Source organism: Melanaphis sacchari, unplaced genomic scaffold (genome assembly GCF_002803265.2).
Source record: "Melanaphis sacchari strain LSU unplaced genomic scaffold, SCAv2.0 Contig0_pilon_pilon, whole genome shotgun sequence".
NCBI lineage: Eukaryota > Metazoa > Arthropoda > Insecta > Hemiptera > Aphididae > Melanaphis > Melanaphis sacchari.
In genome coordinates this window covers 24,974,150-25,035,097 of record NW_020270366.1, presented here as the reverse complement: position 1 = coordinate 25,035,097, position 60,948 = coordinate 24,974,150, and the positions used below count along the sequence as shown (strand labels likewise).

The 60,948-nt window shown below is 26.2% G+C and overlaps 8 protein-coding genes across 17 annotated transcripts; 3 read left to right on the top strand and 5 right to left on the bottom strand.

Moving 5' to 3' along the window:
* Positions 1–3,912: 3,912 nt before the first annotated feature.
* On the bottom strand, positions 3,913–5,362 carry LOC112600707. The gene is made up of 2 exons (XM_025348018.1): positions 5,338–5,362; positions 3,913–4,631 (listed from the first exon to the last, which is right to left on the bottom strand). The coding sequence occupies exons 1-2, from the start codon at positions 5,360–5,362 to the stop codon at positions 3,913–3,915; spliced, it is 744 nt and encodes a 247-aa protein (XP_025203803.1).
* A 5,105-nt stretch (positions 5,363–10,467) lies between these two features.
* LOC112600057 (cysteine and histidine-rich protein 1 homolog) lies at positions 10,468–16,647 on the top strand. Its single transcript, XM_025347205.1, has 6 exons — positions 10,468–11,100; positions 14,163–14,401; positions 14,494–14,705; positions 14,808–14,968; positions 16,119–16,321; positions 16,571–16,647. Exons 1-6 carry the CDS (start codon positions 10,792–10,794, stop codon positions 16,596–16,598), a joined length of 1,152 nt encoding a protein of 383 aa, XP_025202990.1. The 5' UTR covers positions 10,468–10,791; the 3' UTR covers positions 16,599–16,647.
* Positions 16,648–17,250: 603 nt separating this feature from the next.
* Positions 17,251–24,545, bottom strand: LOC112600042 (peroxisomal multifunctional enzyme type 2). Of its 3 annotated transcripts, none has more exons than XM_025347178.1 (17): positions 24,327–24,545; positions 23,663–23,734; positions 23,170–23,307; positions 22,953–23,105; positions 22,748–22,892; positions 22,563–22,690; positions 22,358–22,474; positions 22,161–22,291; positions 21,464–21,587; positions 21,240–21,403; positions 20,297–20,420; positions 19,987–20,159; positions 19,692–19,868; positions 19,138–19,255; positions 18,342–18,545; positions 17,552–17,652; positions 17,251–17,486 (listed from the first exon to the last, which is right to left on the bottom strand). In XM_025347178.1, the coding sequence occupies exons 2-17, from the start codon at positions 23,715–23,717 to the stop codon at positions 17,373–17,375; spliced, it is 2,166 nt and encodes a 721-aa protein (XP_025202963.1). In that variant the 5' UTR covers positions 23,718–23,734; positions 24,327–24,545; the 3' UTR covers positions 17,251–17,372. The 3 variants fall into 3 exon arrangements, with proteins under 3 accessions (XP_025202963.1, XP_025202981.1, XP_025202973.1); XM_025347196.1 differs by having other exon boundaries at positions 24,346–24,545; XM_025347188.1 differs by lacking the exon at positions 24,327–24,545 and adding an exon at positions 23,965–24,062.
* A 4,051-nt stretch (positions 24,546–28,596) lies between these two features.
* LOC112591503 (hypoxia up-regulated protein 1) lies at positions 28,597–36,381 on the top strand. Of its 2 annotated transcripts, none has more exons than XM_025335355.1 (16): positions 28,597–28,884; positions 28,993–29,152; positions 29,217–29,485; positions 29,554–29,759; positions 30,707–30,887; positions 30,997–31,183; positions 32,681–32,830; positions 32,901–33,104; positions 33,178–33,601; positions 33,673–33,943; positions 34,008–34,173; positions 34,271–34,534; positions 34,620–34,727; positions 34,801–34,867; positions 35,001–35,204; positions 36,185–36,381. In XM_025335355.1, exons 2-16 carry the CDS (start codon positions 29,015–29,017, stop codon positions 36,217–36,219), a joined length of 2,874 nt encoding a protein of 957 aa, XP_025191140.1. In that variant the 5' UTR covers positions 28,597–28,884; positions 28,993–29,014; the 3' UTR covers positions 36,220–36,381. The 2 variants fall into 2 exon arrangements, with proteins under 2 accessions (XP_025191140.1, XP_025191136.1); XM_025335351.1 differs by having other exon boundaries at positions 28,597–28,908.
* A 1,474-nt stretch (positions 36,382–37,855) lies between these two features.
* Positions 37,856–42,071, bottom strand: LOC112603641 (palmitoyltransferase ZDHHC18). Of its 2 annotated transcripts, XM_025352329.1 has the most exons (10): positions 42,015–42,071; positions 41,696–41,920; positions 41,455–41,615; positions 40,832–40,996; positions 40,148–40,285; positions 39,917–40,068; positions 39,316–39,433; positions 39,141–39,256; positions 38,922–39,084; positions 38,155–38,432 (listed from the first exon to the last, which is right to left on the bottom strand). In XM_025352329.1, the coding sequence occupies exons 2-10, from the start codon at positions 41,842–41,844 to the stop codon at positions 38,155–38,157; spliced, it is 1,440 nt and encodes a 479-aa protein (XP_025208114.1). In that variant the 5' UTR covers positions 41,845–41,920; positions 42,015–42,071. The 2 variants fall into 2 exon arrangements, with proteins under 2 accessions (XP_025208123.1, XP_025208114.1); XM_025352338.1 differs by lacking the exon at positions 42,015–42,071 and having other exon boundaries at positions 37,856–38,432; positions 41,696–41,844.
* A 2,041-nt stretch (positions 42,072–44,112) lies between these two features.
* LOC112597441 (nucleolin 1-like) lies at positions 44,113–50,045 on the bottom strand. 4 transcript variants are annotated; one of them, XM_025343515.1, is made up of 11 exons: positions 49,798–50,045; positions 48,463–48,518; positions 48,356–48,396; positions 46,958–47,155; positions 46,516–46,839; positions 46,122–46,325; positions 45,969–46,064; positions 45,801–45,898; positions 45,560–45,598; positions 45,236–45,403; positions 44,113–44,345 (listed from the first exon to the last, which is right to left on the bottom strand). In XM_025343515.1, exons 1-11 carry the CDS (start codon positions 49,888–49,890, stop codon positions 44,190–44,192), a joined length of 1,473 nt encoding a protein of 490 aa, XP_025199300.1. In that variant the 5' UTR covers positions 49,891–50,045; the 3' UTR covers positions 44,113–44,189. The 4 variants fall into 4 exon arrangements, with proteins under 4 accessions (XP_025199300.1, XP_025199275.1, XP_025199284.1 ...); XM_025343490.1 differs by lacking the exon at positions 45,236–45,403 and adding an exon at positions 44,469–45,046 and having other exon boundaries at positions 44,264–44,345; positions 49,798–50,044; XM_025343499.1 differs by lacking the exon at positions 45,236–45,403 and adding an exon at positions 44,469–45,046 and having other exon boundaries at positions 44,264–44,345; positions 46,122–46,322; positions 49,798–50,044.
* Positions 50,046–53,223: 3,178 nt separating this feature from the next.
* On the top strand, positions 53,224–54,120 carry LOC112600702 (rab-like protein 3). The gene is made up of 4 exons (XM_025348005.1): positions 53,224–53,281; positions 53,593–53,802; positions 53,868–54,013; positions 54,082–54,120. The coding sequence occupies exons 1-4, from the start codon at positions 53,224–53,226 to the stop codon at positions 54,118–54,120; spliced, it is 453 nt and encodes a 150-aa protein (XP_025203790.1).
* Positions 54,121–55,515: 1,395 nt separating this feature from the next.
* LOC112593680 (breast cancer metastasis-suppressor 1-like protein) lies at positions 55,516–58,776 on the bottom strand. 3 transcript variants are annotated; one of them, XM_025338195.1, is made up of 6 exons: positions 58,271–58,776; positions 57,717–57,916; positions 57,555–57,645; positions 56,701–56,908; positions 56,211–56,548; positions 55,516–55,665 (listed from the first exon to the last, which is right to left on the bottom strand). In XM_025338195.1, the coding sequence occupies exons 1-6, from the start codon at positions 58,285–58,287 to the stop codon at positions 55,611–55,613; spliced, it is 909 nt and encodes a 302-aa protein (XP_025193980.1). In that variant the 5' UTR covers positions 58,288–58,776; the 3' UTR covers positions 55,516–55,610. The 3 variants fall into 3 exon arrangements, with proteins under 3 accessions (XP_025193980.1, XP_025193973.1, XP_025193988.1); XM_025338188.1 differs by having other exon boundaries at positions 57,717–57,919; positions 58,271–58,773; XM_025338203.1 differs by having other exon boundaries at positions 55,550–55,665; positions 56,219–56,548; positions 57,717–57,919; positions 58,271–58,772.
* Positions 58,777–60,948: the final 2,172 nt, after the last annotated feature.

The window sequence follows — 60,948 nt, the reverse complement described above, 5'->3', positions numbered from 1 at the left end:
GCCATTTTGTTTTTAGATAAAATTGATTCAATCAACCCTATTAATTATTAATAATAAGAAAATAAATGACTAATGTTTCTATTATAAAATAATATATATAATAAAAAATTCTTAGAAATAAAAACTGATTTATTGTCTTTATTCAGAATCATTTATCATAGTGCCTAATGATTTATTATTAAATTCAAATTTAACATTTTTACTATGATGACCGTATTATGTGGACATTTTCATGAAAATGGAATATTATATGATCATTAATCACTATTCACTTATGAATATTTGTTGTAATTTAAGCAGCCCCTCTTTAAAATTTCATTGAAAGGAGCATACTCGTATTTATTATACAAAAGCAGAGCTTTGCTAATTATTTTTTTTTATAACATCGAAAATTACTTTATTAACGTTACCATATTTAACAATAATAATATAATAAAAATATTTAAAAATCAAAATTATTATACACGCGTGAACTTTCTTTTTATTAAATATTTCGTAGCGTATGTACCGTATTATTTACTTAATAAGTAATTGCAATTTTGTCCAATATAGGTAATAGCTCGGTTTCTCGATTAAAAAATTGATCAAAAATCAGCAGATCGTATTAATTATATTTTCGTTTCGGTCCAAATAAAATGCAGATGGTCAGGATTTGAATGGATAAATAACTTCCTATACCAATTTAATATTATGTATAGTTAGTGTCTGTGAAACTCCCATTAGTATAGACTAGAATACTAAACTATAGATACGGTCTGATGAGTTATATAATTCTGTAAATATAATAGTTTTATTAATTAACGTTCGTCTTATGATTTATATGTACAAATGTTTAATTTATGAAGATGAAATGCTGGTCAATTTTCATTTCCCAAACTTTCTAGTATATTAATTACCCAAGTAAATAATAACGATTGTAAACTATTGAAAAAATCCATTTAAGTACTGTTTTTCGTACCTATATAATAATATTAGATCAGTATAAACATAATATTTTTGTTTAGATATATCTATAAAATAAACACGAAATGTCGTGTTAGCTAAACATGCAGATAAGACATATATATATATATATATAGAATACACAGGACATAAATATAGCTTGGTACTATTTGAACTATAGGAGACGAATTTTATTGTAATAAAAATATCAATGTATTGGTAGGTACGTACCATTTTTTTTTTTTAAATATGGAATAAAAGATCCATAATATGTAACTACCAAATATATATAGTATTGAAAATTACAAAAAAAAATATAGTTTATAAATATAAATATTAAATAAAAAAAATACAAATGATGTAGATGTATATAAGTATGAATATAATTCTGAAACAGAGCAATGAGAAACAACATATTATTAAAAGTTTGCAACCAAAAAAATTGACAGTTTGGTTTGAGAATATTCTTGTATTGACTAAAAGAACGTTCCGTGTCAATAGATGTAATATGGGCATAATTCATATTTACTCTATCAGAAGGAATAAATTCCATGTCCAGAAATTCTTGTTGATTTTTTTTTATTAAAATATCTCTGATGATTTTAATAGTTTAAAATCCAGTATTTCTTTTCAATTATGTTGGAAAATTTTTTTTGACTATTTCTTCCATTTGTCTTTGAGTTTCTGCTAGTTTATCTACAGATTTTTCTACAATTCTAATACTTTCTATCAGAGATATGTTTTTTGTTTTCAATTGTTTAATAGTTTGAATCAAAAAACAAAAATTTACTGAATGTATTCGTATATCAAGTTGCTTTTTTAATTGATATTTTGTATCAGTGAATTTGCTTTTTCGAAACTACGACCGATTAAGTATTGAAGTTTGAAATAACATTTTTTATTTTGTCAAAATGATCATAATATTATTGAACAACTTCAAGCGTCAAGCCACGTACCTCATCTTGTTATAATATGTTCAGGAGGTAAATTAAGATCTGAATACATTTTTTTAAATTTTAAAACACGACTTGGCGCTTTTAAGAATATTTTTTTAATGGTTACTATTAATTGATCAATTTTGGAATAATTGTATATTATTGTTTCTAAAATTCTGTCAAAGTACTTGTTAAGTCATATAAGAACCAATATGAGTCAAAAATAAAAGTTCCTCATGCAAAAGTTAATTATTTTTGTTACTTCTGGAAATATGAAATAATACAACAATGACTTGATAGTACTCGTATAGACTTTCGTAGTAAAATGTTTATTAAAGTACATTCCAGAGATAATGTATTGAAACGTTTTGCTTTGAACTTGAGAGAAATAAAAACATTCCTCAATGAAAAAGGCGTTGATCATCCGGAAATGGAAGAAAACAATTGGCTGCTAAAATTAAACTTCATGGTAGATAATCACAATGAAACTAAATGAGCTAAATATAAAACTGCAAGGATAGGAAACCCCAGCCTATGTCTTACTGGAAGATATGATTCGTTTTGAAAAAAAAAATATTTATTTTTGCTAAAGACATTGAGAGCGGTAAATTAATTTATCTCAAAAATCTGAATCAATATTGCAATGAAGCCAATGTAACTATTGAGTATTGACATAAATTACTTTTGCATAATAGCTAGAAAAAAAAAAATGAAGGATAAATTCTCCAAGAGATTCGAGCAAATTCAAAACAAATAAAAGTACTACTTTCGCGTTAATAGTAAATTTTCTTAACACAAACACAAATGAGACCAACATTGAACCATTTGGAATTTATGCTGGATAATTTTTAACGCAATTGCTGGATTTAAAAAGCAAATACTTGTGGAATGGCAAGTTCACAGAACTTAGGAGCAAGTTGGAAGAATTAGAGGTCCAGAAATGCATGCACGTCACGCAGAACAAGTGGACAGCTCTAAAATAAATTTGATTAGAGGCATTTATATTCAACGCATGGAATAGTCTTACAGAAGGCTAAAGTGAGGACGTGAGGTAAAGAAGTTGGCATTTAGAGTGATGACAATTTTTAGGTCAACATATTCATGTGACCAGCGTTCTCTTGCACAAGTACAATAAAAAATAAAGTAAGAAGCTAACTTACAAATAAAAATCTAGAATCGTGCTTGAAACTTAAAACAACAAGTTATGAGCTAGATTTAAGGATTTAACCAAACTTTTAAGAGACATTTAAAGCCAATGCTCTCACTGATATAACTATTTATTATTTAATAACTGTAGTATTTTATTACTATAAAATGCTTAAATATATTTTGTGCTGAAAATATTTTTATAATATAATAATGTTATTTGGTGTTTAAAGCCGTTTATTTTAAATCGAAAATCAAATTTATGTATAAGCATTATATTATAAGCTAATATAAATAATACAATATATTAACACAAACGTTTTTAGTGGCTCTTAAAAATCTGGAAAACTTTATATATTGTAAAAATTAGCTCTTCCGTTGCAAAAGGTTGTCAACCGACGACCTAATCTAAATCATACACATTTTTATCAGGTTTAAATTACCTGCTATTTTGAATGAAAATATGTGTTTACCAAAAAATCTATAACTATCTATAATATCTTACACAGTAAATTTGGCTGCATCTGAGTTCCGTCCCGAGAACCTTTTTTTATACCAATTCCGTCCCGGTTAAAAAAATGACACATACCAATTCCGTCCCGGTTAAAAAAAAGACACATACCAATTCCGTCCCGGTTAAAAAAAAAAGAAGAATTAAAATAATAATAAAATATAATATGTATAATATTGTTGTTATAAAATATTTACAAAAAAATATAGGTATTCATAATATTAGAGTACATCTTCATAATTTAATTATAATTAATCGTAATAATATAAATAATAAAAATCAATAAATATTAAACAGTTAGTTAGTCAAACAGGCATATTGTAATATAAAAATAAATATACTATTTTTAAATAGTCAAAATAAAAATATAATACATTTTTAAAAATTTGAAATTGGATTGAATTTAAAGGATATTTCTTTTACAAATTCCAATCGTGATATTTGACCTGAACTATATTTATACATTTTTTCTTTAATAAAATCTTCTTTAGCTAATATAGGGTTCCTTCGTTTTATGGTACTTCTTAATTTGATATAGGAATCTTGTTGTATATATTTTAAAGCTTCTATAAATTGATAAATATTTGGGTGGGCATGATAAAACATTCCATTGAATTTAGAATGAAATGATTCACAGTTATTTGTGGTACGGAAAGTACTATGCGAAAATTCAGCCCAGATACGAGGTGGAAAAGTAGATTCAGGTGAAATATAATTATCGACCAAGTAATCTAGAAATAAGTCTATTTTTCTATCAACTGGTTTGATTCCCATCATTTCGGACGCAAAAAAATCACCTACTTCATCTGGTGTTAAAAATGGCAATCCAAATATATACTTTAAAAATCTACCAATCTCAGAATTTTTATTCCTATAAAAAGTGGACAATTTTAGATCTTGAATTTTACGCAACCATGATTGACCTAAGTGAAATCGACATCCTCTTAAGTCTATTTCTGGCCAAACTGCATATACGGCATTATGTATAGCCTTTTCAAAATCTGCATAAATAGTTTTTGGTGTAAATTTTAACTGGAGATTATCAAATTCTGTTCTTAAAAATTTAAAAGCATGTTCATACGTGTTTTTAGTTTTGTCTGGCAGTAAAAAAAATACTAATGGAATATAATTATTTGAATCTTTTAATCCATGAATAGTAAAAAATTGTGTGAATTGTTTTGGGCAACATTTAAAGGTTCCATCAACATAAATAGTACTAATTTTACTTAAATGAGATAAGTTTGTATTGCAAGTAAACATAATAATGTGTGTAATTGGATCATTTATAATTAAAAAATTTTCGTCATTATTTGTATATATCGTCGTTTTTTTCAATAATTCATGAACGTCTTCAATGGATGTGGGTAACATTGATAATATGGAAGACCTTGCACGGTGAATATTTTTTCTAATTAAGTCTATATCATTAGAGGTAATTGTATTAACATCATGATTAGAAAGTTCTTTATGAATAAGTTTTGCTGGTTTTTCACAAATATCATCAACAGCTTTTCTTTTTAATTTATTATTAAGCTTTTGACGATTTAAATTAGTTTCATCAGTTCTATCATGGCTGTGATTTAAATTTTCAAAGACAATTCCTTTATTTTTTCCTAATGTAAAAAATTATTTTAAGTACCTATATGCCTTATTATAAAAACTTAATTATTATAAATTTAGTTATCTTACCAATTTTTATATATGCTTTACATTGTTTTTGAATACACTTCCAGCGTTCAATATTATTATTCAATTCTTTATGAAAACAAAATTTAAATTCATTTTTAATAATTAACATTTTACCTTTTTCACTGTACATAGTATCCATATTTAATAGTTATATTAAATGACACGTAAACGCACAAATAACGACTGAAAAGTTTATTTTGTTTCGTTAACTAAAATCTTATTATATATTATCTTTATTTCTATGTGATATGATATTGTTAAATTCAATTATTTAGTGCGATAACTGAAAATAATATTATCTTTATTTCTATATAATAGGATATTGTTAAATTCGATTATTTGGTGCAATAACTGAAATAAATATCATCTTTATTTCTAAAAGACTTGATGCAAGACAGAATTAGTATATTATCCATTAAGAAAAACCTGGGACGGAATTAGTATGTTCATTAAAAAAAGCTGGGACGGAACTAGTATACCTTTAATTTCAATTTTTATATATGGGACGGAACTCGGATGCAGCCGTAAATTTACCCGGTTTAGATCCTTATATCAGGTAAAATATTTGTAGCTCGTATAAGTACCTACTTGATTTATACATACAATGGAAGTATAACTATCCAAAAATAAGTCTATACAATAACCTAGTGTTTTACAAATTTATCATAATAATAAAAAAAAATATCGTGCTTTTATTTTAAAATAAAAAATGACAGTTGGTATTAGTGTATTATGAGATTATAGACAAAATTATTATTGTAGGCATCCCAAATATAATATTTGCATTGAAGTAAAACATAGGTATGTTTAGGTATGTAATAGTTAGGTTTGTCCTATACCTTTTATTTTGTATAACCACTAATTAATCATTAAATATTTTTATCGCTAATTATCTCTGTAGCTATATGCCTGTATTATATATCTATATAAATACAGTTTTTAAGAGTAATCTAAAAAGCATACAATTTATATTGTTAAAAATCTAACAATACTTTTTATCATTGTTGTTTTTAGAGAGCCTAAATTATAATATTATTATACTTATTTTTTTACATACTTTTTTGGCATACTTTATTTTACTTAAGATGGGAGAAACATTTTTGTATTATTTTCATGCGAACAGTTTTATACCCCTCTTTGGTAGACCATTAGTTTTATAATAACCTAATTTTTTTAATACCTAGTGCATATCACGATATCCAGCACTTAATATGCCTTAACAGTAAACAAACAACAACATACCTTTATGTGAGGTAAAAACAAATTCAATATTACAAATTGGAATCAGTAGCCGAAAAAAATATCAATTAGTGATAAATGTTAAACGTTATAAAAAGAAATGAAAATATAATAAACGTATTTCAGTATTTGTTAATAATTTTTGTCATTAAACCGAAAAATAATTTTAAAATAGTTTCCATCAGTCAATTAAGTGATCAACTTGAGACTTAATTATTTGTCAAAACAATATTATTATTCTTATAGAAATGTTTAGTAAAATAATTAAATAAAATTATTGAAATTTAATCCTAGGATAACTAGTATATTATTGAAAAATTATTAAAAAAATTAAGTTGGGTACATAAAAATTATAAACTATAAAAATGATATCTAATACATTATTCATCATTAATTATTTCACATTTGATCAGTGCTACAGTTCTACAGATATTAATAAAATAAATAATAACAACTAATACTTGTACTCGATTTAAAAAAAAAAAAAACAATAATATTTTTAAGTTAAAACCTATGTCATAAATATGTATTCGATATAATCAATAGTGGCGTATTTGTGATATAGATTTCATCATTTGCCTTTTTTCGATAAACCAGATATAAGCATTAAAGTATTGTTACTTATAACTTTATCATCCTGTAAGGACGTGGGGTGTGAGCTATGATAAAAAATCAATATTATGTAATATATTATTATGATCAATATTGTTTATTATTATAAAATACCTTACATGAAATAACTGAAGTTAAAAGGCTGTAACAACCAAAGTTTATTTTATTTTATGATAAAAGACTATTCTTGGCTAGGATATCAGCATTAAGAGTATTATACATATTTATGGAGAACTATTAATAATTTTGTGCTTATTTCAATACATTTATACAAGTAGGTACTTAACAATTATTTCATATTTTTCTTTCAATAAAATCCTATATACGCCTTCGTCAAACACCAATTTATTAAAATTTTAAATAGACTCTATAATTGAATGTAAATACGTACGCTGAAATATTATAATTAGTAATCAAATTTATAAGTATGGTTTTGTGAAGTTAGTTTCACATAATTATACAAAAATTTATTGAATTAGTATAAAATCAAGAAACCATCGTTAAACAAAATATAGATCTTAAACAATATGTAACTTAACCTATATTATATTATTATTGTTAATATAATATATTTATATTTTTATGTACTTACACATTTAAAGTACTTGAATATATAATTAACTTATCAATATTTTTTTTTAAGTGCGTATTTATTAACTGTTATACAACTAGTAGATACTGATCAAATATCTAATGACGAATTTATAATATTTTATCTTTTTTATACAACTTTAATTTTTAAATCTTTTTTTTATGCATATGCTTAACTTAAAACGATTTTTAAATTTTTTTGGTTTGATCGAAATTAAATTAGCCATTAAAAAAAGTACGATTTTTTTTTTTAGAAATGCAGTTATGCATTAATTTTTGCTACCTATACCACTTACGGAGTACAGCCATTAAATGTGATAACTGGTAAATATGTAAATAAATCCTTGTAATGTTATGCATATATTATTATTATTATTTACATTATACGAGTACATGTTATAAATTATAATCTCAATTTTACAAGCACTCGTTGTTGTTTGTACTTTACACTATAATTTTTTTTTTTTTTTTTTAAGTATTGATTTTTAGTTGTACCTTGGTGTATTATGTACCTACTTTAATATACTACTATTAAACATATTATTTAAAAACAATATATTATATTATTTATTTACGGTTTGTTAGTTTGTTGGTACATTTAAAAATTAGACTTTGAATCAATATTTTAAATATTCAAAACTATTTAAACCAAAAATTGATTAAAGTATATAGTTTATCTTTTAAATTTAATATTTAAAGATCGAATAAAACAGTGATTAAAATATTTCAATGTCAAAATAAAAATTATATTAATACCATAAATCAGTAATTCACTAAGCATGATTAGTGATCGCCACAATTATTTCTTAAAATGGCTTATAGAATGAATTTATTTAAATTTTAAATTTTAGAATTTTTACTATTATTTACGTAAAAGTGTTGTTTTGCATACGTATTAAGTGTACCAAATAATTTTATTCAAATAAGAATAAAACTTAAATATTTAAGTATTAGCATTAATTATAAATAGTATAATATATACTATTTATAAATTATAATCAATGGTATTAGGTTACTTAAATGAAAATATCTTTAAATGATTACCGTGTTATTAAGGATATATAGATATCATAGATAGTAATAACTAATAACTTTTAAAATTAGTTTTAAAAAATAAAAATTTGATGTAAAATTTGATATAGTACTCTGTATTTTATTATTCTCACCGGAAATTTTTACAAACTTAGGATATTGATGTAGGTAGTCTAAGTATTGTAGTAATTCATATTTATTATTTAATTAACTATTAGAGAATAGTTAATTCATTATAACCATAATATTCTGAACATTGTTTTTATTTTTTGAAAATGTAATAAATTGTGGAACGCACAAATAATATTATAGTGTTTTATTTATATTTTGTAATAATTATTTTCGCTTATTTCAAATGCTCTCGATTATAATGGTGCAAGTACTATAGATATCTTGTTAAAACAACGTTTCATACTACTAAGACACAGGAATGTCTACTATCTATTTATAGGCAATTTGATACTTTCATTAATTGAGATTTGAGATTTACGAACCATCATGGCAAAAAATATCGACGTCGATGAAGTAATCGAAAATTTTTAAAAAATGATTCCATATGATCGACGTTTAATTTTTTAAAAATATTCTCTTGATTTATATAATACTAAATTGTATTAATTATATCGCTTTTTTAAAAAAAAAGTATATTTTGTTGTTTAAATTTTAGTGATTTTGAAATACAAATATATAACAGCTATATAGTACAGCACGTAAGTAATTCGTTGAATCGAAGAAATTTAAATTTCGACTTTTAATAGAAAAAAATATTGAACTGCAAGTACCTACTCACATGTATACAGTATACACATTACATTTTACATCATTACTTTTATTTCTAAATAAAAATCATAGACACTTAATACAAATACAATAAATAATATCAAGAATTTTTTACTCCCTCCTCTTCTCTCAAGTCACAATTTATAACTACGTATCTGAATTGATAAAGAAAAATGGCCCAGTCTAATAAAAATCTTTAGTTGTTGGGATTTTTTTAAGATTAAAATTGTGAATTGTGATTATCAAAATATTTAGTTAAGTATATGAATTATGACGAGAATTTCTCACCGAGAAAAAATAATACATCAAAGCCCCAAAGACTGACCTCCGACTCAGCTCACATAACCATCTGTTATACCTACTGCCAACGTCCCAACACTATGTCAAATATTAATTCACACAAACCAAATAGTCCAAAAACATTTATACAGTAGATGTGCCCATAGGTTAAAGGAAAACAATAATTATTGTCCGTTGTTATTGTAACGCAAATCGCGTGCCTACAAAGCGTTTGCACGACGTTCGGGGAGTAGGAGGACTAGGAGGAGGAAGACTTCCCGCAACATCACGAGTTGCGAATACTACTAAGAAAAAAAATAATAATATACCGTCCTTGGGGTCCCCGCGACGTTTCGTGCATCGCGTAGAGTAATATTATTACTCTATGGAACTATGGTGCACCGCGGCCGTGTAGTGACGAGCACGCGCGAGTCGTCCGCGATAATCAAATAATCAATACCCGCAATAGTCCCGCATTGGGATTCGCGGTGGCGCGGCGTTAGCGACGTGTACACGTCACCGGACGCATGCCGCCGTCACCGCCCAAGGGAAGTACACCGCCGCCCGCCCTGCCGCATCGTCGACAGCAGGCTATAGTGCAAGTCAATGCGCGTGCGCGTCTATGCCGTCCTTGAAGCGCGCAGCCCGATCGAACAGCTGACGCGACTCAGCCGCCCGCCCGCCCGTCCGCTGGACAAGTTGTATTTATTATTACGGCGCAGTTGTTGGTTTTTTTTTTTTTTTTATATCGTTTTTATTTTTCCCCGTACCACTTTGACTCGAAGCGCACCAGCCGAACGTATTATTACAATTACAATATATAACTTTTTTTTTCTTACAGTTGACTGCCGTCAAATTTGTTTTTATCGTTTTTGAGTTAGCTTTTGCTATCGTGCACGAGTATCGCGTTTGTTCAATACCAGCGGTGCTCCCAAAGTAACCGTACCGAGCAGACATAATTCTGAAAAGTAACCTTTGGGTCTACTCAAACGCAATTCTTCGCATCCGCGCCGTTTTCCGGAAAATAGTCGGACCATGTCCGACGGTGAAGGTTCGGCACAGACAGCCACTGTAGAGACGGGTGGTCAATCAGACAACATAACGGCAGCCATGGATGGACAGCAGCAGCAGCAGCAACAACAGCAAAACGTGTCGATCACTAAAGACGACGGCGAACCTAACCCGAAAAAAGCCAAGCTTTCCGGTAGTGGTGGCGATGTGTTTGGTCGAGGTGGCGGTGGCGGTGACAAGCAGCACGCCACTTCGGAAAAACTGGAGCAAAGGCTTGGAGGCATACTGTGCTGCGCCGTGTGCTTGGACTTGCCCAGGTCGTCCATCTATCAGGTGAGAATCAGCGATTTAGAAAGCTTTACATGCCGTCTCTACTTCAGTCCAATCATCTGTTCTACGTTCTATTTTTAAAAAACCTTGTCGTCTACTCGTCTGGTTGATATTATTATTATAACTATTATTATTATTATTATTATTATTATTATTATTATTATTGTTGTTGTTGTTGCTGTCGTCGTTCGTACCAGCTGACCGACGTGCCGCCGCGGCGGCTGTAGTCCCTGGGTCAACGACATTAAATTATGCGCGCGCGAATTTCATTTATCACTTCTCTCCGAACGTTGCAATAAAATAAATAATAATATAATATTTTCGTCATTTCGATTTTGTCCTTGAGTTTCTGTATTATCGCGCGTCACAATGACGACATTTTTAGCATTTCACAATCCAAATGGCCTTTTAGCCTCTTTTCGCTACGACGTGTCATCAATAATTTAGTGTATATTCCCGAGATAAATCGCGGTCCAACGTTCGTGGTACAAAGTCCGAAAGCATGTAATCTTTACTAACTATGCGGAATTGTAATAAATATACATTTCTGGTCTGGCTAGGATTTTCCTTTCCTTATCTGTTTCATGTCTTGTATTCGTGTGTATTGTTTGACAGACACGATTATGTTAGTGTTGGAAATTGTCAATTTATAAATATTTATTTATTTGTACAAAATACAACTATTCTGTACAGTAAAAGCATATAAGCGTGTAATACTCTTAAAACGTCAAAGCCTTCTAAAAAACAATTTGGAAACATGCTCACTCTTCCACTTGATGTGATGCCGTGTATGATGGTACCTATGTAATAGTTAGTTGGCAAAAAGACTTGATAAGAAAAATCCCTAATAAAAAAATTACTAAAAAACGTAAAATTAATAATTAATTTTTTGATTTTAATGCTTATATACAAAAAAAAATCGGCACAAATTATTAGGTTGGTCTAATTATAAAAATATATATTTAAATCTGTTCATTATTATAATATTATATATAGGGACCGTATTATCATAATTATTTATTCTACTTAAAATTTTAGTAAAATTATTTGTTACCTATCATTATTTTTGTTTTTTTTTTTTTTTTTTTTTTATAGCATACAATATTAAAATAGGCGCATTAAATTAATCATTAATAACTGAATTAATGGTATTTTTTACTAACATAATTATGTGTCAGACGTCGCTTACTAATTCGTTTTTAATGATATTATTGATATTTGTTATTTTACCAGAATTTATCATATATTATAGGATTTTAAAGATTTTTCAAACGTTATTTTTAATATATATTTTCCAAGAATACTTTTACAGTTTCGCACTAATAATTATTGTATCCTTGAACTCTGGTTGTAACTAAGATTTCAAATAATACATCCAACTGCTGATTCTGCACTTTCTTTAAAAAAGTATCCAAAGTTAGGTGAACAATGAATATTCTTACTACCTATACATTTGTAGAACTAAACACGCCCCGTGAATGTGAAACTTAAATAATAAATGTTTAATATATTAGATAATTGTCATTTGAATGACTTTAATCTTTTAAGATAAAAAGCAATCTGTTCTATTTATGCCTTTTAAAAAATACAATTCAAGCAAAATAATAGAAATGTTAAAATTATAAAACTTATATAATCAACTAACCATCATTCACAATGCATTAACTTTCAACAGTATTAAAAAATTTACTAGTAATTAAAAATATTCGAATTCAAGAAGAAGGAATAATGATTTAGAACTGAGCATCCTTTTGTGCCACCATACTACAATATAACACATATTATACTATACTATACAAGTATACAAGTATTGAACTATTTATAGTTCTGCAACTTAATTAATGGTTCCTTTAGAAATGACACTCAAAAAGTTGAGAATCGTGCCCTCATAGTCTTGTACTTTTATAGTAGTCATTAGGTATAAACATCTAACTTAAGAATGTAAAACATTTTAACATTTTTATTGCTCAAATATCCAGACTACCATAATGTCACACTTAAAAAAAAATATTTTATGGATACTCAAAATATATTCTACTTATGGTATCTTAACATATAAGTTATGTATAGTAGTGATCTATGAATTTATAATTTTGACAAACTAAAAATTCAATTTTATGTTTCTCAATTATCCTGACGAAATACCTCCATTGAAAGGTTTATTCACTCCGTCATTCCTGTTATAATATTATTTTATCAATTAAGCTTATTGTTCTAGATTATAACAAATTACTAAATAAAGAATTAAGTTTAAAAAAAAAAAATGTTTCTCATTTTAAATTTAATTATACAGGATATTTCACCAAATACATTTAACCCCATTTTTTAATTTAATAATGAATTTATTTAAATTTAAATTTTTGGAATTTAAAAATTTAGTTTCTACCTACTAAAGATCATAATTTCATATTCTTGAGATTTTTGAATCTTTAAGGGAAAGTTCTGTAGTAAAAACTTTTATTTTTCAAATAAGAATCTATTTTTTAGTAGATATTTTTTCTCAAAACTATGATAAATCTATTTCAAAATTTGAATAAATAACTTTTGTTAGGTATTGAAATGTTTATACCAAGGATTATAAACCTTAAAAATATTTAATAGATATAATATTGGATCAAGAGTTTATAATTTTTAGATAAACTAAATTTCTTGTTTAATAAACATTTTGATTGATTAATATAAATTACAAAAATTTTCAACTTGCCATAAACTAAAATCTTTCAAAATTATTATAGACTTATTATCTTTTGTAGTACATAAAATTGAATATCTCAAAAACTACTAGTAAACATTTTGATTTTGATACAATAAAATATTTTCAGAAAAAATGATTCACTTAATAATTCATAGTAGAAAAGGAAGGTTTTTATTTGAAAAACAGAAGTTTGTTTATTCACAGAACACTTTTTAAATAGTAAAAAATCTCAAGAATTTAAAAATATTTAAAAATTTAAAAAACCAAATTTTGAATAACTACATTATTGAAGAAAAATGTGGTGAATCATCTTTTTTACTAATCTATAATGTTTATATATTGATTTTATAAACTATTTATTTGTTTACAGTGTACAAATGGGCATTTAATGTGTGCTGGATGCTTTGCTCATTTGTTGGCTGATGCACGTTTACGAGATGAAATGGCCACATGTCCAAATTGTCGTGTGGACATAGCTAAAAATACAGCTACACGTAACTTGGCTGTTGAGAAAGCAGTTAGTGAACTTCCATCGGAGTGTCAATTTTGCGCCAAAGAATTCCCACGTAACACATTACAACATCATGAACAACAGCTTTGTGCAGAACGGTAAGCAAAATTTAATTTATTTTTTATACTTAGATATTCATGAAAAATAATTTATAATTAATATTTAAAAATTGTTTACATTCGTTTTTTAGACCAGTAAAATGTGGATACAGTAAAATTGGCTGTCCTTGGCGTGGACCCAGTCATGAAGCTTCTGAACACGAAAAAGTGTGTCCTCACCCATCAGCTACTGGAAAAGATGTTATGTCCGCACTTGATGCTATGGACCAAAAGTTTCAGGAAGAGAAACTTTTATATGACACTATATTTGATTTGATGAGTTTTGAAAAGATAACATTTAATGGTAAGTCATCAATAAAGTAAACTATGCTGAAGCAATTGACTAAATATGCCAACTAATTTTTAAATTAAATTAGTATCTAATTTAATTAAACACATTGTTTAGATTTGCAATTAAAACCATACAGAACAGAAGAATTTGTACACAAATTGTACTATGAGACTGCCCGATTTTCAGCTTTCAATTTTCAGTGGGTTGTCAAAACCCGCATCAATAACATGCAAAGAGACCCAGCATTGAGTGTTGATCGTCACATGTCATACCAGGTAATTTATGTGCGACATTTATAAAAAAAAAATGTATTAATATTTAAATTTTTTGTATTGTATTCACTATAATATTTTTAAATAATTTAATTCAAAAAACATTGTTTCATAGAAAAAAACAGGTAAGTTCTATTTAATATAAGAAATAAAACAATAATTAACCCATAATATACACAAATGCGTAAAACACAACCACAAGTATCCATGTACGTGTTGTCAGTCCTTTCAGTGTTAGGTTACACCACAAATTGGATGTAATTATTCATCACTGTAACGTTTAAGGATGATGTGTATTCAACTATAATCAATGTGACATGGATAATCCATTTATAATTGTGAAACAGGAGACAAGATATTTTTTGTTATATTAATAAACGTTCACAGTTTTCAAGAACATCGTTCTACTACTACTACTACTACTTTTAGTACTAGTACTACTACTACTACGACTGCATCATCTTCATGGTATGGACTCTCAAATCAATCTATCGCTGAATCGGCACATGCACGACAAAATTCATATTGCCATCTATAAAATGTGTTTCTTTTTTTGTTTTTGCCCGTTTCTCTACGTCCGCCACGTCTAGACACATTATACCTTAACACCATCGAAGAGATAACAACAGCTGAAACATCAAATAAAGACACTCATATGGATCAGTTCGCAGGATTTTTTTGTATAAACAGTTTTTGTTTTTTACGACGTTCTCAAAGTAAACTTTACGGATTCTTGTTAATTATTCTTGCTAGGTTATTATAAACATATTTATTAAAAACTTGTAATTGTATTTTTTTCTTAAACTCATTTTTATTTGTATAAAGGGTAAAGTTTGGTAAGTTATCAGTCAGAAATATACTAAATTGCTTTTATTTTTTTTTTTCTTATCCTGGTAAGTTATGCTAACATTTGGAAGCACTGTGTATAATAATTTGGGTTGAGTTTTGTTTTTCAGGTGCATTCGGACTAATATACTTTTAAAAGAATTTACTTAATAAATCATTTTTAATTTCTAATATTTCAGGATTATTTTTGCAGGTTATTCGTTGTACTATCTGAAAATACTAATTAATTTTTTTTTTTTTTTTTTCATTCCTCTGTTTCCTTTACGCTCTCAATTATGTCGTCGTCATGCTGGTCATCTGTAAATAGCTGATTCTGAAAACCAAAATCCCCACACCTATGTCTGTCCATTATCTAGTAGTTAAAGGACCATTTGGTGATATGAAGGTGAATCCGAAAATTTATAAGTTTGAATTCAACGAGAATGAAACAGAAACACAATTTGTAACATTGCCATTACCAGATTCAGCCGAATGTAATCGGCTGTTAGCTGCCAAAACTATCAACTTGAGGTATGAAACAAATAAAACTAAAATTTTTATAAGTATTAAAATAAAAGAGATAGGTATTAATATTATGTTATTTTTTTTTATTATTTATATTTTTAAGATATCAGAGTTAACTTAACTTGAATATTTCCTACACATTTAAACATATTACATTTTTAATGTTATTTATCATATAATATTAATATATATTTATATAAACATAAATTGAAATGTATTTGTAGGATAATTTTAAAATTTGTATATTGTTCTCAGGTTGATCATGTTTTTGGTGTCAAAATAATCACAAAATCAATACTTATATGTATATAAATAAAGTAATATTTAATCATCAAAAAGCTGTTTCCACTTATGTTATTAAAATGTTTATTTTTTTTTTCATTATTATTTACCTAGGCGTATATAGATATAATTGTTTTTTTTTAATTAACAAAGCTTATTAAGCTAATTTTTAAAAGTTTTATAGTTTATTTTTATCTTATTATTTTATTTTATGTTATTGTTGACGTCATTTCCCCATGGTATCACCTTGCCCTACAGCACGTTTATCTTTCCTCATTGTATTGTATTTTAATATTTTATTGGACATAAATAAACACTTCAGAGTTATTATATAAATTGAGTTTTTATTTAATTTATATTCTCCTTCATTTAATATAACAAATTAAAAATGTTATACATTTGAAATAGTTGTTTTTTAGTGCAACCACATATTAAAGTTTAAAGGAATGTGTGAATGGTTTGTAATTTGATCAGTTTAATAACTAAATAATAAGTAAACAAAGGTGGTCAATGAGAATAATAACAAATACAACTATATTTATTTATTAAAAATATTTCTTGGTAAAAAAAAAAAAGATAAAAACAATAATAAGTAACTAATCACACATAAATGATCATTAAACACACAAATAATTAATAAAAGATATAAAAAATGTTCAACAACATTATATATTTTGATAATTAATTATGATCCAAAACGAAATCCCTACCCGTTTACACCATAAACCTTACCTTAAATCATATTTTTTGAATTCCAAAAACATATAAATAACTTTTACAACTTAGACTCTGTATTTAACGCTTTTAATTTTTGAGCTAACATGACGTTTCCTTTGATTTTCAATTTACCTTTCATAAATGCCATTTGAGGATTTAGCTTTCCAAGAGCCTAAATAAAGTTTTTTCATGTATATAATGGATGCATAATAAGAATATAATATTTAAGACACTTACTAAATCAATCATATCTGAATCATCAATAGTCAATGTTGTATCTGCTTTAATACCTTTTTCAGGTTCTCCTCGATAAATTTTTCCAGTCTTCAAATCAGCAGCTAATAATTAATTTTAGACATTTTAGTATTGGTACAATGGTATTCTTGTTGTATGCAGTCTACCGTACACTTGCCATCTACCATACATGTTTTTATACGTCATATCAGTGGCGTAGCAAAAAAATTTGGGCTTCCCCTCAAAAATAAAAAATGGGCCCCAAAAATATTGTTATACCAAATATAACCCTATAACCAAAAGCCCCAAATTACTATGTTCTCCCCCGCAGCGCGGGGTCTGCGGGCCCTCAGTTACGCCACTCATCATATGCGGTCTATAACATACTTTTTATACCTACGTAATATTTGGCTAACATAATGTTAAAAAGTGCAGTAAATAAACTGAAGAATAACGAATCACATAGGTATTACAGCACAAACTGAACTGATATCTTATACGTTTACGACTACAGTCACGATTTTGGCAGGTCCCAAGTTTTATTATAGCAGGTATTTTATTATTGATATAGAAATCACATTGTTAAGATAAAACTTAAATGTCATTGTCGTCGAATCGTTGAAAATTATTATTAGTAGATAAAAAGTGTGTGGACGTGTGGTAGACCGCATATGACATATAGGAACGTGTGTGGTAGATGACAAGTGTGCGGTAGACCGCATACGACAAGAATACCGGTACAACTGTACAAATATCTTTATAATTAATGTATTTTCAATAAAATAACACTTACTCCATGTACTAGTAACTTGACCACTTTTTGTAATGTGGTACACAAAGACTCCATTAATAGATTTTAATAAACTTGGATTAGATTCAATGCGTTCTTTCATACCATGGAATACTGCATCACTTGGCAGCTCTTCGACTTTTCCAGAGCACAATACCACATGTGGCTTGGCTGGCAATCTAATTTCGTGTAATTCCATGTAAGCGCCTAAAAAGTATCATTTATTTATTTTATTGTTTACCAAAAAACAATTTATTTATTCATTTATTTTTTTTATTTTAACGACCTTGGAAAAATAATGCTTTAATACACAATTGTAGGTTTAATCTAAAACAGGAAACTCACCTAGTGAAAACAAAATCTACAAATAATATAATAGCAAACACAATAAAAAATAATAAAAATACAATAACAGAAAATATAAGATAAGCTTGTTGAAACATAATTGTTATGTTTAATTATTTTATCTGGAAAAATTTGCTGATAATTTTTAAAAACTATAATGTCATCTTGTTTATAGCTGTATTAGAATATAAATTGGACAGGTCAATATGTTAAATAATTGTATAAGTCAATAAGAATGTTAAGTAATTGAATTGGTGGCATAATTAAAGGTATGCTATTATACATACAGTTTTTATGTGTGCATATTTGTTTTAAATTATTAAATGTAACAGTCAAGGCCAAATAAATATCACTTAGATGACCAGATATATATATTATATGTTCATATAAAAATAAACAATAAATATTGAAAATATGAAGTCAAATAATTACATTAATTTAAAAAAAAATTTACCTGATAGAACTGTGTCGTTTGTCTCTGATACAGTAGTCTTGAAGTGAATGCGGTTCCCTTCTCTCCACATTGATGTGCACAATGTTTGACCTGGTATAACTGGTTTACTGAATCTTACCTAGAGGTCAGTGTAGTTTGTAAATTAATGAGCAGTTTATTCATGCTTTCTATACATGAGTTTCATTTTTCTGTACATTAATTTTATAATATACAACACGGTTTAACAATATTTGGCTTATACTTTTTTTTTTCTTTAATTTATTTGGAATTCAATATAATATGTTGATATTATTATATTTTTATTGCACATAAATTAACATGCAGTAATATTTTAAATACCTAATTACCAATCTTAATTAATCATAATTTAGATTAAATGTTCTGTATTCTGTTAAATGAATAAATGAATGTTTTATCATATACAAGTGTAACAAAAGATAAAGCTAAAAAATATATTATGATTAATTCAACTATATAATGTATAACCGTTGTAATCTATGTGAATATTATTTTATAAAATCTACAATTTTTTTTAAAAATTATTTTGCAAATACCTTAAGTGATTTGAATAATTTTGAATCATTATCAGCAAATTGTTTGAGTATGTGTCTTACTGACATACCCAGAGTTGCCAAACCATGAAGAATTGGTTGTTGATAACCAGCAGCAAGTGCAAATGATGGATCTATGTGTAAAGGATTCAAATCACCAGATAATCTATAAACAGCTGCCTAATAACAATGTATTGAATGCAATATAATTCAAAATAATTGTATTATTTATTTGTATTCAAAATAATAAGAAATTAGTATGAAAAAATATATCTAATACATAAATAAAAATCATTACTTGATTAACAGAAGTTTTCTCTTTAACAGTAGAATCTGGAGACCGTTTGGGTTCATCAAGTAATGGAATCATAATGGTTGAAACTCGTTTTCCTCCAAATCCTCCAGCCGATAAAACAAAGGTACATATTTGTGATGTGGCTACCAAATCACCAGATTCATCATATGTTTTACCTAAAACAATTAAATAAGGAAATAATCCAGGACTTAAAATCAAACATAAAGATTAATGAATAAGTAGAAAACAAATTTTTTAATGATTGAATAACCACTCATCTAAAATGATTGAAATTAAAACACAAAATTCATACCATCAACAACAATAACAGCATTTTTCCCTTTATCCAACACATCAGAAACACAAATTTTAGTCATAAGTTTAGCTTCAGTTGGTAATGGCTTGTGTAGTTCTAAATATTGTTCACCATGTAAAACCTATAAAAAAATAACCTTTAGTTTTTAATAATAGAGAATAATGTTGAAATAGGAATTATACTAAAAAGGTCTAATAAAATATTTAATAGATACTAACTTAAAATTTTAAATAAAACATGACATTTAACATCTCTACTAGCTAAATACTAAAATAAATATGTATCAATTATTTAGATAAATAAATAGATTCAATTATGTCTCAATATCACTTAAAATAATTGTATTGCTAAATATGTATAACATACAAATGCACACAATTTTTAGGAGGTTTGATAATAGCAATTTTGAATTAAAAAAAAATAAATATTTTATTCAAATACTAACAGTAATTTATAAGTGATATTGGTCTCACATCAGAACCATAATTAATTATTGTGTAATACAAAATTAAATTAAGTTTCATCTCAAAACTATTTAAAAAGCCTAATCCAATCTTAGTGACAAGAAAAAATTAAAAAGATGATATTCGTAAATAAGAAACTAAATTTTTACTAGAAAAAAAAATAACTATACTGTGAAATGCCATTTTTATTTATCTAGTGAAATCATGAGTACAATTTTTTTTATTATTATTGTGTATTATAGTAACAAATTTGAATATTTTTTTTTCTTTGTCTTACAATAAAAAATAAAAACATTATTTCTAAACAAATTTTCTTTTTTTTTTTAATAAAACATTATTATTTACATAGATTTAATTTTCTCTTGTCTATGTTCTAGGAATCAAACTTGATGACATTTAAAACATCAATAATTTATTAATTGTTCCACATAAGTTATATAATTTATCACAAATATAAGCATACATATGAATTATACCTGAGATAAATCAAACTCTCTACCGGGTATTGCTTCAGTTATCAAACTACTACTCATAGTAGCCATCAGACTGGGTAAAATTGCATAAGTAGGTATTGTAGAAAAATTTTCATGAGATTCATATAAGTATTGTAAATCACTCTCTTCTTTTACATTTGCTCCAACTATGCATAAAATATTATTTTTAATATTGCAGTAAAAAATAATTAATATTTTAAATTTACCTCCAATAGCAAAAATAATGGAATCTCGGTAATTGTAACTGAACACACCACTAGACTCATTTAAGGTTTTCTCTGGACCTGATTTGATTTCATCTAAAACTCCTAATAAAGTTGAAGATGCTTCCTATAATCAACAGTTTTACTTGTTAATTATATAAATAAATTAAATAATATTAGTATTTATACAGTATTTTTAGTACTGCTCAATGCTATGACTAGCATCAGTCACTTATTCATTATTTTAACTCCCACCTAATGTAAATTGAAGATATACAATTGGTTTTTGTGGGTTCAAAGTTGATATTTGGTTATTGGTACTCACATTTTTATATTATTTTAATTATTATTTATTATATACTATTAATTAAAATGATGATTGCCTGAAATTAAAATAAAATTGAAAAAAAACATCCTTGAATTCTTTTTTAAGAAAATGATTTACTTCTAAGACACTATGAATTTAAAAACGAACATGATAAGAAATTGTAAGTGGGAAAGATCCTAAAATTGAAATATTTTAGAAATTTAACAAAAAAACATGTTAGAAAAGTAAAATGCATACTAATAATTGGTTAATAGAGATAATGGACTACCAAGTCAAGCTAATTGTTGTGAATCAGGCAGAAGATAAAACAATAGAATTTAGATGGTCTATAGTTAAATTAATGGATAAGAACCAAAATATTAATTTAATTACCTCAATAGAATTCAGTCTAGTTGCTTGTGACATATCAGTCAATTGATTCCAAACATCGCGAACATTTTCTGGAGTAACTGTGTCTGTAATCTTGTGTCTAAGTATAGCACCAGTTCCTCTCACTAAATGACCTATGATTTTATTTTAGTTAGCTATGTTTTTTAAAAGAGATTTAGCAATAAAATTCCTAGTCTTACATTTTGTAGCCCATCCAGCAGCTGATTCAATGATAGAACCATTTTCATCACAGTTCTCATGACAAAGCCACACAACTACTGGAGCAATTAGCTCAGGTTTTAATTCAGCAAAGAAATCTAAGGAATATTATACAGTCATTAGAATTTATTTTACCATGACATAAAAATAAGTTTTTTTTTAGATTAAAAAATATGATTTAAATACCTGGTGGAAGAATGTCTTCAGTGAGTCGAGATGCTGCTGTTGGTACAATAACATTACAGTTAATATTGTTTTTCCTACCTTCAATTGCCATAGTGTTACAAAGACCCACTAGACCCAATTTAGCAGCCCTTGAAAAAAAAAATATTATCATTATGGTAAAACTAAATTTTAATTAAATTAATTACGAATAGTTAGCTTGTCCAAAATTTCCATATAAACCAGAATTAGAGCTTGTGACAATAACTCTACCATAATTTTGTTTACGAAAATGTGGCCATGCAGCTTGTGTTACTTTAAAAGCACCTTTCAAATGAACATCATGTACCAAATCTATAGGGGAAAACAATTTTCAGTGAAAATAAAATAAAATTAATTGAACAATTTACTTACTCCAATCAGATTCACTGATTCGTGCAAACGATTTATCTCTTAGTATTCCAGCGTTATTCACTACAATGTCAACACGGCCAAAATTTTCAAGTGCAGTTTGTATTAATTTATCACCATCAACGACTGAGTCATAATTGGGAACAGCTTTTCCACCTAATTATAAATTAAATTAATAAATGTTATCATAGAAGATGAATTGTCATATAAATTAATTTACCTTTAGAGCGGATTTCTGATACAACTGAATCTGCAGCTTTACTACTACTACCATCTCCAGATCGACTACCTCCAAGATCATTGACAACAACAGAAGCTCCACGCTCGGCAAATAATAATGCGTAAGCTCTACCCAAACCTTTAAATTAAAACACAATTTTTTTTTATTTTAGTTAGTCACAACAAATTTTTTAAATATATTTTGTAAAATATATTGATAATATAAATTTAAAAATATCATAACCTAATGAATTTATTTTCTTACATAAAAATTATGACTAAGGTAATTTATTTATTAATAATATAGACACTAATAAATCCTTAGATCAAAACCTACATAGGTCAGGAAATGTTAATTATAAAAAATTGAAAAAACTTCATATATGTAAAAATTATAAATTAACTAAAACCTAACTATAGATGTTAAAAACTAAGCCTAAATTCTATTTTGCTTAATTTGTATATAGATATAATATAAATAATCTTCAACAAACCTGCACCAGCTCCAGTGACAATTGCTACTCGTCCATCAAAACGTAAATTGTCCATGTTTTGTTTTGATATTTCTAGAATAAAAAAAACACAAACATCATATTCTATAACTACTCTATTATTAATGTTTAATGTTTTATTATATAAGTACAAGTAAAACAAGAGTTCATATGATTTTTTACAGTTATAAAAATATTAATAAAATATTCGAAAACAAAACTTGATATTACATATTTTATAACTATAAGGTCTGTAATACAAACATATTTATTATTAACGAATTTAAGAAAAAAATGATAATTACAATTAAAAATTGCTATTAATATTCAATCTTCAACCTCGGAAATAACGGACCTTAAACATTTGGTCTTATAGAATTTGTAATGCATACAATCAATGACTATCGACGTTTATGTGAAAAATTTGCATGAATCGCATAATATTAAAAACAAGTTCTTTAAAAAATTCTCTTCGTAAGTAAAAGAGAACTGTCGATGATAACTATTTTCAAGGACACATCTACAAATAATAGCTAAATAAGAACGATAAACAAATAATTAGTAATTACCAACAACAAATCTTTTTTCTATGAGATTATTTATTTACTGACTAATGATTATAGAGTATAGACTATAAAGTGTACTATTAATTTATTATTATGTGTACCTTTTAAAATAATAGTTACTTGTAAGTGGTATCCACTATTCAAGTAATGAAGTAATCACTAATGAACTGTTTCGATCATAGTGCTATACTGAATTACTGAGTACTGACTACTGAGTAGTGAGTGTCATTAATTCATCATTACACATTCGTGGAACAGACATCGTCTTGCTGGCAATCGGTAAGACGTTTGCAGGTTCCACCGGTGCATTCATGCTTTACACAGGCACAAAATAAATTTATTATGTGGCACAGGTGTCAGCAATTTGATAACAGCTATCACAATAGAAAAATGATAAGGCGATGACCCATATTAGCCAGAAAAATGGCAATTATAGCCATAACATATTCAGTTATTAGTTAAACACAGGAAGCACGATTAAGAATAATATAAATCAAATAGGTACTAACATATTTTATAATATTATGAATTATGATCTTATATAGTTATATTCATACACATCATAATACATTATAATAAAATCAATAATTATATTAGGTATATTAGCTTGTGTTGTAGTAACTAACACAATCCAAAATATTTACTTAGATGCTATGTGATATTTAACAAGTACACAATTTATGACAATTTAATGAAATTATATAATTAAGTACAAGATGTTGAACATAATAAAATGATTAAAGATGTTTTAAAAAGGTATCTGGAAAACTAAAATAATTTATTTTACTGACGGAGCATTTAGACAATAGTTTTTTTTTTTATATATACGAGTATTAGTTACCTACCATATGAGATAGGGTTTTAGGGTGTGATGGAATAAAGAAAGGCGAGTAGTTCCTTATTGTAAATGCAAGGTCACAGAGTGAGATGGTTGAGAATTGATTGGTAATATCAACTGCACCACTTAAATTACTTAAAAGAGATAAAATGAAAGAAAAATCGGCATTAATACTGCGAAATACAAAATTTGAATAAAAAACGGGTTTGAAATCGCTCGATTTCTAGTTGATCACAAGAAAATTACCTATGGTTGGTGTATGACCACATTTCCACATTATATTCCAAAGTGAAGCGGACAAGTGAGAAGAAAAGAAACTAGAGACTAGAGAGTCAAAAATATTAGATAAATGAATAAAACTTAGAATTACATTTAATAAAGCCCAAGACTTTTAAAGCTCTACTGACAGTGATAATACTATGGTGGTTAAATGAAAAAGTTGAGTTCAAATTAAAGCTAAGATCATTGACAGTGTATACTCACTCTACATTCAAAATTATAGGTAGCTATTATGGGAATAACAGTATTAAAAATGTGAGCGATATCTGCAAAATTTAATTACGTGGTATTTCTTAAAGTTAAAAGGAAGTCTATTATGCTAATCTATATGTTTAACGGGTGGAAGGGGGGGAATTGCCCCAGGGCGGCAAATTTTATGATGTTTGACGGGGCGGCAAATTTTGAAGGATCAACATAAAATAAAAAATTTATAATAATAATTTTTTTTGTGTGATTGTATAACTATAATAAATACATATTATTTCGTTTATAAATACCACAAAAAAGCTGCTGTCTACCGCTGCATTTCATAAGGCGGGCATCGCCCATTTGCACCAAAAAATAGGTAATTGTTTAAGGTATAGCCCATTTGCGCCAAAATAAAAAAGGTACTTTTTTTCCGATCGCCCATTTGCGCCAAATTTACCTGTATATATTACACGATAAAATTTTACAGTTAATTGTTGTATTATTATCATGGTGCGAATGTTGTTGCATTTGCAACTTTTTTTTTACTTTTTCAGTTGCTAAGTAAGTTTAAAATGCGTGTCATGTAAGTACGAACTAAAAATCTAAAAACTTTAAGTGTAATTTTCTGCGATTTTTATTGAATTTACTCATTTATAAAAGTAGGTTAAACAAACTATTGTCAAAATGCACATTTTTATTCTAATAATTAAACAAGTAGTTTTGAAAAAATTATAATACAAGTAAAAATTATTCTATAATCATCAATTAATATAAAAATTGTTTACAAAAGTTAAATATAAAATACATAATACAGATACCTAATAATTGTTCAATAAGATCGCCAATAAAATAATATACAAATTGTTTATAAAAGTTAAATACAAAATACAAATTTATCTAATCTTTATTATAATTAAATGCTACTAATTTTTTCTTGTATTATAATTTTTTCAAAACTACTTGTTTAATTATTAGAATAAAAATGTGAATTTTGACAATAGTTTGTGTAACTTACTTTTATAAATGAGTAAATTCAATAAATATCGTAGAAAATTGCACTTAAGATTTTAGATTTTTAGTTCGTACTTACATGACACACATTTTAAACTTAGGTACTTAGCAACTGAAAAAGTAAAAAAAAAGTTGCAAATGCAACAACATTCGCACCATGATAATAATACAACAATTAACTGTAAAATGTTATCGTGTAATATATACAAGTAAATTTGGCGCAAATAGGCGATCGGAAAAAAAGTACCTTTTTTATTTTGGCGCAAATGGGCTATACCTAAAACAATTACCTCTTTTTTGGCGCAAATGGATAATTCCCCACAAAGCAATAAGAATTAAGAACTTGTTCTAATAACTGTACTGTTATCGTATAAACTATTTTCATTATTTCTGTACGTTTTTTCCTCAAACATATTCAGTTACAAGTAAATCGTTAGTATTAATAGTGTGTTGAATATAATTTTGAATTGTAATTTTTGTAAGGGCGGCATATTTTAATTTGCCCCGGCGCGGCATCATAGCTTAACGCGGCACTGGAATAATTACGAATATAATTTTATTTTAAAAATGTACTCAGGGAGTGCGGTCGCACCATCGCACCTTAGCACGAGCCGTCACTGCACTGGATATAGGTAATCTGGTTAATTGAAGATTTTTAAATAACTTAATATTGTGACTTGTATTATTAAATAAAATGTATATCAGTCAAGTTTAATAAAAGTAATATAATGTACCTAGTATATAGTGTATAATATTTTTTTCTCGAGAGGAAGATTCTAGACATTTTTGCATCTTCTAAACAGAAAACTGGCCCAGTTTACATGGAAAACTAGTATGATGATTGATGACTTTGATGCTAGCAGCTAGCAATTTATTGAAATACATGGGCTCCTAAACCGAGTTAATTTTGTGGTAGAATAGTTAGAAAACTTGTAGAAGGCTTTGAGGTGTCAACTTCTTGGGGACTATGATATACTTTAGAATGACTAAAGTATCCGTGCTTAATACTGAATTAACCCTACTACTTACTAGAATAAAATAAATAAACTACTAGTATCTTTAGCCACTTATTTAGATAGTTAGATCATATTATGTGTTGTATCATGATTCATGGCTAAATTTTAACAATACTTTATATAATTTTGTATAATAGACATGTTGTATATGAATATAATATGATCCGTGAATTAAATATTATAATATAATCTAAGATACAATCATAGATAATAAAATTTTTTAAGGATACCTAATTATTACCCATGGAACTATAAGGAAGCTGTATAATCTTAAATCATGACTGATACAATCAATGTTTTATATTCCACGGATAACATAATGAACCCATCGTTTTATAATACTTTGGCCGTTCATTATATTATCCGCGCTACCGTGCTTATAACATTGAGCACTCAATGGCTTATACATATACATCGAGATATAAAAACTATATATATAAATTATAGTATATATCATATCACGAATATTATTATATATTTATATACGACCCTGGATAAACTATCTACTTCGTGAGATAACCATGGAGACACGCATAGACATATATTATACGTATTATATGTCTATGGAGACACGTCATAAGTATAATATCACGAGGAATTACAACTATTACGTCATGAACTCATGAAGTATATTAAGGTTTAATGATTCGTACTGATAACTTAACAATATACCTATAGCCGATATACCTCAGATCAAAATATAATATATGTTATAATAGATATCATACAATATTGTCATTTGTCAATTATATTTAAATTTTATACTATACTTTAGTATAACGTAAAATTTATGGTTTAAGAATAATAAATAGCTATGTCTGTGTTTAAAGTAAAATAAAAACTCACTCAAATTTTAAAAGCGTTCTTATCAGAATATCAATATCAATGAATATAAAATGAAAATTTTTGTAATATCAAATTTAGGAAAATTGGCAGATACGTGTCAAGACAGCCGACCAATCAGAAGCCGCCAAATCGGCGATTTTGTTGGTTTTTTCTATGCTTACTGTACATATATATAATCATTATACGTTTGGTTACGATTATCTTACATCTTAACGTCTTGTTATATTTAATTTAACTTAACATACGTAATCCTTTGCCGTATGCTTGACTTAAACGTTAATTGTTAGGTTCTTCATTTAATTTGACCGTAATAAACTTAATTGACTTTTTCTGTACTTATTACTTGGGCTTAAAAAAATATTGTCCAAAGTATATTGATAATATTATCAATATCAGATATGATACTTTCCACAGTACCCGGTGGATTTTTCCTATTTTCGTTGTAAATCTAGTACGATAATTCCTAAACATAGTTAAAAGGTAACTCTTATACTTTTTAGTTAGGTAAGTAAACGTTATAATTATACATTATTTTTTTGTACATATTTTAATGAGACAAGTTAAATCACCAATATCAATTTTATTCAGGTAAGTCTTTACATTCTTCAAAATGGGTATCCTATTCTGGAAATATGTCACAGCACTGACAATGCTCTTGATTTTGAGCTTACATATTGCCAATGTCCACAGTTTAGCTGTGATGAGTGTTGATATTGGTTCAGAATGGATGAAAGTAGCTATAGTTTCAGTAAGTATTGTATGATTAATGAATGATGTACAAAAATATTTAAACATGTTTTAATTTTATATAGCCTGGTGTACCAATGGAAATTGCTCTTAATAAAGAATCTAAAAGAAAAACACCAACTGCTATAGCATTTCGCAATGGTGAACGTACATTTGGTGAAGATGCATTAACTGTTGGCGTTCGATTCCCATCCAACTGTTACATTTATTTTCTTGACTTACTAGGAAAGAAAATAGACAATCCAATTGTAGATCTCTATAAAAAACGTTTTCCCTATTACAATATTATTCCTGATCCAAAAAGAAATACTGTACTTTTCAAACATAAGGATTCGTATGTCTAAATTATATAAGTACCTAAATGTCTGGGTCACAATTTTATAATAGTTGATATATTTGTAGAGATGATCAATTTTCACCTGAAGAGCTTGTGGCAATGATGTTGGAAAAAGCACGAGAATTTGCACAGGATAGTGCTGGACAAGCTATAAATGAAGCAGTAATTTCTATTCCTGGTTATTTCGGTCAAGCTGAACGAACTGCTGTGCTAAAGGCTGGAGAAATTGCTGGAATTAAAGTATTACAACTAATTAACAGTTATACAGCAGGTAAAAAATTATAGACATAATACCAAATATGTTGTATTTTTATAAATCAAAAAAATATTTATTTATAAGATATTAAATACAATTATTAAAAAATACAGAAATATTTAATGATATGTACTATTAATTAGAAATTAGAATTATTTCTAGATAATTTTGAAGAGAAGGTTAGAATATTTAAATTATTTACTTTAGCCATGTTTTAACTTGAACAAAACAATATATAAGACTAATTTATTTATTTGTTAATTTTTCTATAATTTACAGAATTTGTTTTCATTTATTTTTAAACTTAGAATTTAATCTGCATAAAATTGTATGAAGTAGTTATAGTCTCCTATTAAGAGGTTTTTTTTCAGCTTAAAGTGGGGGGGGGGCCCAAAGTTAGTCTTATATCAAGAGTGATTCTGAAATATTTGACATCAGAAGATGATGGGATTTTATTACTTTGAAAGTAAGTTAGAGGAAGGCTGGCTTTTTTTAACCTTATATATTGTATCTATAAATTTATCAGGATTTATTTTAATTTGTCACTTAGTTACACAATTATCAATTTAATTTAAGTAGATTGGGTGTTTCGTCAAGATCATTTTTGGCACAATGTATTATATTGTCATCTTTGTAGGTAGATAAAAACAATTTCCTTATTTTCTATTAGCTTGGAAATGTATACTTACATTTAACTGTGTGTGTAAAAATAATTTATAAGCTCTTTCATTTAGTCTGAAATTAAAATTGTTATCAAAATTTATATTTTAGGATATTATAAATATTTATAAATATTAAATAAATAAAATTATTTAAATAATTTCAATAATAATTAAATTTTGACAACATAAATGATAAAACTTCAATATTTTTTTGTTTTATTTTTAATTTAATTTTAAAATTAAAAAATAAATTCAATTTATTGTGTATACATTTTTTAAATAAAATTATTATTTTTTTAGCTGCTTTGAATTATGGTATATTTCGTACAAAAAGTTTTAATGAAACATCTCCAATGTACATGATGTTTTATGATATGGGAGCATATGGTACTCAAGTATCAGTTGTATCCTATCAGTTAATAAAATCTAAGGATAGAATAGCTCCTGAACTTCAACCTCATCTTGCTGTACTAGGAGTTGGGTGTGTATTTTCATTTAAATCTTTGTTAATATAAATTTTAATTAAACTGTATGAATAATAAATAAATTTTTTTTGTAATAATATTTAATAAATTTCTATTTTTCATTAGCTATGAACGTAATTTGGGTGGCTTGGAAATACAACTACGACTAAGAGATTACTTAGCAGCTAAATTTAATGATCTAAAATTAACACCTAATGATGTTACTAAGAATTCTCGATCAATGGCAAAATTATTCAAAGAAGCTGGACGATTAAAGAATGTACTAAGTGCTAATACTGAGCATTTTGCCCAAGTAATAAAATATTATTTTAATTACTTTATAAATCTAATAATAAAAACCTAGGGTCTTATTTCTGCTATATTATAGTTTTTGTGTGTACCTCTCATTTAGTATTTGCTAAAATAGGTATTTTAAATATAAAGTCATTAATAAATTGGTATGTACCTATAAATATGGTACTCGTCTAATATGCTATCTACCACTACTTCATTGGTGTAATATGCAACATACCATAAAATTATACTTACTAAAAAATATTGACTGATTAATAACAAATTAAGAACAATATTAATAACAATTTATTAATTTATCGTCGTAAGTATTTATAATATTTCTAAACATATTAAATGTCATTATATATTATACATTATATAATATTTTTACATCATTTAGAAGACTTCTAATAAGTCGTGTTAGGTATGAATGGATCGCCACCATTCTTCTATTAATTGTCAGTCTAACAAATATATTGCTCCTCGGGTTTCAATTCCGTATTTAGTTTTGACATGTCTCCTTATTATACACTCTTTAAGACACATACGCAAACACAACACAGATACAACATAGACTAAAATAATATACCTAAAAGCAAGTTATCAAGAGTCTTGATAGATCGATATTATAATGGCTTTTAAACTATAATTTTGTACAACTGTTATAATGTGTTATTTATCGTAATGACTCAAATGTACTTTCCCGCAATAAAATGAAATAAAATAAAAACAACCATGATAGGTAGTATACTACATGCATACAGCTTTTAAGGTAGATACCATTTTATGGTGGGTAGCATATTAGAAAAGTACCATAAATATTTCTGAACAAGTGAATCAACATTATTTTGTATTTAATATATTTTATTACATAATCAAGTAATAATATTGTAGGTTGAATTGATTTTTTACCAAAATTTTACTTATAAATTGATACTTATGTACCATAGAATAGTATGAATAAGTGTCATTATCATGTTAATATTATAGGTAGCTTAAATAGTCAAAATATTTTGTAAATAAATATAGGATTGTTATAGAAAATTATGTTATTGTAATAAAGCAATATGTTAAGTTCCTTCAGTATATTTTTATTTGATAATTATTACTAAAAATGTTATATAGTATTTTACTTTTCTAATTTTATTAAAATTTGAAATTTCAAAAAATTTCTAAGCTTTTGACTAAGAAACAAACAACACATTTTACTAATCAGAATAAAAAAATATTTCAAATACCTGTAATATAATAGTTGTATGAGATAAAAAATATTTTAACATTTTATCATAATATTTAAAAAAAAAATAGCTAAATATTTATAAAAATATAAAAACTCACATTCCTCTTTTAATTTGTTTCCTCCAATTATTAAGTAAAATACAAATTAATTTTCTATTAAAAAGCACCCACAATGTTGGAGATTGAATCAAATTTTATGATTCATGAAAACATAATGATTGATATACATTGTAAAGCCATTAAATTTTTCATTTCTAAAATAAATATTTAATTTCAGATTGAAGGCTTAATTGATGAAAAAGATATGCGCATCAAAGTAACCAGGGAAGAATTAGAAGAATTGTGTAAAGATTTATTTGATAAAGTTGTACTTCCAGCTCAAAGAGCTTTAGAAGCGTCTGGACTGACAATAGAACTGATTGAACAGGTATATTTATCATTTTTATTTTATTTTCAATGAAATACTTATTCTATTAAATAATTCAATAATATTTTAGGTTATGTTATCTGGTGCTGGTACTAGAGTTCCTAAAGTTCAAGATCATTTAATTAAAGATTTAAAAAGTAACCAACCTCTTGGTAGATCTTTGAATACTGATGAAGCTGCTGCTTTAGGGGCTGCATATAAAGCAGCAGATCTTAGTAATGGATTCAAAGTAAAAACATTTATTACTAAGGATGCTACATTATTCCCTGTACAAGTTAGTTAAATTATTTACAATTTTTATTGTCTTAATGTAACCAAGCATATAATTGATTTTAAATTATTTTTAGGTTACATTTGATAAAGAGGTAATAGATGAGAATAAACCAGCAAAACAAGTTAAACGCATTCTGTTTGGTCATATGAATCCATATCCTCAACGTAAAATAATAACATTTAATAAACATCAACAAGATTTTGATTTTACTGTGGGTTATGCAGAACTTAATCATTTACATGAAAATGAGGTTAAATGTTTAGGTTCTTTGCAATTAAGTAATATTAGATTAAATGGTGTACGAGATGCCTATTCCAAATATCAAGATCAAGAAGGTATAGATACCAAAGGAATTAAAGCACATTTTGCAATGGATGATAGTGGATTATTAATATTACAAAACGTAGAGTTATTAATTGAAAAAACTGTTACTGCTGATACAGAAGAAGAATCTACTTTATCAAAGATTGGAAGTACCATTAGCAATTTATTTAAAGGTATTAACTATTAAGTAGTTACAATAAAATAGAATACAAGCATTAAAATAATATTTTTTTTTATTTAAAAGGCCCTGAAGAAGTATTAAAAGAAGAAAAACCAGTTCATGAAGCTCCAGAAGAAAGTCCTATTCCCCAAGCGTCTAATAATACATCAAATAATACTGATACTTATGATCAAACAAACAGTACTGAACAACTGAAATTAAATGATACAGTTCCAGTTTCTGATTCCAAGAAGAATTTAAAAGTTGTAACAGTGAAAGAACCTATTGATGTTAATCATGAACACTTATTTGTACTTCCTGCTCAAGATGATGACTTACAAAGTTCAATTAATAAGTATGGTATTTAAAGATACATGAATTAAAGTTACTTTATTTGAGCTATTCTTATTGTTTTTTAGAATAAGACAACTTAAAGAAATAGATTTGGCAAAATCACGTAAAGAAACCTCTTTAAATAATTTAGAAACGGCTATTATTGAAACACGTGAAAAATTAGAACAACCTGATTATGCTAGTTCTGCTACTGATATTGAAACTCGTTCAATTTTGGATAAATGTTCTGAGGTAATTTTTATTAAATTTTAAATAATTAAATTGTGTTATATATGTAAAACTTATTTGTTTGTTTTAATATAAATCAAATTTAAAATGTATTGTTAAGATATCAAATTGGTTGGAAGATGATGGTTTTGGTGCTGAAGCTGAAGTTTTAGATTCTAAATTTGATGATTTAAAAAAAATAGTATTACCTGTTTGGGAAAGAACTTTTGAGCATGCAGAAAGACCATCAAGATTGGATGCACTAAACAGTGCATTGAACAGTAGTAATTCATTTTTGGAAAAAATAAAAAATACCACATTGGAGGATACTCCTTTTACACAAGTAGAAATAGATACCCTTGAAAAATTGATTTCTGAAATTACTGTAAGAACATTAATATATACATTGCAATAATAAAAATAACTTCAAATTAATATAATAAAAATATATATTTTTATTTTACTTGCAGATTTGGAGAAATAAGCAAGTAGAAGAACAGGAAAAACTTCCAAAATCTGTTGATCCAGTGTTGACAGTTCAAACTATTGCAATAAAACATTCATCAATAGAACGCGAAGTATATAATAATAATTGCATATTATTACAAACATAAATTTTTGGATTAATAATTTATACATCATTTTTTTTAGATGAGATATTTGATGTCTAAATTTACTTCCTGGAAACCAAAAAAGAAAGAGGATCCCAAAGTTAAAGGTAAAGGTTGAACCTCTCAGCCAATGTATTTTTTTTTTTACTTAACAGCTTTTATTGAATTAGATTGAGTTTTTTTTGTTGTGTTTACTTATCCCACTAATATAATTTAAATCAATAATTGTTGTTCGTGAAGCACCAACATCACAAACTGACAATGAAAAAGATAAAATACCAGAAGAACAAGATAATGATACCACATTTAAGGATAATGCACAAAATTATGAAACAGAAAAACCTTCTGTTGATGAACCAAGTAGTACTGCAGAAGATAATGTTGAATCTGAAAGCTCATCAAAAATAGATAAAACCAAACCAATAGTTGAACCTACCAAAACTGGTGAGAATTTCAAGATGTTTATCAACGGTGATGGAGCACGGCAGTTTTTAGTTTATTTATCATAGTTGCTTATTGCACAATGCTTGCTCAGCCCTGCAATGTATATTTTTACAGAAAAAATGTCCAAATCGCCACATGATTTAAAAGAAGATATTTCAGCGTGGATTTCATCAGCATTGGTTATTTGTACTATACAAATTGCATTTCGCTTATTTTAGATATTGAAAAAGTTGTTTTTAAGCATGTATGTTTTGTGATTTGTTGGGTTATTTTCTATAATTTTGCTTTACCTAATGAAAAACACTATTAATCATTTAATCATTGAAAGATTATTCTCATCAGAATATCAAAAAATTCCTATAGTTCTATTATGTTGGCTCTTAAAACATAGTTATACATTTTCAACTGTAGACTGTGGTGAATAATTTGTAAATAAATATGAAGAAAACGTATAAAAATAATGATTAATTATTAACTGTAATGTAGAGTGTACACTTTTAAAACTATAAAATTATTTTCTAGCAAACTATTCTTAAAAAAAAAAAATTACGGGATACTTATTTCTGTTGAAGGCATTTCCTAGCTTGGATTCTTTCACTTGCTCTCTGCTTTTTTTTTTTATGTAACATTAAATCAATATCAAAATTTTAAAAATAATATACACAAATTATTATTATATATATTTTTCAATTCAAAAATTTTTTTATAATCTTAACTAATCTTAAAGTGATGATAGACCAAATATACATCATTGAAAACTTATTTTAAATTGCTTAACTCATAATCAAAAATAATTATTCATTTAAAATATTATACGAGTTTGGTTGTATGAATATTGTTTATAAATAATTTTTATTATTATTGTAGATTCTCACATAAGTTATTCAGTATTTCTAAAAAATATTAAGGCTTAGCTTGTTCTAACACATTTCAAATCTATCAATATTTGCTTAGTAATTTTCATATTATTTTTATTGCAGAGGAGAAAAAAGATGATACACATTCTGAGTTGTAATCAAAGAAACTTTGTGTCTAAATTGTGCAAGTGAAAACAGACTATTGTGCATTCCAGGATCCAGTTATTGAAGACTATGTTTATTCTGTACATTTTTTTATTTATTCTGGATAATTGCATTTTGTTGTATTTTTAAATTACATCGTTCAAAATAAAATAAAATGCAATAAAATATGTAAAATTGTTTTTTTAAAAACTTTTCAAATGGTTTCTGAGCGCACATTTATTTTATAAAAGTATAAACAATGAAAGACCGAGACAGTAGTGAAACGAAAAACTTTAACATTTTAAAGTACTTGATAATAATAATAAAAATTAATATTTAAAGTAGAAAATAAACTGTACATACAATTTTAAAATAGTTTTGTTTAAAATTAAGATGACATTAAATAGTAAATGTACATTAATACTTTGTCAAATTTTGGATAGCTGTAATTTTCTTTTTAAGTTGTAAAAAAGCATTTTTATAAGAAACTAGATTGCTTCATAAATTATATTTACTAGCTAATTCAAAGTTGTATTGCGATTAATATTATTTATCTTAATAAATAATACTTGACGAAATAAGACAAATTGATGAATTGTATTCACAATTATTATAATTAATATATTACTATTGTTATTATATTTTTTAGTAACAGGGTATAATAATACACATGACATGATTTAGTCCTTTTTTGTAATTTAAATAGTCAGTGAAATAAAATTTTCTTTTAAACTTAAGTGTATTATACTTTTATATCACCAAATGATTATAATAATTAACTATAGCCCACTTTCATAATCCACTGTAAGTATCTTAAATGCAATGTATAAAAATAATAAAAATGTATTACTAGTAAAAAAATAATTGTATATTACTGCATTAAATATTAAATAGATATATTATGTATCAATCATTATAAATGTCTTATAACTGTATAATAAAAACATTGTAAAAGTCTTGACAAAGAAAACAAAATAGACATCTAATAATTGTCTTTTATTTTTACTAGAAAATAATCAAAATTATTCTGATGTCATGTTAAGAAAATTTAAAATTATATAATAAACCCTATTTTTACCTTTAAAAACAAATAACAATTAAAACATTGAACAGTGAGAATATAAAAATATATATTAAATTTCTTTTATCTAATTAATCAACTTTTATCAATAACATTAATTATAAAAAGAAAAAATTATTTCCAAGAAAGAGGCACTAATGCGTTAATTGAAGTAAAAGCACAACTGCAAATTCATGAACAATATTAAAATATTTATATATATATATATATATATATATATATGTATACATGCTAATTATTAATAAAAATAAATAAATAGTTAATTTACCTATTAGAATGTTTAAAAGTCTTATAGAAGATGGTAACACCCAAAAAAAAATTGTTAGTTTTTTTTATTAAAAACAGAAAAAAATTAACAATAATAATTACCTATTTATAAACCCTGACTATTACAAATAAAACATATTTTTCATTAACATATTTAAGTCAAAACTTAGCCACAATATTGTGGTGCCGTATAACAATACTATAATTAAATTGAGTTATTTTATTAATACAAAAAAAATATATGTATTTAAATTAATAACTTAAAGGACCAAATTAAAAAAGTGCAAAATATGACATGGTGTTTAGTAATGAAAATAAATACTTAAAAAATGTTAGGATATCGTTTTAGGACCTAATTAGAATAAAAAACAAAGCAAAAGGCACTTATTTAATAATATTAAAATTGTTAATCCTAAAACAATTTGATTGGGCAGTCAATTGGTAGTAAATAACAATATTGCCACTAATTTTATTTTTAAGTCACGATAAAAGAATATATAAATTTTCTTAATAAGTGCCTCAACGCCATAAGGAATTTCTTATTTATGTATGACTACAAAAATTAACAGGTACATAATTAATTTTCTTCGATCTAATTTAGTCATAAAGTGTTTTTGTTTTTAACCAATTTTACTTGGCTACCAGTACCAACTGATGATGCATCTTCTAATGAATCTAGGTCTAAGGCTGATTCTATCATTGTCGTGTCTTGAAGTAGTTGTAGCCGACTAGCACTCAGTGGAGGAGCACCCGATATAGTTTTTGACCCATCATCTAAATCTAGATCTGGATCTAATCGACTTGGTTCAATAGTCTCGTAAATGCCAGTATCATTAAATGTGTTAGCCAATGAAGTTACACTTTTGTTGAATTTCACACCTATATAGTGATACAAACAATATTAAATAAAACTGAATTGACTAATATAATTAATTATATTTAACCTCATTCTTAAGTTCACTTACCAAAAAAACATTAATCCTAATCAACTTACATGGTAGTGAAAGGCATTTAAAAAGAAACAAAACATTTATTAACAATTAAATTACTTTCATTACAGTTTCCAAAAATATGAAGATTAATTAATTTAACTAGTGTTATTTATATTTGATAAGTGCATCCTAGTTGATGTGGTACCTCCACCATGCTCATGAGAATGACTATAATATAGTTTTTGATTATTCCTACATCGATAACTAGGAACACGAGAAACTGCTGAATAATACATTGCTGCACGGTCCCTACGTAAAGGTAAACTAGCATAAAAATAATTTGGATTTGTGGGAACTAAATAATAGTCAGTTGGGTAATGATGATGTGATGCTATAAGAATTGAAGAATGGGAAGTTGGTGGCTTTTGATACAAACCATTTATAATATGACTTTGATGAACATGATTATTTTGTGAATGATTGATACTTGGCATCGAAGTTGCAAATGTGTGTTGATTGTGGTCTAAGCTATCTGGTTGTAACATACTAGATGAACCATATTGATGCAATTGTATTTCATCAGTATTTGTTTTTCCGTTCTAAAAGTATAATTAAATTAAGTACATAAAAAATTGAAACAATTAATACACATTACTTGGTTAACAGGTGCATCAGAAACATCAAACCCTTTATTAGATATCACTGTATCTCTACTCTGACTTTTGTTCAATGATTTAGAATCTGTTAATGATAAAACCACACCACGTCTATCTAAAATATATAAAATGCATTAAAATGATTTAGAAAAATAGATAGATATTTATGAATACCTAAAAGACTTGGAGGACGAGGAGAACACAATACATAACAATAATTGGCACAGATGTTACCTCGACTATATGGATTGGAATTTGGCCGTCCTGTTCGACTGGCAAAAGATCCTTTAATCTAATTACAATATATCATCAGTTTATTTAACAGAAAATAATTTAATTTACAGGGATGGAAGTAATAAACAATGATAACTATAAACTAAAATAGTAAAAAATTTTAACCCATTTAATTTTAAAGAAAATTTACTCTGAGAAAAATTAATTAAATACACTTTCAATATTCATATAAAATTTAATTTATTTTTAAAATCAACTTATATAACGATAATCTTTATTTAAAGTTTTATTTCCCGAAAGATAAAACTTTAATTAAAAAATATTGAATTAATCAAGAATTAATGATAAATAAGCATTTAAAATGCTTTATTTAAATAAATATTAATCAAACTGGAATAAAAAATTATCACACATAAAGAATTATTCTGTATATTTAATCTAAAAAAATAAAAGAGATTATTTTCCATTCCTGCAAATGATTAGTATTTATATTTATTTTAATAGAAACATTAATGCATTATACAATACAAAATATACTAACATCTTCATTAGTTGTTTGGTTGGATGCAGCAAGAAATGTATGAAATCCAGCCAATCCAATAACGCTCCAACAACTGAAGAATGTAATAATTACTACTATTACACTAGTAGGTGATTCAGAAATGGCATCTACCATTAATCTATTTTCAGACACTAAATATTAAAAAAATAAAGCATGCAATAATTATAAATTTACAAAAATAAATTAGATCAGAATTGAAAAACCACTTACAATAAAATAAATGTAGTACTGCTCCAATGAACACGATGATGATAAGTAAAGATAAACAAACAATAAACATATAGAAAAACCTGTAGTTCCGACGACCAACACAATTTCCTACCCATGGACAGTGATGATCAAAATTTTCTAAATTTTAACAATATATCATAAAATTTAAGTTAAAGAATTTTATTGATATTTATAAATATATCAGTGTTTCAAAAAAATTATTTAATAGTATTGAAGTCCACTTTATTTTAAAGGACAAACATTTCTAGATATGTTAGATTAATAAAAAATAAACCATTTTAATAGTTAAATGATAATCAATCTCAGTAGATTAGTTGAATTTTGATTTTGATTTTATTTTTATTCAGAAATCTTTATTTAGGTCACATGGGACTCAACTTTAAATAATACCAGGAAAATATATTTAAAAATACGCAACAGTTTGCTATTAATTAAACATTTATTAAAACTTCTGAAAATAGTTTTTTAAATCAGAGCCTAATGTAACCTGTATAAAGTTTTTATTTTTAAATAACAAAAAATATCAAAATATGACTTTAACAAGAAATGTTTGATTATTCTGCGATGCAAATTTATGTTCTTAAACAAAAGACTCAAAAATACCTAACAAACAATCAATATTGTGTTACATAATTAAATTTTGAAAATCTTTATAAAACTTACCAACACAATTGTTACATAAACTACAATGGGAAGCTCTTGGTGGTCTAAAAATCTTGCATGTTACACAATATTTTAACTTGATTGAATTGCCTTTGATGACCACCTCTTTAGTTCTTGGGGGTGGTCGTATAGTGGGTGTTCCTCCATTGTTTGGTATACTAATGTCTAAATTTTAATTTATTAAGTAGATTATATTATATTCAATAAATAAACTAATTTTACATGAATAGTTTAAGAGATATATGACTGAAAAATTGTAAAATTGTTTTAAAAAATAAGAAATGTTTGTTATTATATGAAAAAATTACAATAAGACAATCATTATTTAATGAAAATTATATTTTACACTTATTTTTTATCAAAGTACAGTAAAAAATTCAATTAAAATTCTTTATATAAAAAACTGTTCTTTATTTGTATTTTCATTCAATATTTTACTATACTTAATCATATTATTAAGCTATGGAAGTAGTTTTAAAAGTAAAACTAAATTAGTTGTTATGAAAAAGAGAAATTGTTTTAAAACATTAGAAACATCACTTTTAGCACTTGAACAAAAGTTAATCAATCTAATAAATTTAAAAAAAAATAATAAGTTGGAAAACAAATTATAATTAACTTACAAACTTGTTTCTCAATGTAAGCAGCTTCGTCATCAGTTGCCCTAGGAATAATACCTGGATCTGTGAAACTAGTTTTGAACAACGAGCCAATGACAAAGAGAAATAAAACTCCTGAAATAATTGGAATGACAGGAGTCACGCGACGGCTAAGGTATGGACAGCTATGACAAAAAAAAAAGATAAATAATTTGTCACATCATAATACTTCTAGGAAACAGAATATAATGTAGAGTTGACTCACTCGAATACAAAGAAAAGGACGCTCGTACCAATGATGAGGACCACATTGATATAGAACACTGCCGCATGCGGGGCCATCATGAGCCTACCGTCACAGCAGAATCGGTTTCGACCAGGGAACATTTCCCATTTTCTGGTGACTCTGGCCATACCCGATGGCTCATTTGAATCTGAATAGTATTCCGCATAAATGTCATAAATTGTTCAGTGTGCAGCAATGCATTACCTTTGGATAAAACAGTAAACAGTTTTTATGGATAATGGGGCAAATGAAAATGAAAAAAAATATAATTTCATCCAATTTTTAATTTTTACTATACCTATACATGAAAAGTATTATGTATTGTGTCGTCGATTAAGAATTTTATCAAAAATTTATGGGTAAACAAAAAACATAAAATTACCCATAACCTGCAATCTATATTGATTATAGATTACACACAATTTTGAGAACCCTTGTGGTCAGTGGAAGAGCGGGAACATTTAATCATGATATCGATAACTATAAAAATAATATTTATTATTTACCAATGTGAGATGACATTCACCATAATTTTAGATATACTGGTTAGGTACTGTACTATTGTATCTCAATGACAAAACATATACGACTTTCAATTTCAAAAATTATGGTAGGATTTAGTTTCATGCACACAATACATTGTGTATTTTTGAACTTTGTTTGAAAAAAGTTCAAATTACTTCACATAGATAGTGCCATCAGAGTCAGGAAAAGAAAAAAATTGTGATTGCAGGACACTAAATTGTAATGGAATTTTCTAGTTGCAAGTTGCAACCTGTTAAGTGCATAATAATAACGCCAACACTAAATGTAATAGCTACCATCTCGATTTAGCTGACATATATAGATGTATACTTTCATTGATTATTAGTTGGTGTTACCCGGATTGCAATTTAATGAATATATTACTATATTAGAGATGTTCAATTTTAACTGTTAACAGATAGATTTAGATCCATCTTTAGGCCATCTCCATCAATTAAAAATCACCTCTGACCTACTACTGATTGATGATTACATTTTAGGCGGTTCTCATGTCGATTCTGATCTTTCTCGCACACAGCTAAGTATCAATTTAAAATTTCCATTGAATCTACCGTCAAGTTTTTGAAATCATGCATTTAAAAATAAATTATAAGTACTAATTCATAATCAACGACTGTAGGACGATACGTCGCAATATCATCTATTGACAGTTTACGACTTATAATCATTATCTTAAAAATACACGACTGTATACAATACAATACATAATGCATACAATTTGTTTTTATTTGCACAGCCCCAGCCGAAGCGTTGATCGATGGCGAAGGATGTTGTTTCGGTTTATAAATTATTTGAACAATACTCACGATTTCATACCTACATAACTCATAATTAACTGGTCAATCAATAGTTTGAATAGTTAGTTATTTGTTAACTTATTATATCATATTATGTATATTTTTAACAAAATTTGATATATCGGCGGTTTTTGCAAATATCTTGGTATAACAGGATTCTCACGAAAAAATTATTTTGAATAGTAGAATTTATGTAATTTATAAGTAAATTTTTAGTAATATAATGGGATTTTGTGAAATTAAGTTAATGCAGATATTTTCTTAACTGACAAGAGTTAATTTATACAATTAGTTACTACTAGTTTGATTGCTTATTGATAGTATGGTTCATGGTTTAAAAGTTAAATATTTGAATTTATCCAAATTAAAATTTGTAATAATAGTATTTAAATATTAATTATTTTTAGATTAATTAAATTGGTTACTTTGTTTTACTATACAAATTAATAGTAACAAACATCAATGACTATTATTATCTAATAATACTTTAATGACTACATTAATTTCAATTATTTAGTACTCTAGAAAGATACATATATTAATTTAAAAAGTTTAAATTTAATTTTAAGGCACATGTGTAATATAAAAATTGTGTTTATTTGAAAATTAAAGTAAAAAAAGCAACTTAACAAAATAATTATTAAATTTAAAAAAATGTAAATTTAAACCAACATCAAAGCTTTATGTAAATTTATCTTAGTTGTTAAAAATATGGTTAGACCCGTTTGGTGAAGGTATTAAGTATAGTTTCCAACATGGTAGACTTTAATTATTTGTAAGAAAAATAACAGATAATTTATGGTACCATTTATATTTTCTCAAAAAAATATATAATTTAACATACATTAAATTTATTAAATGAGGTAAATAATAATTAAAATTATATCTTAATTCAAAAATGAATACATAACTTTTAATTACAGTCACTTAAACATTACTTATATACAAATCTTACTTTAAAACTTAAAATACACAAAGCTAGTTTATTTATTAATAAAAGAAATTAAGAAATACAATTATAAACTTTTGTTTATATTTAATTAAAATAAATGAAATTGTAATAATGATAGGAATTGTTTCAAAAACAATAATAATGTTGAAAAAATAAAAAGTTAAAAACGATTGTATTACTAATCGTCAAATTTAATGGAATTAACACCTACATCAATTTGTCCACCTCGATAAGAACCACGTTTTTTCTTTGTTTTTTCATGTCTAAATGATTTTCCTTTTGTGTATTGTAAGTCTAGAGCAGCTTTCTTACCCCAATTTTCATATTGACCTTTCTGAAATTACAATTAGAGTAACATGTAACAACTTAACCAAATAAGATTAATTAACAAGTATACAATTCAAATTAAAGATACAAATTATACACTCAAGTATAATAAAAACTTATAAATACTTACTAATCATCAAATTTAATTTTTTTATTTTGAGGCGTTGAACTATTTGAGTCAAAACTTTTATTGAAATATCTATCTTTACCAAAACCACCACTGCTACGATCATTACCTCCACGACCACCTCTGCCACGGTCACCACCGCCACGTCCACCAAAACCTCTTCCACCACCACCACGTCCACCAAATCCTCCTCGACCTCTATCACCACCACCACGACCTCCAAATCCGCCTCGTTCACCACCAAATCTATTACCTCCAAATCCTCTTTTGTCTCCAAAACTACGGCGTTCCCCACCATTTTCATCGCCACTTCCAAAACTCTTTCTGAAACCACCTCCTTCATTTTCACCATCACCAGAATCATCAAATTTACGCTTGAAACCACCTCCACGGCCACCTCCACCACGACCAAAACTGTTTCTTCCCCCTCCATTTTGATCATCGTCATCACGATTGAAACCCCCACGACCTCCACGACCACCTCTAAATCCAAATCCTCCTCTTGTTCCTCTATTACCTCTACCACCTCTGAAACCTCCCTGTCGGTCTTCACCCCATTTGTTGCTGGTTCCATTTTCATCCTATGAGATTAATATTAATTAGTGAACTAATCCAAACTGAGCATGAAAAATAATAATTACAAAAAACAGCAAATTTTACTATTTTGGAAGAATTTAAATTAAAAAGACCGTTTCATTCTAAGCAGTATTGTTATAAATTTATTTTCATGCGCCAGTTTGGTTAGCCACAAAAATCAAGGCTAACCTTACCTTTGCTTTTAGCGAATTATCTAAAAGACGTCCATCAACACTGACATTGTCATCACGGACACGTCTATAAGGATCTGATCGCCTATTTTGCTGTTTTTTCTTTTTATCAGAATCAAAAGAGTTGTTACCAATATCATTTTGTTCCATGTTTCCCATTAATATTTTATTCTAGAATAATTATTTAATTACGTTTTATTTTATATCAAAATACATTTAAATTAATATTAAATTGTAAGATATATGCAAGAATACACCAACCCCAACTAAAGACAAAACAAATTCTTCCAAAATAGTTAATATAAAGGTAAATTAAAATTTACTTACATCTCCATTTGTTGCTTTGACGAATGGTTGACTTTTGATCTAGATTAAATTAAAGTTATTAAAGTTACAATTGTTTATAGTTTTTATTAGAATAAATACCATGTTCATTGAAACAGTAAAAATTACGATTTTAGATAATTATCAAAATTCTGATAGGCTAATTTTAAAAAACATTCATTTCCCTTTCAGTGTATTTTAGTAAAAACGAATTGTGAGCCTTTATAAAAACTTAGGATTTTACCTGACTAGTCGGAGTCTTTTTAACATCTTCCTCCTCATCATCTTCATCAGATTCTTCTTCACTACTTTCTTCTTTACCAACAACTGGTTTAGTTACAGCTGTAGTACAAATATAAGTTATAAATTAATTAGGTTCATGATATATATAACAACAAAATTGAATAATTACTTTTTTTTAATGGTTTGGTAGTAGCTGGAGTTTCATCTTCTGAACTTTCCTCTTCAGAACTAGATTCTTCTTGAGCTTTCTTTGCAGAAACAGGAGCTACCAAGAAAGAACAAATATAAAGCTTCTATGGTATGATATATTTCTTAAACAAACCTTTAGCTGGAGTTTTAACTACAGTTTCTTCTTCAGAACTTTCTTCTTCTGAACTGGATTCTTCAACTTTTTTTGCAGTTGGCTGAACAACAGTTTTTTTTGCAGTTGGCTGAACAACAGTTTTTTTTACTGGTGGGGTTTCTTCATCATCAGAACTTTCTTCTTCAGAACTAGATTCTTTCTTTCCATTTTTAGCAGGAACTGAAAAATGACCAAAATTTTATTTACTTAATAAATGTTTTAAAGATTTAATTTAAAATTAATACATTATGATTATTATAATACATTATTTTCTCTAAAAAAATTCATTTTAATAAAAAATGAATAAAATATAGAAAATTTGTGATCGTGGAATCAATTAAAAAAAAAATTAGTTAATAGGTTAAAATAATACCTTTAGCTGGAACTTTCACAGCAGTTTCCTCTTCAGAACTTTCCTCTTCTGAACTTTCTTCAGATTCTGCCTTTTTAACTGGTACTATCTTTTTTCCTGGTACTTGAGGGGTTTTCTTGACTACAGGTTTCTCTTCTTCGGAACTTTCTTCTTCAGAGCTATCTTCAGATGATTCTTCAGCAGTAGTCTTCTTATTTACAGGAGGCATTACAACTGGTTTAGTAATAGGTTTTTTTGGAGCAGGAGTTTCTTCTTCTTCTGAGCTTTCTTCTTCTGAACTAGATTCTTTTTTGGTAACAGGCTTCTTAACAGGAGCAATGCAAGCTATAAATTAATTATTTATAAACATCTATTATTATCTAAGATTAATCAGCATCTTCAAATTATTGCATTTACATTTATTACTTAAAAAATTAATTATCTGTATTAAATATATAGATACCTCGTTTTACAGGTGGTTCATCATCATCATCTGAACTTTCTTCTTCAGAACTTTCTTCTTCCTGTTCTACCTTCTTTGTATTTGTAACATTAATTTTTGTTTTAGGTGCTACTTCATCATCAGAACTATCCTCTTCAGATTCTTCATCAGGAACTGCAGCTGCTTTACCATTACTTAATTTAATTATTTGCTCTACAGCTAGATAAATAAAATAAAAATTGAGTCAACTTAAGAATCATCATAATTAATATAATTTATTTACTAAAAATAAATATAGTAAAAATAGTTTTTATAGCATGTTGTTAAAATAATTATTATAAGATAACGCTGATGAATTACAGATAAAACTTGCTATTGTTTTTTAATATTTTACAATAAATTTAAGAAAATTGAAATCATTAAATAAATATATCAAGTTATATGTAAAGATTATTGAATAATAGTTGTAGATTATTTAATACATTAAATTAGGCCATAACATTTAAAAATTCTAAAGAATCATACTTAAAATTAAGTGGTCAAGTTATTCTTTTAAAAGCCAATGTCAAGCAACAAATGACAAAATGGTGAAGTACTATCAGTTTTATACCTTTTTTTTTTATTGGTTTAATTAAAAAAAAAAGTTAAATCTGGAAAATAAATTCTGACTTGTACCTACTGAAAATGACCATTAACAGTTAAAAATTTGAAGGTTCACCTGTTCAAAATTCAGTAATTCAAAATATATTTCTTATAATCTTTTTGTAGATAATTTACTGTACAATCGTGCAGAAATTTAGCTTATGATTTTCAATAATTATAGTTATTAAAATTAATATTATAAGTATTTTATTTCTTAATTGTCTGTTAATAATAATAATTTAATTTACCTAGTAGAATTATAAACAGTTCAATAAACATTTTAAAAACAATAAATATCTGTAATACCACCTTATATGCTGAAAAATTTAATAATTATAAATGTACAATAATAAAAAAACAAATTGACTTTTTTGCTCTTTCAATATTTTGAACTATTCAGTAATTCAAAATTTTTCAAAAGTCCTACCAACTTCAAATTATTATAAATATACATAAATTAGTCTTAAAAAGAATACTATGAAACAAAGTAAATAACTGTTTCATTGGATATTTTAATAATTTTAGAAGTTAACATTTATATGACATAAAAAAAAATTATAAGTCAAACACTGCTAATGGTGGCAGTAAAACACAAATTAAATCAACGCAATGGCACATTAAAACAACTATTGAACAGTTGATCACATTAATAGGTATTACTAACTTTGTCACATGTATGAAACAGAGTTAGATACTATTTTTATATGAAGGATAACTTTATTTTAAAATATTATTATTGCATTTAACTAATTGATTAAATAAAAATTATGAACTTACAAGGTCCTTTTTTCTGTAACTTAATTGTCTTTTTAGAAGTTCTGAAAATATTTAACATAATTAATAAATAACTGCAATACATTTTTCATAATATTCATTATACATACTTCAAATGGTCAGTGATCAGCTGGGTTAATTTAGTTTGTCCTCTTTGCAGTTTTGACTGAAATTTAAAATTAAAATATAATTAGATAATTAAATAAAAAAAATAAAAATAGCACTAGGTAATAAAAATCAAAGAGAACACTATGACAAAGAAATAATATTTTCTTTAAAATAAGGTTTTACAGAACCTTATATAAAAAAAAAATAATCATAGTAATGAATAGTTATGACCACAATTAGTGATGGGCATAATCAAGACATTTCGAACAAAATTAGTTAAAATAGAATACACAAACATAATAAAGAAATAACACATTACAATTTCCAATATTATATATATTATAATTTTATTCATTTCAGCCTAAACTGTATATTTAAAGTAATTTCTAAATTATATAATTTTTTTAATTAATACCTAATTTAAATCTGTTTTGAAATTTCATATTTCATTCATAAAATATTAATTATACTTATACTTACCATTACAAGTTAGATTTTATTTATTAGTTTCCTGTTGATTATTAATACAAGCTGATATTAATATTTTATATCAGTTAAATATTATTTATTTTTTTTAATTTGGACGATATCCAAGTACTTATAACTAAAACATTACAGACATTTGTAAAATATTTATAATTTTTTTATTTAAAGTATACAAAAAGGCACAATTTGCACATTTATATAACTCAGAATTTAGAATATTTAAGACGAGTAGACTAATAAATTTAAATTTAAGATAGTAAATAATAATTATAATACATAAAATAAAAATCTGGTGTCATTAAAACACATATAAATAATGCAATATTAAATAATAGTTTTTAATTTCGAGTGATATCTCGAAATTATCTTGATTATAAAAATGTCTAGATTACTAATCATTCGATTATGCCCATCACTAACCAGAAGTAACATCATGTATATATTGACAATACTGCACAAAATATAGATTTAAAAACCAAAAATAAGGAATTATGTGAATTAAGAGTTCAAGGTCAATATTAATTCAAAACATAAACTATTTTCAGATATTAAATATTCAAGATCTAAAATATTAGAGTAAATCATAAGCCCAATGAACCACGTGTAAAAAAATGAAAATGAAAAAAAACATTACAATACTGCCCGACGAAAATATTTTTATTCAACACAGCCCGAGTACATAAATATAAAAAAAAAAAAAAAAAACCAGTGTGCTAAATCGGCTGCTGAATATGTAAATACGAGGTAAATAAAAATATCATTGGTAGCCAGATGCTTGGGGAAGCACAAAGATATTTGTAAGCATAAGCACCGTCACGCACGTGGTTTCCATAATATCGTAATATACTTACGGCTTTAGTCTTGGTCTGGAACATGTTCGCAAGGTTCTGATCCAATGAATTCAAGTAGTCGAATACCAACGCATTCACGGTTTCAGTACTCATTTTGATTTCGTGTCTAGTACTTTGTAGTTATTCGAATTTGAAAAAAATTTCCAGCAGACAACGCGTGGTGGTTCAGTAGTACTGAATGGCCGGCACGCAAATGAAGATCGTGGTTCAAGTGTTGCGTGTGGTGGTGGTGGTGTGTAAAAGAATTTGGATTTGTTTATTTTATAAGAGGCGGCTTAACATCCACGAGGGAGACTATACGTAGTGGGTGGGACTGTGTACGGTGTAGCCAATGGCTAAATAAACAAAAAATGGAGGCGAACGTTGTTATCTCGATAACCCGAACATATCAACGTGGTTTAAAAAATGCTCTACCTATCATAGGAATATTATCAAAATTTCACATTTTTTTAAATTTATAAAAACATGAATTTCTGTTTGCCATAAACCGTTTATCGATTCTGTCTAGTTTGGTATCACTGAAATGTATAAATCATGTACAATTATTTAAAGTCAGAATAATATTTAATTAGCTGTAGTCTGTAGTTCCACCAAATATTTTTTCCCAAAAAATTGGGGTATAATAACCATTGAATCAAACATATTGATCATCAAGTGAATTACCTATCTACTGGAAAAATATTTTTTTTAAACAAATTGTGATTAAAATAAATAAATTTAGTGATTCTAATAGATTTTGTATACATTTAAACTTTAAACATTTTCAGAATAATATTGTAACATTTGTAACTGCATATTTGATACTTTAAATGGTATATCGTATTTAGGTACTATAAATATATAAATATAAAAACCTATGAGGAATTGAGTTCTAGGTGCCTTAGACCTTAGTATGGTTTAATAATTGGCCTTAGTCCCTAGCTTGTTCCGAAGTAAGTATCAGGTCTCTAGTTCTCGGATGGGAAACCGACTTTAGGTTAATAACTATTGCTCTTAAACATGCAAAAATTTTAGCAAAAAAAAAAAAACATTTTTATTCTAAATTTTAACTTCAGATATTCTTAAATAAATATCATGAATTTACGATTAAAATCAAAGTTTATGTCCGAGAAATTTTTTTTAACATTTATAAAAAAAGAAAAACACTTTTTATTTAAAATTATAACTCTAAAGAAGCAATTTCTTTTTTTTTTGAAAAATTTACAACACAAAGAAAATTGTGTATAATATAAACATTTGGTGAATCCAAATTTTTACTGGTTAATCGTTATTCATTTTAATATTTTTAAAAGGCGGTTAAGCGTAAAAATTCATGTTTATCTTTAATATTATTTTGTCAAGAAATTAAAAAGTATTGCACATTTTTTATTTTTGAATTTTTGATCTCTATTTCTACAAGTATTAACAAAATTCAATTTACAACAAATAACCTACTAAATATTTTCATTTATAACGATCTAATAATAATATAGTTTATTTTTAATCATTTTTATACTTTAAAAATATAATATAATTTAGATAACTCAGAATATTAAAAAAATGTTGATAATTTTTTTATTTTATAATTTTTTCAAAATATTTCCATCTTTTCTCCTAATATATCATCAAACTGATTATATTTAATTTAAATTTTTTTCAATTTATATATTTTAAAATATTTTCAAGCTTTTTGTTTGTGTGAACATTTTTTTTCCATATTTTTTTTTATTATTATTTAAATAGCGTTTATTGAGAATTTACAATCTGTACACTATATACAATAAGTAAATATGATGTGGTAAAAAATAAAAATAAAGTACAATTGTCTTTGAATGACTTGAAGGAATACTCACAGCCGAGTCACCTTTTACAATGATTTGGGGTAAAAAAATTATGAGTAGTATAAGTATATTTTATAAGTTAAGAAGATCTCTACACCAGCTGCGTTTGAGACGTCTTGTGTGGTTGTCGGGAGGTGTCTTTGAGGCCAATTGTAAGATGAGATGGTTGTGGTTCATGAGGAGTTTCCAGTTGAACCTTTTGTAGATATTGATGGCTGTATCATGAATGGTTTTGATTTGGAGGTCATCGTGGAGTAATTTGTTCCTTACGTACCATGGAGTTTTCGCAATGTTACGCAGACAAATTGATTGAAATGCTTGGATCATTTGAGTTTTTGATTTTTTGGTTGGGCCCCATAGTACGATGCCGTAGGTCCATAAGGGTCGGAGGAGGCATTTGTATACAAGGATTTTGTTTTGAATGTTGATGTTAGATCCTAGTAAGGGTCTAAGTAAGTGAAGTCTACTATTTAATTGTTTTCGTCTGTCCTTGAGGTGAGGACCCCATATGAGTTTTCTGTCGAATGTGAGACCGAGATATTTGACACTTGTGCAATGAGGAATAGTGGAATTTTCCATATTTATGTAATAAAATATTAGATAAATTCAAATTCATGGCAAGGTGGTTGGCCTCAGTCACTAACGGATTCTGTCTTCTGAGATCAAACATCGGCCGCTGTCTTTAGCTCTCAAATAGGTGACCATCCGGGTTTTTAGTAACAAATCCTCAGAATTTATACACGTTTTTAAATAGTAAAAGCCAATTATAGGCTAATAACCATCGCTGTTGAAGTCTAAAATGTATGAATAAAAAAATAAAAAAATATTGAATGTCTCATGAGAACCATCTACTAAGTAATGTTAATTTAAAAAAAAAATTACAACTGAACAAAGACAAGTAATACGAATTATAAAAACAGAACACAAATATATTTTAGAATGTGTTAATTTTATAATTAAAATGGTTTTTATAGTCGAATTTTGATTAATGGACAATATACTAGTTTGATTAAAACGAACTGTCGTTTTCATTCCAATACACAGAATTAATATGAAATTGAAAATTTAAAATTATTTAACAAGAAACTCTCAGGATTGTTTGAGCTTTAAATAATTTCAGAAAAATATCTTTTTGAAAAATTTCCATAATAAAAATTCATTGGTGCAAATGCAGTTTGGAACAATGAGTCTTAGAACAAAAAATTTTAATTACAGCGGTATAGAAAATGGAACAATTGGTTATTGGACATAATACCCGTTTCCCTGATAATAATCTATAGAATTTTATTATCATAAACCAAAAGGTTTATTGTAGAAATCACGGTAAAAACAAAAAATATCAAATTGATTTTTTATATTCTTATTATCACAATCTTTATCACTGTTAGTGAAAACTAGTAAAATATGAAATTAATTTAGTAAATACTAAATGTTATGACGAATGATTTCGTAATTAGATACGTATTACATTTGTGTTAATAATTAATAATTATTAATGCAATGTAAATTATACCTACCACTATTGTTGTAGTGTTTAAAATATTACCATTTTCAATATTCCAATTTTTAAACAAAATTGAATCATCGTTTAAATTTTCTTTTAGAAATGGAGATTTCAATGGCTTCAACTGACAGCGTTAAAGTGTTGGTTGTTGGAGATTCGGGTAATTTTTTAATGACTATAATAATATATCAATAGTATAATCAATGTTGATGTTTCCAAAACTGTAAGTATTCTGTTGAAAAACACATTTTGCAATAAATTATTATTAATATATTTAACTGTGTTGTAACATTAATGAAAAAACTTGAAACCACATATTAGATGTTAGTGCACTTCAAAATTGAATTAACACATATTTATTTACAAGTATGTGACTAAATTTCATTTAACTTTGGTTATATTAAATAAACAATCATATTTTATAATAATATGTTACTATGTATTCTATATGTATATTAAAAAATTATTCAGGTGTTGGAAAAACTTGTTTAGTGAATCTGATGTGTAAAAATAAAGTTGTGAAAAATCCTAAATGGACTGTTGGAGTAACAGTTGAAATAAAACTCTACAAATATATGGAAGGAACACCTAGACAACGCAATTGTTTTATAGAAATGTGGGATATCGGAGGAAGTTCAAACCATAAAAATACTAGATATATATTTTATAATGCTATTCATGGTAAGATATTAAGATAATTTTAAAACATTATTATGTATTTAATTATTTCTATTTTTTTTCAATAGGCATTATCTTAGTATATGACTTAACTAATCTTAAATCCAGTGAAAATTTACATAAGTGGCTAGCAGAAATATTGAATAAGGATAATAACTCAAAATATAAATGTACAGATGGATTTGATATGGAACAACTGGTTGGCTCAAATAGAGTAATACATATGTTTAATTAAATACAATTTAAATTAGTTACATTAAATTGGAATACATAAATTATTAGTCAATACAGAGTGTGGCAGAGTTGACTGAAGAGTTTTGAAGGGCTATAAATAACAAACAATAAATTTTAGAGAAAAATAGTAATTTTTATTAAAATCAGTATTTAATCCCATTTTTAAAAGTTTTAAAAGTTATATCTCCAACATGGCAGCCGTCACCATCAATGCACTATCTCTGAAGTCCACATATGATTTTCAGTAAGTTTCGACTCTTTTTGGTATGACCTTGATTTTCTATTTAAGATCTTCTATAGTATGGAAGCAATAGCTGAAAAAGGTAACCTCAGAAAAAAAATCACATATGCTTAAATCTAGAGACCATGTTGGCCAGCCTACATCTCCTTTTAGAATGACCAATTGCCCAAGAAACATTTATCGAAAAATAGTAAGTAAAATTCAAGCGTATGTGATTTTTCCTCTGGAGCTACTTTAAGGATAAGGTTTTCAGACATCGCTCCCATACCTTAGAAAATCTTTAATAGAAATCACTAAGGAAGTTGAGGTCATACCCATACATCATAGGTCATCTCTTTTTTCAGAGATCATCTATAACAGTGCATTGATGGTGATAGACATTATATTGGAGATATAATTTTCAAAAATGGAATTTATTACTAATTTTAATAAAAATAATAATTTTTTTCTAAAATTTACTGTTTATTATTTGAACCCCTTCAAAACTCATCATTTTGTTCTGCTGCACCTGTATAAGTCAACATTTTAAAAGGATATTAATGTATGGTATGAACTTCTCTGGCCGACATTAATCAACATCAACAAAACGCATTTATTTAAAATCAAGTATATTTTGCTTTTGTAAAATCTCCCATTAGAAAAATTATAGAGTAAAATAGGACTTATTGATTTGTCTAAATATGATATCAAAATGATTTAATGTCCATTCAAATTCAAAACAATTTATTTTATTTTTAAATTGAATATAAAAAACTGATAATATGTAGAATTTACTATAAATATTATCTTCTATATAAATTGTTATAATAGATAATTTTCCTTTAAGATTACTCTGAAGTTATAAAAACTTATAATTATAAGTGATTGTGATTGAAAAAAAAAATTGCACTTATATACTCTAAAATTTAAATTCAAGTATGATTTATTTTGATTGATATGAATATAAATATGCTTTAAAACAAATAATTAAAATACAACTTAATATTCTTAATAATTAAAATTATGTTTATTAGGTACCTATTTTAGTCTGTGGTACCAAGTTGGATATGGCTCCAGAACGTGGTAAGAAATCACCATCTACTGTTGCTGCAGAATGCGGTGCTGATGAAATACTAATTGTAATTATTGCAGAGTTGTGTACATTTTCTTATCAAATATTTAATATGTATTACTGTATATTGCTTAGAATTGTCATGATTCAAAATCGTTGGAACCAAGTACAGTTGCAACATCAAAGTTTAATAATTTTTTAGATAGAGTAATACAAACAAAATATCCAATCAGTAACTCTAGTCCATTTAGTCAAGGCCTCTACTCGAGACAACATCAATACCAATCATCCAAAACTCCACAATACCCAGTTACTAGACAAATAATTTATGATGGTTCGCCTACAATTAGTAAAAATACATTTTTCAATAATAAAACAATACATAAAGACTGAATCATTTATTACAATTATATACAATACTTAATTATTATTTTAATTACATAGAAAAATTTTAATATTCTATTACATAATATATGTTAAGTGTAAATGTCAAATACGGTGAAATTAATTTCTTGTACATAGTTTACTCAATTTAATTAAAATTTAAAACAATTAATTTATAATTAAAACTACTAAAATTATTAAACAAATAAATCTATATGTGAGTTAAAATGGTAATATGAGTTTTTATTAATTGAAATAGAAACCCCTTTCTAAATCATTCAAATATTTATTTGGTTAAGTACAGAAGAGTAAAATTGTATTTTCAATTCATAATTTGACATAAGCAAAGACACCAATCATAATTGAATGATTTTAAATCAAGGTTTCAAGTATATGATAAGGGATCAACTGATCAACATACAAACAGTTAACTCAATTTATAAGAAGATAATAGTCAAATATTGATGTAATCCAAACTTAATATACAAGCAAAAAACTTACTGAAATACCTTGTTACTGTATTCATATGGTTTATATCGTTGCATCGCATTTTCTTTTCGTTTTGACGATGATAACAATTTTTTAATTGTGGTCCAATCTTCAAGTATTTCATGTTCTCTGAGGTTATAGACTATACATGGACCAGATACAATAACAGGTTTGCGTTTGGGTTGTACATGCCCATAGGGTCGTCTTCCACGTCCACGTCCACTACGAGTTAAACTACGACCTAACCAAAGAGAGGCATCTATATCTACTTCATTACGCGCTTCTTCTAATCGCTGAATTTTTTCTTCTAAATCAGCTTTTATAGTATCGTATAAAATTTCTTTATTATTCTGAAATGATTATAAATAGGTTAAATCTGAGAGGTATATGTAAATAAATATAAATATCTTTTTCCTCCATAAAATTTTTGATTTTATAAAAAGAAAATGATAAAAACATGAGGATTAATTAAATTGTTATGAAAAAAAAAAGATTATATTACCTCAAAATTTTGTCTTATTGCTTGTTCTTCTGCTTCATATTTATGTTTTAAATTTGTTAATTTGAACTGTCTTAATACAGATGCTACTTCGAGTCGAGATTTCATTTGATCTTGTAATTCTTGTAAAGGTATACGGTATTCTTTAGCTGTACCTAATCTCACTTCAACTAACTTCTCTTCAACTTCTCTTATTCTTTCACTATACAACCTACATAATTAATATAGTATAGAATATTAAAACATATAATTTATCAGTTAAATCAAAAATATAAAAGAAAAGAGACAAAAACTGATTTGAAATTACAATGTTTTAATTAAGTTTTATTGTGTAATAGAAACATTAAAAAGTTAACTTGTAAAGTTAAGACTTAAAAATATTTTATTTAAAATTGTACTATATTTTTAAATAACTAAAATTTGGTAAATATATATATGTGTGTATATATATGTATAATACACACAGTATTCATAGTGTTAATCTCAAATGTAATAATAACTATCCTAACACATAGTATGATTAATAATATGGTGAAGGTAATTTAAATAAGATATTAGAGTACTAAACCTTATTGAAGGTTTTATATCTAGGAATACTGAGTGAATTTTTTTTCTTTGGTAAATAAATTAGGTGAATGGTAAAATAATTTCTCAAAATCTAAATCATTTGAAATAATTAAATGGACAACACAATTGCATATGTTTGTAGATGGATAAATTAGTTAATTTTGCAACATAAAGATCATCTATTATAGCTATATTTTAAATATCATCAGTATCTTATCATAATTAATATTAATGTCTTTTTTCTGGTTACTATTAAAAATAAGAGAAATATAAATGTATAAATTACTAACATTTCTTTTAAGAAATAAAAATTTGTTTCAATATTTTGTACTTGTTCGTCACACTTTTCCTGTAATTTTTCGTTTACGTCGCTGTTCAAATCTATGGTAAATTGTCAACAAATTTTTTTTATTAAATTCAAATTCAATTGGTTTGTTTAAAAACATAATTACCTGAACTATTGTCGGTATCAGAATCTGAAATGTTTGACTCTGAAGAACTACTTAACGATGAGATGGATACTTCAGAATATTTTTTCTTATTGTAAGGAATGTCTATAATTTTATCAGTACATACAATTTTACGCACTAAAATGTTATTTCCACTCTCTTCAGTTATTTTTTGAATTTTGCTAATGATGTCTGAATTATCACTACTGAAATAAAGATAAAAATATGTGTAAAATAAAAAGTAATAGTTTGATACTCAAATTTGCTTAATAAACATGAAAGTTAAAAATATTTTGATAAAACAATATCAAATTAGAAGAATTAATGTATATTTGAAATAACTAAAATAGTATTAACATATCACTAAACATTGAAAATATTGTCTAAAGAATACTATAAATTATTTAAATTATTTAAGCAAATACAAATAATTAAATTTGTTGTTTAAAATATCCAAGCAGTAAAAAAACTGTTTACAGTGGTCAACTAAATAATCTCGATTAATAGCTTATTTATATTAGCATTTCAAGTATACAAAAAAAATTATACATTAATACCTTGTAGCTGTAGACATCGTTAGAAATCCAGAATTATTACTTAATTGATGTGTAATACATTGGTCTAGAATGTCCAATCAATGAGCATATTTAAACTTTATTTCAATAAAATAGTAGGTACATTCGAAATGTAGATAGTTACGTTCGTTAATTTAATCAACTTAATCCACAGCACTTTAAATATATTTAAATAAATTAAACATTTAAAAATAATCACAAATTAAAGCCATTATAATTTCAAAATAAGTAATATCGATATCACTAATAGCCAAATTTAAGTATATTGTATAGACATAGACAATTGAGTACTGACACTGAGTAGTCCAAACGAAAAATCTAAAGAGAGAAATAGATTTGTTTACTAACTACCCAGTACCCATTAAACCAAGCAGTAAGCAGTGTTACAACTGAAATGTCTGAAATAAAATATCTCTGATAACGGATAACAGTGAACGTCAGTTTTGTGTAATATGTAAACCTACGAGTGTACGACACTGTGCAATTCGTTTGGATTAGGCGATTGGCCTTGAATGCTGCGTTTCAGTAAACGTTACCAAAACTCTTGTTGATACATGAATTCGTTACCAAGTCCTTAAATTTTTGTACTTCAAATCACAAGTAAACAAAATTTGATCAGCTGTTTTAGCGTCATGATTTCAAATATTATTTTATTTTTATTAAATTTCAGAGTATGGACTATGATTTAGTAGACCATGGCTGAATAATGATTTTTTGGTATTAATTATTAATATTTACTAAGTATCGTTTTAACCGTTTATATAGTCGACTATTTATTTTTTTATAGCATTATCTCGACGTGACGGGTGGGGGGGGGTTGAAAGAACACATCTATATAGTATTATAGACCAGCGTTTCATGGAGTGTACTGGAGGTGGTCCCGTCCACGAAAGTAAATTGAAAATTCTATCATTGATTATTATAATACTAATATAATAAATAGTATCAATGATATTATATTATATTACATTATTTATTATTGTTTTTTATTTTCATTAAGGGGATCCGCACTCCGCATGTCAGTAATCATTTTTATTTTTTTATTTTACTATCTCAAAGTTAAAGGGGTTCGGCAGAGAAAAAGTTTGGGAAATGCTGTTACCTATATATAGATCAAAGATTAGCGCCCGTGGTAGTTTATTTCTAAGCTATTGACTTGATAACTCAGAAATAATATTAAAGTAATAAAGTGGCATATCTAAAAATATTTTATATTGAATGTTTTAATATTTATTAATTATTAGTTAATAAATCTAAAAATATATATAAAATGAATACACTTGTATTTTATGTTAGGCTAATTTAATTAATTATTATTTCTTCTTCTTTTCAAAATGAAAAATAAAAAACACATGTTATTTTTAACAATTAAAAATTTCGTTTTTTGATCAACCAAAAGCACTTATATTAAAAATGAAAAGAAAATAAGCAATGCAAATTGTAATGAAACATTTGTAATACTTGTTTATGCTGACCATTTTTAATTGGAAGATAAAATTACCAAAACTATTTGATCTACATGGTATTGCTGATATATACATCTATAATTATATATTTAAATTTATTTATTAATAGTTAACAATAATTTCTTAGATTTACTCTAATTTAAACCATTAACTAATGTATTTACAATAAATTGGATAAAGATTAAAGAATAATACACGGCCTGAAAATTGGTAAGAGGTAGTTGTTGGATCACAATCTCAATCATACCTAATTTTATGATGAAATATGCCTTAAAGAATTTGACAAAAATGTCAGTTTCAAACAATATGTAATTAATCAAAATTGTATTACAATTGCTTAATACCATTCATTTTCAACTATATATATTATCAAAATTATAAAATAAAATTCCTAATAACCTGCATTCACTTTTGTTTTAATATATAATATTTGTGTATATATGCATATAAATTACTGATTTTGAATTGCTATGATCATATTTTAAAGGAATGTGAAACAATAATTCAATTAAAAATTAAAATAAAAAATTATTTACCAAATGAGTTTGATGAAAAGCCACCTAATAAATGTATGAAACTATTTGAAGTACTATCTTCTTAATAATAATAAATAGGCGTCCGAACTATAGGCCTTCGGGCCTACTCCCGGACATAAGTGCCATACGATAAATAATAATAATAAATTGGTTTTAATCAGAAGTTTAAAAAATATAAATGTGAAGATTTAAGAAGATAACGACGAGTTGTTATCATTTGATATTCTTTTAATTAATTTTAAGAGTTAACTTGACCGAATAATGGACTACATATAATTCAAGTACTAATGAAATAGTATTTTATAAATCAATTTTTATCAAGGGCAAATTAAAAATTGAGAAAAAATTGTTTAAAAATGTATTCCTATTTTTATTTGTATGTTTATCAATTATCTATTGAAATTGATCACTAAAGCACATCCCATAAATTTAAGAAATAGGCATATTAAGAGTAATGAATTTTTCTAGTAGATACTTAAAAATTATTTTTTATTTATTATACACTCAAAATTATAATATATTTCCCATTCTAATTAATTATATACTATAAAAGGCTTTGTGCATAAATTATAATGTTAGAAAATAAAATATTGTGGTGTCATATAAAATATCAATTTGATATGAAAAAATAGATCAATTCTGTAACTCTTTGATTTGA

Excerpts from the sequence above, each read along its gene's own strand:
- LOC112600707 (XM_025348018.1), bottom strand. The coding sequence starts at position 5,362 with ATGGATACTATGTACAGTGAAAAAG. Across the intron at positions 4,632-5,337 it reads TACTATGTACAGTGAAAAAG|ACAAAACTAAAAACACGTAT; the intron begins GTAAAATGTTAA and ends TTTTACTGCCAG.
- LOC112600057 (XM_025347205.1), top strand. The coding sequence starts at position 10,792 with ATGTCCGACGGTGAAGGTTCGGCACAGACAGCCACTGTAGAGACGGGT. Across the intron at positions 11,101-14,162 it reads CCAGGTCGTCCATCTATCAG|TGTACAAATGGGCATTTAAT; the intron begins GTGAGAATCAGC and ends ATTTGTTTACAG. Across the intron at positions 14,969-16,118 it reads ATCGTCACATGTCATACCAG|CTGATTCTGAAAACCAAAAT; the intron begins GTAATTTATGTG and ends ATCTGTAAATAG.
- LOC112600042 (XM_025347178.1), bottom strand. The coding sequence starts at position 23,717 with ATGGACAATTTACGTTTTGATGGACGAGTAGCAATTGTCACTGGAGCT. Across the intron at positions 19,869-19,986 it reads AGAAAACTTCTGTTAATCAA|GCAGCTGTTTATAGATTATC; the intron begins GTAATGATTTTT and ends CATTGTTATTAG. Across the intron at positions 18,546-19,137 it reads AAACGACACAGTTCTATCAG|GCGCTTACATGGAATTACAC; the intron begins GTAAATTTTTTT and ends GATACTTTTTAG.
- LOC112591503 (XM_025335355.1), top strand. The coding sequence starts at position 29,015 with ATGGGTATCCTATTCTGGAAATATGTCACAGCACTGACAATGCTCTTG. Across the intron at positions 30,888-30,996 it reads CTTGCTGTACTAGGAGTTGG|CTATGAACGTAATTTGGGTG; the intron begins GTGTGTATTTTC and ends ATTTTTCATTAG. Across the intron at positions 34,868-35,000 it reads AGAGGATCCCAAAGTTAAAG|CACCAACATCACAAACTGAC; the intron begins GTAAAGGTTGAA and ends TTGTTCGTGAAG.
- LOC112603641 (XM_025352329.1), bottom strand. The coding sequence starts at position 41,844 with ATGGCCAGAGTCACCAGAAAATGGGAAATGTTCCCTGGTCGAAACCGA. Across the intron at positions 39,257-39,315 it reads TCGTCCTCCAAGTCTTTTAG|ATAGACGTGGTGTGGTTTTA; the intron begins GTATTCATAAAT and ends TATATATTTTAG. Across the intron at positions 39,085-39,140 it reads CTGATGCACCTGTTAACCAA|AACGGAAAAACAAATACTGA; the intron begins GTAATGTGTATT and ends TTATACTTTTAG.
- LOC112597441 (XM_025343490.1), bottom strand. The coding sequence starts at position 49,890 with ATGAGTACTGAAACCGTGAATGCGTTGGTATTCGACTACTTGAATTCA. Across the intron at positions 48,397-48,462 it reads CTGATCACTGACCATTTGAA|AACTTCTAAAAAGACAATTA; the intron begins GTATGTATAATG and ends AAATATTTTCAG. Across the intron at positions 45,599-45,800 it reads AAAAGACTCCGACTAGTCAG|ATCAAAAGTCAACCATTCGT; the intron begins GTAAAATCCTAA and ends AATTTAATCTAG.
- LOC112600702 (XM_025348005.1), top strand. The coding sequence starts at position 53,224 with ATGGAGATTTCAATGGCTTCAACTGACAGCGTTAAAGTGTTGGTTGTT. Across the intron at positions 53,282-53,592 it reads GTTGGTTGTTGGAGATTCGG|GTGTTGGAAAAACTTGTTTA; the intron begins GTAATTTTTTAA and ends AAAATTATTCAG. Across the intron at positions 54,014-54,081 it reads AACTGGTTGGCTCAAATAGA|TCAATACAGAGTGTGGCAGA; the intron begins GTAATACATATG and ends ATAAATTATTAG.
- LOC112593680 (XM_025338188.1), bottom strand. Across the intron at positions 57,646-57,716 it reads TGATACCGACAATAGTTCAG|ATTTGAACAGCGACGTAAAC; the intron begins GTAATTATGTTT and ends AATTTACCATAG. Across the intron at positions 55,666-56,210 it reads TACAGTAACAAGGTATTTCA|GCGAACCATCATAAATTATT; the intron begins GTAAGTTTTTTG and ends TACTAATTGTAG.